This window comes from Dermacentor silvarum, chromosome 3 (genome assembly GCF_013339745.2).
Source record: "Dermacentor silvarum isolate Dsil-2018 chromosome 3, BIME_Dsil_1.4, whole genome shotgun sequence".
Taxonomy (NCBI): domain Eukaryota; kingdom Metazoa; phylum Arthropoda; class Arachnida; order Ixodida; family Ixodidae; genus Dermacentor; species Dermacentor silvarum.
The window spans coordinates 221,235,434-221,307,205 of NC_051156.1; the positions used below are offsets into that span (position 1 = coordinate 221,235,434).

A 71,772-nucleotide genomic window follows, 5' to 3' on the forward strand; every position below is an offset into this window, starting at 1 on the left:
GGTGCCATAGGTCTGCGCAGACGGGCGAGGAACTGGGCGAGGAACTAGATTATTGGGCAAGTACCCAATGCAGTTTACGCCTAAGAGTTATTATTATAATGAGAATCACGCGCGGTGGGTGCGAACTATGAGTGCATCGTGTTGACGGGTTTAAGGCCTACGACACAGCCGCGTCCATGACGGTGACATGTTTACGCGCTACTGAAGGCACTACTGTTCGTTGAACTTCAGCTGCAGCTTCGTTGCGATTCTAACTTAATATTATGCGCCCACCGATAATTTGCGTCCATATAAGTTTGACAAATGTGGCCGGTGCGAGCCAGAGGTCTGGCGTGTGACATGGGTGCCATAGAGTTTCCATAAGATGCCGTTTCGCCATGTGTGTTTACTACGTTGCGGGTGGTTGAACCCGCGGATGCTGCCTCATGGTGGGACGCGGGAATGAGGTCACGGAAGAGGTACGTAAAAGAGGTATGGTGGGGCCGTCCACGGCGCGAACCAAGCGCAAAGGATGCTGAGCGTGCGCGAAAGAACCGGTTGCGTCTGGTAGCGCTTATGAAAGACACATAATCGAGCCATAGAGAAAGAAATTCTCTATGATCGAGCGCTGTATCACAATACTGGTTGTACTGTATATAGTTCTAGTTTTTTTATTTTGCTTTATTTTCCCAAGCCGCTTATTTTTCACAAAAATACATGAACGCAGTTAGAACTAAAAAAAATAAATAATAATAAAGTCACAAAAGGTCACGCGCGCGCACACACACAGAGATATATATTTAAAAAATGCGACAACGCTCCTAATGATAGAGGCTGTAGACCTGCTGTAGTAAACTTTGTGGACTTGCTTGTAGACCATTGTAGACTTTGTCGATCGGCGCGCCATGCTGCGCGTCTGCGCAGAAGCTGGTATTGGGGTTGGCTTAGAACGGCGTAGTGGAGCTCTGCGGCGCTTAGTACCCAGGTCTTGCGGCTTTGTTGAGCTATTGTCATTGTACGCTAATTTCTGTCTCCCAAGCTTGTACGCCCTTATGCTGTTTATGCCTAAGAGCTTGTAGTGAGAATCACGCGCAGTGGGTGCCAGCTACGAGTGCAACGCTTTAATCGTGTTGACGGGAATAGGGCCTAAGAGACAGGCGCGTCCATGACGGTGAAGACATGTTTACGCGCTACTGAAGGCACTACTGTTCGTTGAACTGCAGCTGCTGCTTCGTTGCGATTCTGACTTAATATTGTTGCATTGATTTCGTGCAGAAATTCTACCCGACTTCCAGGTGATTCAGTGAAGTCATTTCTGACGTTTCCTAGTGTTGCCGCAAGCGTTCGTTCTACAAGCCGGTTTGTGGGTTGCGCGTCCGCTCTCGTCTTTCGATTGCAAGTCTTCAAGGTACCCAACAATTTTTCGAGCAATGGAGTCGCCAACGAAGGCCAGCACGGTCAACGGCACGCTGCAAAAGACCGCTAAGCATCAGGACATGAGACTGGAAACCGGCGTCGAAGGTAATGGCTACGACCGCGCTGAAACGATTGAAGATATCATATCGGAGCTGAACGCCACGGCCAAGAAAGACGCACCGCTGTCTGAAGCACCTGCCGACGTAATGTTGCACGGTGATGGACAACAATCCATTGATTCTGAGGACCGGTGCGATCCGACTACTGATTCGAAGGCTTCTTCATCCGGCAATGTAGACGGCGGCAAACGGGACAGCACACCGGCTTCCACACGTGAAGAAGCCAAGTCAGCGGCTGTATCGACAGACGTTTCGGTCTCAGCAGAAGGTGAGAACATTGTAGCGTCACACGCAAGTGAAATTGATTCAGAGGATGCCAGAAAAGTAGAAAACGCATCCAACGGCGATAGTGATCAGCCTCTAGAAGGCGAGAAAGCGTCGGAATGCCTAAACACACTTGAAACTGACGCAAAAGAACAATCTGTAAATGAATGCAATGACAAAGAGACAACCAAGGCTGTCCCGGATTTGACGGAGGCAGATGATGGTTCAAACGAGGTGATCACTAGTGATATAAAGGTACCAGATGAGGCTGTAATGTCACCCCGTAGGACTGCCCGCCAGAGAACGGTCAGTCTGAAGCTGGCAGAAAGCGCCACTAGCAGTCCCAGTCGCAAACGTCGCCATGGCAGTGAAGGTTCTGATGCATCTTCTATTGATACACCTCCTTCAAAGCAAGAATCAAAACAAGGTTGCATTACATCAGACAGCGAAGTTGATGTTCCTCTTGCAAAAAGGAGGTGCAGAAAGTTAAGTGCTGAGGGTGGTGTTACCAAGGCCACAGTGAAAACCAACAGGCTTACTTCAGACAGTGAAGGTGACAGCCCTCTTAAAAAACTGAAGCGCAGTCCCAAACTTGCAAACAGGCTTGCTTCAAGTAATGGTGACAGCCCCCTTGCAAAAAGAATGCGCAATCCCAAACTTGCAAGCAAGGTTACTTCAGAGAGTGAAAGTGACAGCCCACTAATAAGAAGGAAGGGCAGTGCCAAACTTGCAAAGAAAATACCTGAGCATAGTCAAACAAGGAAAGGCGATGTACAGTCTGTGGAGCCTCCTAGTAGGAAGAAATCTAAAAAGAACCTATTGCAAGAATTCCCGGAAGATAAAGGAGCAGTGAAAAGTGACAATGACAGGCCAGATCTGCAAAGTTCTGAGCAGAACAGCACCAAAAGAGGCAAGCCCACAGACACTAAAAGGGCACAAAACTTGGCAAACAAGGCTAAGAGAAAAGCTGTTCGTGAAGAACATCCACTGAGCAGCACGCTTGTCAATCACAGTACACATGAAGATCGTGAGGAGTCATGCGGCGTTTCCAAGCCAAAAAAGGCCAAAGACGAGGCTGGCAGCAGCACTGAGGGCGTTCTGGACAGCAGTGGTGCAGCATCTGCTATGGTCGGCAAAAAGAAGAGGCTCGTGAAATCTAAGGAACTGAAGAATGACAGCTCTATCGGTCTGAATGTCGGAGACATTGGTGGCAGTGGTGACACTCGTGCAGATGAGAAAGGGAGCAGTTTTCCTGAACAGAACAGCTTTGCTCAATCAGCTGGAGCTGTGTCATCGTGGTCATCAAGCCATTTTAAAGCCTCTGATCATCATCTTCAGAAATCCATTCAATTAAGCCTTAAAGACTGGGCGCCATCTGCCAGACCATCCTATTTGACTATTGAAGTTCCATCAGTTAATGCAAGGAGGATGTGGGGCCCCGGTTTCAGTCGCCAAAGGCCAACCGTTGTATTTGGTGGATGTGACCCCCTGAATACATACGTAAATGTAGACGGTGTTCGTGTTCTGCTACTTCAGTGGCAGAAGGTCTCAAATATCATCCCAACCATTCGCCTTACTGACATCTTTCAGTGCTTCAAACATATGTGAACTAATTGTTTACTCCACAGTGAATACCTCCATGTTGCTTCATTTATTTTACCGTGTGTTTTTGTTATTTGTGCACGGCATCTGCATTTCTTATGGCTTTCTTCTTCTGCACATCATCACTGTTGGCATGACATTGGTCTGGTCACAACATTGAATTACACTGTTGATAATTAAGATTAGGCACAAATGTTTGGCAGCATTTCTGTTGTTCCCATTGGACCTGTGTGTTTTCTCTGTAGTGTTGGAGTAGTGCATGCTACTAGTCCTCTATTTGCAATGTATTTCGACCACCATACTCCGCTGTCAACAGTGATCTTCATGCTTCTTTTTTTAAATAAAACATTGTAATGGACATTGTAGCATCACCGTGTCCTTAGCATTTATGGAAAGGGAAAGAAATAGCCGGAGTTTAATGCTCCTTTAATGTAATTATCATTCTTAGAATACTTCATGCACTTTCCGTTAGCTATCTATCGGTGTCTCTAACTGTTTTCCTGCTAACTTGAATCACTGGATAGTCCATGGTCTAATGTTTAGAGCATCAAGTTGCTGTGCTGAGGGAATTGGGTTCAACATCAACCATCGGACCAACTTGGGTCACTGGGTATGTCTCACTCTTTAGTGACAAAAAAAATCCCTTAAAATTTATCAGGTGCTGGGCGGAATCGAACCTGGGTCGTTTATATTCAGACAATCTTGCTGAATATATATTCAGGCACGGACTTCGCGGCGCAACTGGTAGATGGTGATGAGAGGGGCCCGGCTGCATACATGCCTCATATATGACATGTTTCGGCATTGGCAATCTGGTGTGGTTTATGTTTCTTCAGTGCTAATCGCATTGACATCAATGTTCATCATTAGATGGGTTCCGCCAGAATTTTTTAACATTAAATTTGTGAATGTGTGCATAACCTAGATTATGATTTTTTCCTGCCACAACTGGTACTGTGCTTAAGCAACAACCGAGCGTGGCAAGCTCTTCTCCTGTTGTGCATCCATCTGCTGAAGCCATTTTTTTTTCAAGTAAAAAAAACCTTCAACCGTACTGTAGCTGTACTGTTAATGCATAAATTATTTGCAGTATAATGCCCAATGTGAAAAAAAAAAAAAAAAAAAAAAAACGGAAGGTTTTGATTGTGGGGGCTTTATATTTATATGCTTGTGCTTTAGTAAATGTTTACAGAACACAATATTTTAATGCTTGAAGTCAGAGGAACATTAACTCGGAGTGAGACCAGTATAGCCCAACTGACAGTTATAAGCGACAAATGTCAAAATCCAATATCTACTGTGTTCCTGTGCCTGTTTTTGCATAGAATGTCTGCCGGCACAGCAAATTTTTTTTTTTTTTTTATCACTGTTAACAACAAAAAAAAAAAGGTAGCAATCATAGGTACGAACTTTTTATTCTGCTATTGTGAACTTGTTAGCATGAGTAACAGTAATGAAGTGTAGTTCGTCTGTGCGTCCTGACATATTCCTTGATGGAAGAGACTGAGTGTACACTTGTGGGGCTTTGCTGTAAAATATGTGTGCTCTTCATTGTTTACAAAACATTAACTGTGCAAGTAAGCTTGCGTTTGAAGAACAAGGAATTTTGTATGGGGAGACTGGTTCAGATTATTTTACAGGGGCATTTATGTTTATTATGCTCTACAGTAACAGGCGTTTAGCACTTGAACAAGCTGACGACGTCTGTAGTTGAGTAAGTGAGTTATGAACATTCTAACTGATCAGTAATCACTGTAAACTTGTATTTCTAGAACAGTTAATCTGCTCTCAAGTCTAAGCGGTACAGGCCCAGTAACATGTGCTCTAACAAATTGTGTGTGTTTTTTGGAAATATTTTTCATTAAACCACCCTTTGCACTAGAATATTCACTCATAGAAGTTATTTGTTTTCTGTCAGTGAGGCTCTTAGTGAATAAAATGTTGAAAAATACAAGCCCAAAGTCCCAGAAGAAAGAAAAGACAAGTAAAGGCAGGGGATACTACTTACTAGAACTAGAATACTAGAACATCTAGGCTCTACATCTACTAGTTCTTTTGTAAATGACACGTTTCCTTCAGTGTTGATATTGCAGTGCTAGTGGTGTAGCAGTAAAATAATGTCTATGCATGACAACTTTCTGTGGCAATTAAGAGTGTGATAGCGCTTGTGGTTTCTTGGAACACATGCTGAATCAGGTAAACTTCACGTGCAGTGGTTTCACTTTTGCCCAGACAGGGAAGAGAAAAGCAACAAAACAAGCCGGAGTTGACACTCAGTGGTGTATTTAAACTTATTTTGTTGTAAATAAGGTCTTTATGTTTTCTCTTTCCCAGTTTAACTAATGCGAATGAAAATGTGGGACTTTCTTCACGAGCGCTTGTGTGTTTTTTGCCTCCGTAGCTTGCCACAGAAAGTTGTCTGTGAGTATAGCGCAATATATGCTGCCCTTTGTTAAGATCCACATGGAAATTCTAGACAACGAATGAACTGATCAAAGGTTGGTCGTTAAAATTGTATTGCGCAGCTGTTTTTGTTCTGAGAGAAAAGTCAGGGTTGGGGGAGGGCGACACCACAGCCATCTTGCTCAAGGCATAACCTCGACTATGCCATGGTACATCAACTCTTGGCCTTCCTTGGTGGCCTCTTTTGAGTACTTCGTCAGCTTTCGTAATCTGACAAGAACCAGTGTATCAACCCTGACGTGGCCGATGGCGTCAGGAAATCTGAAATTATTGGTGATAAAACCAGACTTGCAATGTAGTGCTGTGCTACTGAACTATCTGGGGGCATGCATACTGACCTTTCAACTGTTGACAACTTGTGTGTTGCCTTTGATGTGCAGCCACACCATCTCATGCTTTCCCTTCATATCCTGTCATGCCCGTGTCCACACATAAACAATATCATTTGAAAATGTCGCTTCATTTTCCTAGTTGTATATCGAAGCATCACCAGTGACATCTTGATGTCTTGCAGTAACCACATGCTCTGTGGGAGTTTGGTCTGGCTGCACTGTGTGCGATCATGGGAAAATGAAGTGTGAACAGGAAGCAGAACACTTTTTAACAACTAATAATGGTGACAGTGATTTTGTGCTGCTGCTATCCTTTTGCCAAAGATGATGCCAGCCTCAATTTATGCATGCGAGTCAAAATCTTGCAGACACCAAGTAAATTCTTGAAAGTGGAAAGCAAAATAATAGGCTCAAGTTGCCCTAACTTGTTTCCACTTAATTTGTCTATATTAGTAAATAGCCTCGCTGTAACACCAATTGTTATAATGCCTATGGAAACGCTGTACAGTGAATACTGGGTATCACACTTCAGCACTGCTGATCTGTCGAATAATTCACACTTGCTGTAGCGCTCTGGTTAGCTCAGCTGGTAGAGCGATTGTGCAAGGAAGGCGCTAGGAAGCTTTCTAAAATTTTTTAATTTTTCTTCAGCTAGGAAGCTTTCTAAAAAAAACATTATGGTTTTCTTTTGTAGCTTCATGGTACATTTAGCTGGATGAACAGCATCCTTTTGAGGCTCAAGCATTGTGCAAGGTAATTGAGAAAGTGCTAGTTGATCATTAAAACTTTTTTTCTCTTCATCATGTTTTTTGTTTTGTGTTAGTGTGTGTGGTGTAACCAATTTTGGCATTAGTTTCAATTAGCTAAATCAATTTACTACATTACCTCTATGCCCTGATACCTCTACCTTTTGTCATTTCACTGTCTTTTTTCTGCAGGAATAAACATTTGTGTGGAAAGTAAGCACATGCAATTGTATTTCCAAGAGACCATATTTCTTTTTCACTGTGGTGTCTATTTTAGCATAGCCCCTTCAGTCATGGTGTAAGTACATTTCTGTACACTTGTTTTGCCAATACTGTCCAGTAGTGGCAAAGAAAAACCATGGACATAGAACTGCAAGCAAATTGAATACTCTGTTCACGCCGTCTCAATTTAGGCTGAGAAGTGTACTGGCAACTTCACTGAAGGCACTACCATGTTTGACTGAATGTTCGACATGTCGCATTCTGCCAGTAATGGGTGAAGGAATAGTTGTTCGTTCACCGTAATCGGGGCCTGCAGCCAATAAACTTTCTCATGTCCTTGAGCCAGTGATCATATTCTTGTGGAAACACGACTGTGTGTACAAAAAAAGATCAAGGTTTAATCACTCTAATTATGAGGACTCGTTAGAACATCTATAAAAGATCACCCTACCATGCCGACTTCCTCTCAGTAGAGTCTGCCACACTTTGGAATAAAATTAAGTAATTTTCAAACATTGACAGTGCATCATAATTGGTGACTGAAGGGTTCACCCATGCTATGGGCTAGTTGGCAATAGGAAGATTTATGGAAAAAGAAAAGCAGAAGACTTGATTCATGACACTGTTAGTCATAAACTTGTCACTTATAAAGTTCACTCACTCACTTATGAAAATGTGTGCCAAGTTTGTACAGAAATGAGAAATTATTTTTCCTTAACTTAAGCAGAGTGAAATTTTGTTGTGAGATGTCCATCTTGATGAGCAGGAATTCGCACCTCGTGCTTACATAAAATAGAGTTGCATATTTGCTTTTCACTCCTCCATTCAGCTTACTGTAGATGTTCTGCATGCTGGGCATCAATACATAGCTGATAGCTATGCTTTGCATCATGTCTTCCTTCCATTCAGCTTTTGCAGGAGCACAGCATTCCTTAGCACTATGCTTTACTGTGGCAGACCTTTTGGTTACTGCATAAGTTATGTTCTCAGTTAACCAAGTGCTATTAGTGTTGTGCAGTATGAGGGGAAGATGGGGAACTACTGCAAGCTTATTTCCCTGTATTGACCACACAAAGTGCAAATGAAAAGCAGTGATGTCGTGCGGTAGCTGCCGAGGCTAGCAGCATTTGTTGGGAATTGGGCTGCACAAGGTCTGCAATACCTCGTAGCATGCTGTGGTGCACATTCATGCGATGCCAAAACTTGTTACAACAATTAAATGTGATAATTTGGGTTGTTATTCTGCAGTGAGTGTAAACCCTCAGAACAACTTCGCTGGAAAACAACTAGGCCAACAATGTCTGCTAGTGTGTTGTTATTGTTGCAACAATTGTTGATTCGATGTGACACTACTGCCAGCACCACCAGTTTGTGGAAACTGTAGGCCTAATTTGCGGCAGAGTTAGTCGACCATATCTTTGAAGGACCTTTTACGAGGTTTAGACATTGCAAACGAACAAGCCCAATGTGTAAATCGTATGGCGATGATCGTGTTTTCAAAGTTGTGCCGCATAGGTTACTGGAAAACAAGACAAATGGTACATGGACCAAGGCATAAAACAAGGTGCGCACTTCATTTCCCGTTTTGCTCAGCACCAGTTCTGTCGTATAAGTTCCTTTGCACTGTTAGAAAACTGTCAGCCGTCTTGTTCCGTCCATAATGTGTCTTGTTTTCCATTAACCTACATAACGTCAATTACTTGAATATATCAAAGACCAACTAGCCCCTCTACCTGCTGTTCTGCCGATATTCAGTTATAAACTGTTTAGTCTGTTATGCCTTAGTGTTATGTTATTTCTTAGTGGTGAAATGTATGCCGACAACCACTCTTTTACTATCCACCCATCAGGTTCTTTCACAAAACCACACCTCTACTATGTACACCTTTTGTTCAGTGTGCTACAGTGGCAGCAAAGATCACACTACTGAAGTGGGGAACTATTGCAAACATAGCACCACACACTGAGCAAGTGCCCATTATTTAATGAGCATTTTTGATTATTTACCACCACTCACCTGGCATTTCCTAACATGCACCCAGAACCTACTTTGGCAAGTTTTAAAAACTACAAAATGACACAGAAAGTGCTTGCCTGTCATTTGACTGGAGTAATAATGCATCAAGTTGCCAGGGCTCCACAGGGCTATTTTGCTCTTTCCTGTGAGTGCAGGGATTTCATTTTGTTCAGACTTCCAAGGCTCACTCGATGACTTTTGTGATTAAAAGAAAGGCTTGCAAGTTGTTGGCAATTGCCAAGTCTTTTTAATAACATTTGGAAGTTCTTTTCGTGCTATTCATGCTAGGAGTATAGTTTTATTTTTATGCACTCTGGCAGTGGGCTAATGGCAATAAGTCTTAATGTATGCCAGTTAGCTGTGATGCAGAAGTTTTAGAACTAGACAGTGTCAGTCATGTTGATTTCTCCATCTACATCTTGGCCATGCTATTAAATGAGAGCTTATCTAATTTTTTTCTTTTGATTAACAAATTTTGGGTGGATGCTTGTTCGTCATTTCACTGTACTTAATCATCTTGCATCGTTTTTGTTAGAAATAAAATGGCTAGCAACTTGTAGGGCAGTACAAACAACATTTGTGGGATAAGTGGTTGAATACAAAGCCTACATGCAAGCAGCACAACATAATAAAATGGGGATGTGCCATAGTGTATCATTCTAGCTCTCTCTGGTGTTTGTTCCTTGTACTAAATGAAGCCAGCAAAGTTTCAATGCAAGATGCTTTTATGATATCCCAAGCATCAGGAAAACCAGAGTTGTATTCTGTAGAAGCAGCTGATTCAGTAAAGCTTTCAAAACAATATTTACTAAAATTTAAAAAAATGCTTCAATATACTGCACACACAACAGTTTATCATGGTACACTTCTCACTGTGTTACACACACATTGCAAGAAACGTCAGTAGTTGGCACAAATTGACAAGGGAAACAGACAGAAAAAGCTTGTTCTTGACCTAGTTGGTGTTATTAAAGGATATGCTTAGTGATAGAAAGATGAACCAGAAACCGGAACAATAATGACAACACGTTAACAAGATGACATGCGCAGAACGCAACATTGAAATGACATGGCGTGCGAAAGGTACAATCAATGGCTAATGGGACAGCCAGTTGTCGAAAAAGATTATTTCAGAATTGTACAGCATAATGATGTTTCAATGACGCAGCTCGACTTCCACTACAAAGTACGATTCCTCAATCACCTTTTCGGTGCAAATGAGGCGATATGAGCATTCTGCGTCAGTCACCTCGTCTATATATTTCCGCATTTGTGCATAGAATAAACTAGTTGGATGGTAACGCCTGTGTCGTAATTTTTGTTCCCGTTTATGGCTCGTCCTTTTAGAAGTAATAATGTCCTTTAGATTTGTTTGCTGTCATTTAGAAAAAAGCCCTCGACTTCACTGACTTTCGCATTCGCAGCCTCTAAAAATCAGCTTGACAAAGCTGCTTTTTAGCGGCTTTTACTCCCATGCACCTCAAACATGTTGTATGTAAACATGTTGGAAATAAATTCAATTCACATAATTACTATGACAGCAGTCATGAGCCCTCAATTCCTCAATACATTTAGACTCCCACATTATGACGATCACAGGGAGCCCTAATCATGAGAAGGAAACTTCCAGAAGAATAAAAATGGGTTGGAGTTCATACAGGAGGCATTACCAAATCGTCATTGGGAGCTTACCACGGTCGTTGAAAACAAAAAACAAAAACAATTCATTCTATTGGTGCTAACATATGGGGCAGAAATTTAGAGGTTAACAAAGACGCTCGAGAACAAGTTAAAGACCATGCAAAGAGTGATGGAACGAAAAATGTTAGGCATAACGTTAAGCGACAGGAAGAGAGCGGTGTGGATCAGAGAGCAAATGGGGATAGCCGATATTCTAGTTGACTTTAAGAGGAGAAAATGGTGCTGGGCAGGCCATGTAATGCATAGGGGAGATAATCGGTGGACCATTAGAGTTATAGAATGGGTGTCAAGGGAAGGGAAGTAGAGCCGAGGACGGCAGTAAATTGGGTGGGGTGACGAAATTAGGAAATTTGCAGGTGCAAGTTGGAACGGATAGCGCAAGACGGGTTACTGGAGAACACTGGGGGAGGTCTTCGTCCTGCAGTGGACATAAAAATAGGCTGATGATGATGACTGCGATGATAAGAATCCTATAGTACTCTTGGAAAACTCTAGTGCCAAACGAAGAACTCCTGAAAACCAAGAGGCTCCCCCACAATCTGAAGAAGCACGCTGTAGAAGAGCCACATTGCCATTTCTCATTTGCAAGCAGACATTTAAGGCATGCTCGCTTAGTTAGCCCTCCGCAAAGTGGCCTTTACGTGGTTTTCTTTTACTCGACCCATTTGTTTCACAAACCCGCGACTTATCACCTTGCATAACGACGTGAATACCAGTGGAGAGAGTGTTGCAATGCACATGCACTAAAGTTGCAGGCATTGTCTCAACCAGCACTATTATATGGCACATTAGATGACCTCGGCAGATAATTGATGGAGTTTGTTAACGTCAAATGCAAGTCCAACCTTTAACGAATTATAGGTTATAGCTAAGTAAATAAAATAATTTCTTGCCGATTATGCCACGTAATGAGTTAATAAACAGATATCAGATATAACGAAGGTATTCTGTTGGATGCAACTTTGTTGTAATGTTTAATGGTGTTATTTGCGTACTTGTGCAAATCGGCAGCAGTATAAAATCACAGGAATGTTGATACAATTCCAGGTAAACTTGCTCCGATATCTTTCCTTTTTATGTTAGTAGTACTAGTTATTGTATTTACAGAAAAGGACAAAGGGGGGTTGTGGTTGGAGGGAAAAGGAAGACAATCGGTATCGTAACTGCCTCACTTTCCTGTGGACACCTGAACTCTCTTGAGGTCTTGGGGAAAGAAAAAGCTGTGCTGTGCATGAACAAAAGTATGATGGATGAACATGTCCAGCTCATAACTGCTGTTTGTGATAAAAGTGTTGGAAACAATTGACTTTCTCCGAGTAATAACTAATATTCAAAGACGTGCTACAGGCAATGCAGTGAGCAGCAGGGTGTGCACCAACAAATTAGGTGTATTATGTGTAACTCGCATCAGGTTACAAGTAAAAACACAGAAAAACTTGTTATTCAAGTTACTATGAAGCAAGTCCCACAATAGTCAGTGCCTGCTAGTCTCGTTTTACTTCTGTATGCAAAAATAGAAAGCCTAGTTTTAGGATTCACCTTTCTGTTTAACTGGGGACTTGTCACCATTTGTCACTTAGGGTGCTATTAGAAGCAATACAACACCATAAGTGGCGCAGAGCAAGAGCAGTGCCATCAGTTTACATACAATTGCACTACCAAAAAAAAAAATAATAATAATAACAGAAGACTTGTATTTTTGCACACAAATTTCCATGCCTGATTGCCCATACTTGCTACCTACAGGTTTAGAAAGGCTGCCCACAATGATTTCCCACTACTGAAATTCTTCACGCTTTTATTGACATTGAAAAAATAAATAAAAACAAAATAATATATAAAACCACTGATATGGCATTGAATGCTAGAAGTAAAGCCTAGCACCTAAGATGACTAGCTCACGCATGCTAAGAAGGTGTGGTGGCATACATGTAACACAAGCAACACAACTGACTGAAATATTCCAGAGGTATTTCTTGGCTTTGCCAAACGAACAATTTGAGTTTAAGTGGGAGGTCTCCTAACTTGTTATGTACACAAATTCACAAAAGAAAAAGTTGAGAAAAGCAGCAAAAACTGATGCCGCACGGAAAGTCACTCGGGCATCAGCACAGCAGAAGAAATAAGTAATGCTGCTATGCCATTGTGCTAGCCATACATCATCGACCTACGTCAACATATATCATCATCCTGTGGTCATTCTTATATACTATCATTTTGCGTGAGCAAACCCACATGCCAAAATAGTTGTGTAAAAGTGTCAAGTGCAATAAGGCATGTATGGGCTGCTGCAAAGTTTCAGTGGAGTTGCCACCGTGACCGTCCCTAGTTTCAGCCCATGAATAGTGCCACCATATTTCATTGCACATACAGCCAGGTCCATATGAATTGGTAGCATAGAAGCTTTTGGCAGCATAGAAGACCAGCATTCATGTCAACATCACAAACCAACCAGCCCAAGTTAAGCTAGTTCTACTCAATGTGAGCTGGGTCTCCTTACATTGTGCTACGTATAGAATGTACAGCCTTGCAGCGACATTGAAAAATTTGCTGCTTTCCAGACGACTTACATACTCTTAAGAAAGTGCAACTTCCTCCAGACAGTGGAAAAGGCAGACCGCACAAAAATCAAAGGGCCTTTGGTCATATGAAGACTAATCAAATCATGCAATAAGCAGTACTAAAATCTGGCCCAGATGGTCTGCAAGTGTCTCCAGTTGATGAAAACAAAACATCAACAACAACAACAACAAAAAAAACATTTTCAGGGTTCTTTACGGGATGAAAAATCTCTCAAAGATCGATGAGCAGATCTAAGCCACGCTCTTTCTCCTCTTTTCGCTTCCGCTCCTCTATGAGTTTTCGAAATCGCATCCCGTGCCGTCGATGAAGCTCGGCAAATGTGTATTTTGTCGATGACCGTGACGACACTGGGGTGTTAGCTGGGACACCGCTGCTGCGCTTGACCGCTTCACTACTGTCATTGCCAGTACACCCGTCCTCCTTCCAGCGGTCAAAAGGGTTGAAACGCGCTGCACGGCCTGATGGAGTATCTCGCACACACAGGCAGCTGTCAGAGCGGTTTCCAGGCAGCTGTCCTCCGATGAGCAGGGGCACAGTGTTGCCACATTTGGCAAGGCGCTCGGCCTCTGCTACTTGGCTGAGTTGACGCTGCAGTTCAGCAACCATGAGCTTCATGTAATCGTAAGACGCACATGCCAATGCTTTCATCCAAGCCTCCATTGACTCCTGTGTGTCGGCTGACAGCATGTACATCCGGTTGCCGGAGCCATGAAACACAACCTGCCACCCCCAGGGAAGAAACAACAGCTTTTAAAACTGCAATGAACACATCTGCCACTTATTTTTCAACCCTGCAGAGAAGACCACAACAGCTTCAATATCAGTCCTAAACATAGTGCTGCAAATGCAGATGGAGCTCCAAAGTGACACTTAAATCAATGAAAACCACTCGCGGATATATGAAACTTGATTGCCTTCCTCCAAAATGTTAGTTAGATAACGGAAGGAAAAATAGCACCTAAAGGTAGCATAGACCTAAAAAGAGAACCCATTTGAGTTCCTCAAAAGGAACACCTCTCAATCAAAGAAAAATTCACCCTGCCCAGAGTATTGAACGTGACACAATTAGGGTTGCCAACTCTCTAGCGGACACAGTCAGAACAGCGGGGCTGGCCAGTGCCAGGGACCGCCAGTTTGTACGTGGAAGCAAATATTTTAATGCAATTATCATTTTTTGCAAACTTCACCCAGTTTGCAGTATGCCTGTATATTTGTCCTCAGCTAACCTCTTTCATGCCAACTTGGGTCACTGGGTATCCATGGTCTAATGATTATAGCATGGAGCTCCTGTGCTGAGAGAACAGAGTTTGAAACCAACAGTCGGGCAAACTTGGATCAGTAGGTACGGGACAATGGGTGTGTGCCGCTTTTCACTGAACCTCTTTGTCGTCAACTTGGGTGATTGGGTGTGTGCCACTCTTCAACAAACCTTTTTCACACCAACCTGGGTCACCGGGTATTTGCCACTGAGTATGTGCAGTGAGAGAGAAAAAAAAGAATCCATTATAGTTTCACCGGTGCTAGGCAGAATCAAACCTGTGACACGTATTTTCAGACAATCTTATTCAGACATGCCAGAAGTGGACTTCACAGCAGCACCACTAGATGGTGCAGTGTATCCAGAGGGAAGCACGAGAGTCGAGGGGCACACCTGCTGTACACGCCTTATACTTGATGTCGTTTGGCAGTGGCTATAAGTGCGTCGCTACATTGCTTCACTGTTAATCACATTAAAATCGACAGTCCTCTGGAGATGGTTTCTGCAGGAATATTTTTTTAGGCTAAAATAGGTACACATAGAGATGCTGCGAATGGTCAGGTCCTACAGCAGAACTAGAACCCTGACAAAAATGAGACCACTTTCACGTTTATGACAATACAACAAAAGAGAAGAATGTGCAACCAGGCCATCAGGCATTATAAAAAGAAAATTTATAGAAAAAAAAAAAAGAGTCAGGACATTTGGCCATATCAACAGGGTCAAGTCAGGACTTTTACTCAAAATTCAGGACTGTACTGCTAAATTTGGGATAGTTGGCAATCCTAGGCACAACTGTTTTTTTCCGAGGATGCTGCGCTGCCAAGTTAGCTGACCAGGAGGCTAGTGGATGACTATATTCACTTTCATTAAATTTTCTCGACCTTACAGATGCCTACAGGATTTTAATACCAATCCAAACCAATAATTTCCTTGAATACCTATCCTTAAAACGGCTGGCTCAAAGTGATGACTGTACTGGGCTAAAACGCTGAAGTGGAATGAAACTGTAGTCATTTTGCATGTGGCTATGCATCTGCTAAAAACGATATCTCAAATATTAACAGTGAAGAAAAAGTTAATTAAGTTCTTGGACATTATGTGCAAAAACCATGATCTGATTATGAGGCATGCTGCAGTAGGGGACTCCGCATTATTTTGACCACCTGGAGTTCTTGAACGTGCACCCAATGCATGGTACACGAACGTTTTTTGCACTTTGTCCCCACAGAAATGCGCATGGCCGAGATTTGATGTCACGACCTTGAGCTTGAAGGAAAGGTTGAAATGCCTGGCCAATAGCTTATCGAAATAAAAGTAAAGAATCTTAGCTTCAGCTGTCATGCTTAAGCCATGCATTTAACATAGTGAAGCTGCACAGTGTGGGATATGAGGAATGTCATAGTAGAGGGATTCATTTTTACCACCTGGGATGGCATTCTCAAGCAGTCACTTTTGGGCAAATGATCACTTTCGAGAGATCTTGTGTGACTCAGCACCAGACATGTCAATTGTATACTTCTGTGTCCAATATTGAGTCGCATGAAACCTTGTGAAAGTGATCATATCCCGGAAAGTTACCGCTAGAGTACGCCGTCCCTGGGTTTGTTTGACATGCAACCAAAATGTGGTAAATAAGCATCTTTGCATTCTGCCTCCATTGGAACGCAGCTTCCATGGGCAAAAATTGAACCATCAACCTTGTGCTTATCAGCAGAGTACCATAACCACTAAAGCACAGCAGCAAGTTAATACATTTTCTTTGTAGGGGAGTGCGAATAGTAAATTTTGAGACCGAATTGAACAGGAATAGACCATTGCCAGAATCTAATCGAATATGAAATACTTTTCGCATAGTCTTTGAATAATAAACAACTGTTTTCACAAATACTATTTAACAATGTTTGCATTCTAGCATTCGTAACGTTTGCAAGTTTCCATCGTTACATTGCACATTACGAAGCATTATTTACTAAAAGACCCCCCCCTTTGCCTCCTTCAACACAAACACATACAGCAACTCTTTGGAGAGTGCGAATTATTGCTGTATGGTCAGTAAAGTCTGGCTCCCTGATCAATGTAGCTTGCTCCACTCATGTTTTATGCCTATACTATGCCTGCAGGCACAATATTTATTGTACTTTTGCTTAAATTTTATGCTTAACTGCACACAGTTGACATTCTGAAATATTCGAAAACTGGAAATATATTTATTGTACTGTAAAATAAGGAGCAGTGGGGCTGTGGCTAGTAAGAGGGAGAACGACGACGAGGAAGATAAACCTTGATTCGGTGCTCGATCGGCTGTGTTACCTCTCGCTGCTCTATCGTGCTAGTCGCGAACGCTTACTTCCAAAGTGCTTCGCGACATTATACTTATGAATAGTGCCAATTCGATTCGAAGACCAAATTAAATAGGATTAATATGATTAATATTAATAAGATAAATAGGACACTATTTGATTTGGTATTCGAAGGTTTCGAATATTCGCACACCCTCCTTGTATGTTAATGCACTGGATGGTGAAATGTTTTCATTTTTTCTTTTTCTCTCTTGAAGTGTTGTGTAGACATTATGCTAATACCAATAGCTGCCCACTCCTTTCTTCACATTTTTTGCTCTCTTTAGTCTATTCTTTCCACAACAAGCAGGGTTCAGACAAGTGCAGGAAATGCCTACCTTGAAAGCAAACATCTCCTCATTCTCAGCCAGTTCAACAGTACAGCCTTCAAGAATGACCACGCCTAATGGTTCCCGGTCAGTCTTCTTCTCAAAGTAGAACAGTAGGTTTCCCTTGAGAAGGAACCAGCGCCTCTGGTAAGCACGGTTGACTTCACCACGCTTGAGCAGCCAGCCTTCCCGGTCGACTGGGCTCGAGCTTAGCGCAAAGCTCACCAGATTTTTGTCGTTTATCTTCATGGTCCCTGCACATGACATGCCATAGAATGTGCTTTAGATCTTAAAAATTATGTTCTGTCCAATGCTGAAAAGACGGCAGGGGCCTCTTCTAGGTAAGTACACTTAAAATGTCAGCCACAAACAGGTCAACATGACAAATGTAAGCAATGTAACTATTAACAATAAAAACAATATATTATGCAGGTACAGCTATATAGATACAGGACACCTCATTCTATTGATACTGCAGTTTTCTAATTGTAGCCGACTACTCCAACCTCAACCGTGTGCACAAAGAGCATTTTCACACTTTTCCATATTCAATTTCTCACGAGGCACATTTATTAATTCACCTATTGGTGAATGTACTTGGGGCATATCTTTGAGTGTGGTTTAGAGGAGTAGATATATCTACATGTTTGCGTTGCAATGCAGTTGACAAGAACTCCCTGGTCATGAATGGCAGTTTACTGATTTCACTAAAAATAAAAGTTCTGATAGTTCACACCTGATGGGCAGAAATTTGATGGATAACAAAGAAACTTGAAAGGAAGCTAAAGACTGCACAGTGAGCAGTATTGTTTGGTTCGCAGAGCAAACACAGGCAGCCAGTGCAGGTCATGGAATTAACTGGTGGTCTGCAAGAGTAACAGAATGGGTGCAAAGAGAATGATAATGCAGTTCAGAGTGGCAGTGGATTAGATGCAGTCGTGAGATTACATAATCTGCAGGCATAGCATGGAGTTAACTAAAGCAAGAACATATTTATTGGAGATAGCTTCATCCTGCAGTAGACATTGCTGATGATTATGGTGATATAACAGGGTTGTGGGCAGGTAACAAGCAAGTTTCAGCTGGTGCACAAACACAATTCAGCCTAGTACCTAGCTTGCAACAAAGAGGTGCAACAGAATGAGCATTCTGGGATTATAAAAGAGATACGAGTGCATGCATAAATGACAAATTATGTTTTAATTACAAAGTGTAATCAGCCTTTTCATAAGTGCAAATGGCATCTGCGTAAAGCTCTCGATGCAATGTGCAGGCTGGCTATGCTTGGAGAACAAACCTGCCAATACATAATGCGCATGCTCATGCAGAACCAGATGCACATGGCTGAAGCAGTATCGTTACCTTTACCATTATTGTTTGGCATCAGTGACCAATACTAACCATTACTGTTTGCACTATCAAAGAAAGGTATGCCTTGCACATAAATGCACATGCCATTGTTTTCCACCAACAATGTGGGGGTGAACACGTGAAAAACTCATTACTTTGTAATCAAGGAACTCAACGGGACCATCCATAAAAAGATAGTAAAAGAGTATATACTAACAAGCTTTTTTTGATTCAAGTGCCTGCTGCTGCCAATAAAATCACAAGTTTGGTCTCACTTGCCATTACTACATCCAATAAACTACACCTGTTCCATGATGCATTCTGCAAAGGCAGTGTAATGGGGGTGAGATAATACGAGGGGAAGTCAAAAAGTAAAGGGACTTTTGCAATTTCTTGCACTAGGGTTTGGTAACACTGATAGTATCCAGCGGTGAATTAGTGTCGTCTGCAACACTTCTATGAAACATGTCACTCTTCTTCCCGCGTTAGTCGTTAGAGCGTAGCAGACTGTTAAACATGGCAGCTCCATTGTCGATCTGCACCAAGGAGGAAATGAGGGCAGTGATTCGCTTTTTGTTTGCGGAAGGTGTTAAACCTGCGGAAATTATTGGTTAAGCACAGTATGGTGATAGTTGTTTATCGCGAAGCAAGATCTACGAATGGATAGAGCGTTTCAAACAGAGAAGAACTTCTTTATGTGATGAGGAAAGATCGGGCAGGCCATCGACGTCAATGACTGAGGACAATTTGAAAGTCGTTGAGGGTATGGTGATGGAAAACAGACGAATCAACAGACCATCAGTGGACGAAATCGCCAATACTTTACATATAAGACATGGTTCAGCGCATTCCGTCTTACACGACAGGCTAAATATTTGGAAAGTGTGTGCAAGGTCGGTCCCGAAAAAAATGTCAGTGCAGCATAATGCACAAAGGTTGGACATCTCTCGTAAACATATGGCCCATTATCGTCGCGAGGGAGATCGATTTTTACAGCAAATTGTTACTGTAGATGAAACTAGGGTACATCATCATGAACTGGAAAGTAAGGCTGCGAGCATGGTTTGTAAAAACTCATGATCACCAGAAGTTAAGAAATTTAAACGTCAACCATCAGCTGGTAAGATTACACTAACACTATTCTGGGACATGGAAGGTGTGGTAGCCATTCATTTCACCCCAAAAGGCGAAACTGTGAACAGTGAGAACTATTTTGATGTGTTGCGAACTGAAACCTGCAATCAGATCCAAACGTCATGGAAAACTGCGAAAAGGTGTCATCCTACAGCAAGATCTGCCACATTTTGCCAAACTGACAGCCGAAACAATAAAGGAGTTGGGATTCGAATTGCTAAAACACCCGCCATACAGTTTAGATCCTGGCTCCAAGCGATTTTCATATGTTTGGACCACTGAAGGAAGCGCTCAGGGGAAGAAGATTTGCAACCAATGCAGAAGTAGTTGATGCAGTGCAAAATTGGTTACAGGTGCAACCAAAAAATGTTTTTCCGACGGAATCAAGAAACTTGTGAAACGTTGGGCAAAGTGTGTTGTAGTGCAGGGAGGTTGTGCAGAAAAATAATGTATGTTTCAGTTTTCTATCATTAGAATAAATGTACCTTTTCTCAAAAGTAAGTCCTTTAAGGTTTGGCTTTCCCTCGTATGAGAGGAAACACCTAATAAGTGCTCAAGAAACAATTACTTCAGGATTGTAAATTAAAGCCTCACTTTTTGATACCTGGAACTTCTTGCTGAAAAGCTTTTTTCTTGGTTTTCACACAAGAATAAACAAAAAGGAAACAAAGCTAAGCTGTTGTCATGCACTGTGAATATGCACTGCCCACTTTTTTGTCACCACCATGCTCCACTGCCTACTCGGTTTTTTCTTTTTTTGTCATGTGAAGAGTAGCAGTCAGATGTTTTGCCTCTCAATTGGCAAGTGACATACAAGGGGAAGAAATATATAGCTAAATTTAACCAGAAAAACGTACCACACATTTAAAAACATCCAAAATTGTGATGTCTCGCAACTAAAAAACTTAAAACAATCACACATTCACCAAGAGAGGTGTGCTTTGACAGCTTAATTAAGCTGTATAATTTGCCTTCCCGTTTGCTCTGACAGTTTCTTGCGATGTTTCACATCATGACCTTCTAGAAGAGGTCGTGTTTCACATTTACGAAGGCTACATTTGATAACAGAAAACCTACAGACATTGACTGTGAAGTTTAAACTTCACCTTACCAAATGTTGCAGTCATCCCAAGATCACTATGCAGATGGCACCGCGACCGTTCAGGAGTTATCTGGCCCCAAGGTGCGAGTGCGACTACTCGGCATACCGCAGTTTTCCCGAGACAAATGTGTTCTAGAGCGATTAACGTTTTCGCTCACCTCAATAGCCGCCCAGCCCTGCAGAAAGGGCATCAGCAGGGTATGCGTAATGCAACAGTGGTACCGTGACAGTACTCCAAAACAACCTATACGCCGCAGGGCAATGCTAAATCCTCGAATGTAGCACAAGCAGCATAAGTGACAAGACGCTCCGACATAAGCAGACCACTGAAAATGCAGGCAGCACCTAGCGGGTCACTGAAATAGTGAGATGCTTTAAGAGAACGTAGACGAGGGAACAAGTCAATAATAACACTGGCTCTGCGGCCGTTCTGCGCAGTCTGAAATGCGTGACACTGCGATACACAAATTTGATGCGCAGAAGCGAACAAGCAAGCGGTCGCGTGCTTTTGATTCTAAGCTATCCGTAGTCTTCGTACTTTGGTTCTTTGGTTGCTCTCACTACTTTCGCGATCAAGGCAGCGATGGTGGGCGCGTAGGTCGCACTTTGACCGCTTTGGCTGTGGGTTCGTATGGATTGTTTTGGGAAGAATGGTATCCACCAACGTTGGTTTTTTAATCAAACAATTTTTTGCAGGAAATTATCTGCTACAAACGCCTAAAGTGATTGCAAAAGCCGAAAAAAAAAATGCTTGTCACGTAAAAAAAAAAAAAGTGCATCGTTTTTAAATTTGCACAGAACAAACTTTCCAGCGCCATAAAATCATACATAAGTATTTTACAAGCAATAGACGTAGGCATTTGTATACAGCTTTACTTCTCAAATGTTTCCTCTGTACACAGTGCATTGCCTCCTTTACTAGGAGGCATTGGTACAGTTAGTACAGTTACGGTCATAGAGTTTCACGCTATAAAACGTGTTATAGTCATGGTTATAGTGAGAAACTCTATGGTTACGGTGGATATTATTTACTCATCTAGCCACCGTAGTACAGTGTACTATCCTGTTCTAGTACTAGTACGCTGTAGCATTGGTACACCTATAACCTCCTTGGGTACACCATATCCTGGAGTACTTTTTCATCCGCCGCATTGACAGCGACATTAGCTATGGTGTAATAGCAAGAACGCCCGCAATTTTTTGCAGCGTCGGTAGTTCTTGGTTTTGTGAAATAAACATTTGCTCGCGGGTAGCACATGTGACCCACAGCCCGTAGCCCCGGCACTTCGGCATTTCTGGAAACGACGTGTCTCCATCATGAGGTAATGATCTCACCTACTTGGTCTTTCCGACAGCATAGCCTCCTATATATTCCGACAGGCACGGTACGAAATAGTTTCAGTTTTCTGTCATCTTATTATGATTGCTGCCTGTCTAATGTCTTGTGTACCTGTAAAAATGAAAAACGCGAATCCACGAAAATGTAGAACTTTCTTTAAAGAAAGTAGAATGTAGAACTTTATTTAAAGAAATGGCATAAGTGTGCCGTGGCACACTTATATGCCAGAAAAGCAATGACACTTATGCCAAAGATTGCGGCTCGTCTGCTGCGGCTGTTTTCTGTGCATCTGCAGGAGGCTTGGGGCGAGGGGCGGATAAAAGGTTTCTTCTGAAAAGTCGGGATCTATTGTAGAAGTGTGACGCCGCGTGGAGGAAGGTGAGGTGTAAGCAATAATGCAACAAATGATAATAGTACAATGATGGCGCCCCCCCCTCCCCCTCCTCCGAAATTTTGAACCGAAAATAATTACTGAGAAATAGGCGCTTTCGTCAAATAGTCAAGGCCTTCTGCAAGTGCCCCCCGCCTAAAAAATTCCTGGCTACAGGCCTGCTTGAAAGAATGGTGTGCACATAATAAATAACTTGCCTCGGAAAACTTGCATTAGTTACATAACTAATAATGCCAGTTGTACATTAGGTTGCCTCTACAGAAATTTTTCTCAGGCCTGTATCTCTCAAGTTATGACTTATAAAGCATTGGTCCTAACTAAACTTGAATATGCAGCAGTTACATGGGATCCTGGTTTCTAATCACTTGTAGCAGACTTAAGGGTGGTACAAAACCATGCATCATGTTTAATTCTTTCCATCTATCATCGCACCGTTAGTGCAACTATGCCACACTGACACAAAAAATTATATTCATTCGTCACTGCCTTACGTTCTCTAATTACATTTTTTAATGCGAGAGCATTACTTGGCTCATTGTGCAACCCAGCCGTCATCAGATAGCCGTGGCAGAAGAAAGACACACAAATTTCGTCGCCTTCATTTAACTAAAAAATATGGTTAGGATTGGATCCTCTGCCCCACCACTGCTCCGTAACCGAGCGTGCTAACCACGGTGCCGCTTTGCAACAGGCGAGTGATGAATATCCTCGAGGCTGTGCACGTGGTTGGGCTCTGCTTGGCGGGTGATTCACTAGATGGCACACAGTGCAGTTCAAACTCATGGCAGATCGTGCAGCACGACAGGCCTCACTATGCATTCTCTACTGAAACACATGGATGTGGCGCACGATGTGAATGTCAACAGAGGCGACATACTTTGCCTCTTGGAGACTTGAATGAGTCCAGATGACGAGAGATCACGGGATACTCGTCGTGTGCACTGCTCAACGACCCGTCGTTGCCACTGGTGTAGCCGTATACGCCAAGCCAGGACTTCAACTCCAACCCGTCCAGCTCGGAGACTGCTTTGGTGCACGCGGAGAGATGTGCGCTGTGCAGTTCATCGAAACGGGACTTGGGGTTGTGTGCATATACGTGGCGCCAAATCTGTTTCAAAAGATGCTGCAGCATTTGTGTACAGGAATCTGCCTTCAGCTCAGCGCTGCTGCACGTCCATGCTCGTTCTAGACTTTAGTAAACGCAGCGGCAACATGTTCAACGCAGCAGCAATAAACATAGCAACATTTTGCCGCAACACTAAACTTGGCGACATAGCTCGGCGACCTAGCTCAGTGAAGCACTCAGCGACAAGTAATGCTCTCACATTTACATATCATAAGAGTTGCTTAGGTGCCTAGGTGCATATACATTTTTTCGGCGAAGCTGCCACATGTCCAAATTTAATGACATTTGACACTATGATGTCAATGTCGGCTTCTTCTGAAGCGAGAAATTGTAAGGTACTAAATAAAAAATGTGCGTGTACAAGTTTTTTGCTGTCTTTTACATTGTTGCAACCACCCATAGCAAGTTTGGCCATTGCATGTCAAATCCGAAGCCCCAAAGTAAACTGGCACGTGCCCCGTTGAAGCTGTTCCAATTCCAACCTGAGAAATTTTGTGGAGTACAACTCCTGACAGGAGTGCTGTAGCGGAAAGCTGCATATAAATTATTTTTTACAAGATTGAGGCTGTTTATAATACTTTCAGTTATACTCCACTACATTAGGTATGGTGCCGAGAGTACCTATTTCTCAGTCAAATGAGTTATGGCGAATGCATTAGATAACAAATGACACTAGCTTTGTCCATATGTCATCGCACAAGTGGCATTCAAATTTAAGGCATTAGCAAGTTGTCATTTTCTGTGCCATAGGTATTAAATATATAAATGACGCCCTTTCCTTACCCACCCTTTCTCATTGTACAAAAGCTTTCTGCCTTTGTTTATTTCATAACATTTATTATAATTGATTCCTTAAGGATAGGCTACTAAAACCATCCTACACTTGAACACGCATTGATCACCATCATAAAGCAGGTATTTAATTTTCAAACACTATGTTATCATGACTTCTCTATTCCCAGTGAAAATTTCTATTGGAATCAGCATCCCACATAGTGTTGTCACCATTAGAGACAATAATGCTTTTAGGAGTGCACTACAAACCTGGTTTGTAAATAACTACATAACTGTTGCCTCATTCCTGTTATGGTTGTCAATTCCATTGCATTGTTTCTGTTGTGGCTGCTGTATTGTATTAACATTGTAACTACTCTCCTCTCTAATTCCCTAAGGGCCCTGAGGGTAAATAAATGTTTACTAATTGTAGCTCTTTTTGATTAGTGTGCTGACAAACTTTTGTGAGAAAGCATTCTGTACAAGATACTGTGTCTAGGTAGTACTCTTAGGTGCAGCAAGAATTGTTTCGGGACCCTTTAGTGTCTTCAGAAAAAGCTGCCTCTACTGTCGGGTGTTGTCCTACAAGAAGGCAGCTCCTGGGATGGTATTCTTGAGCGATTGCTTTCGGAGACAGCTTTCATAGGAGGTCACTTGGCACTGACAGTGTTTCTGGCACTGTGCGATGATAGCAAGCTTGGCACAGTGCTAGGAACTTTATTGGCTGGCTGTATACGTTGGCATGCCCAGTGCATAGCCAGGCAAAATCTCATGAACGGGATTGTATCCCCAAAAGTGATCACTTGAGCATACTGCGTCTGTCTTTGGCGAGTCTGCAAACTGCCTTTCTAAGTGCCAGATTATTATGTAATCATTGGTCCTAAGTGGGGGTGCCATTGCTTTTACATTTCAGAATACCAAGTCTTTAGGGCACACATGACAAGAGAGTGGAAAGTTGAGCATGTTCATGTAATGTCCAAAGTCCAGTGCCCGGCACATCCCGGCTCCAGTGTTCATCCTCGCCATAGTTTTCTGCAATATTATGTAGCCTGAAACCGAGCACAACCGTCTATGATGGGTTTCCTAATAGGCGATGTGCCGCCTTGGGAATGCCAGGATATGAGTGCTTTGGCTTGCCTTGAAGGCAGTTTGGAAGAAAACATCGTCATGACTGCCCAAATTAAGGTTTCTTAACATGAAATAAGTCTTCTCTCTCCTAATCTTTCATTAATGCTTAATTGCATAGATTACGAGTATATGAAGAAAACGCCGATGTGGGTGGGGGGGGGGGGGGGGGGCGCTGAAACCAATGCACATTGAGTAGCAGATGTTTTGGTCATTCCTCCAGCTTTATTGGTCTACCGATGCTGCTTTGCAGAAGCCACCTGGACTTGCTCAACACTATTTGTAACAATGCATTGCCCACCTTGTTTGTATATGTTGTGCAGGCGTCTCCGAACCAAGGTTCGTGGGCCAGCTCCAGCTAAGGGACGCACCCGTACAGGCCCTCGGCAGGATACAGCTGCATCACCTAGATCAAATCTGGCAGCTGCTATGACCATCCCTGCTGAAAGCACAGTATCATTGACACCGCAGTAGGTTTACTTAGTGAAAACTCATTACTTACTACGGCAATCGTAAAATGTGCATTTTATCAGTGCATGGTGGCTATTGTGGCTGTACTACAGCACACTGAATGTGAAAGTTCTTGTGCATTGGGACTTGGATCCATGTTGTGGAACACCTGATGGTCAGTATTAATACCAGGCACGCCATTGTGTTCCCCGCATTCCTTTTTATTGCTGCCTTTTGGTCACATAGCTGAGCAGGTAATGTAATAATTAGCACATTTGACTGGCAGCTTATTCGTGTGACAGAATGGCTGCCTATGGAAGTGAGGCTCGTTCAAAGGTGGTAGATGTTTATATGGCATAACGAGATTAGGAAATTTGGAGGCGTTGGATGTATGAGCACTGCTGCATTAGTCCTCAGCATAGCACAGAAAATGTTTGTGCACAGTCCCCAACTTTTCAAGAGGAGACCTGACTTTCAAAAGTCGTGACACAATAACTATCGCATGCGTACTGCACAGATTGTTCATTACAAGCGCCAGCAGGTGATGGTGCATGCAGCCTAACCAAAATGAAGTTGAAAGCATATTCAATTGTTGACCCTGTAAGGGCTTACTGCAGCTGGTGCCCATCAAGATATGGCGGAGACGTTAAGAGTGAACGTGCCCTTCTTTAGCACAGTAAAGTGGGCTGCCTTATTTAAGCAAAAGCGGACGAGCATCGAATAGTGGTACCCACGTTTCAGCAGGCCAGCCAAAATCAACATGCAAGACAAGGTCACCTGTGTGCAAGATTATGTGATGGCACATAAGCGGCTCAATACTGGACAATCGCAGAGCTGACAGGAGTAAAGAAAATCGCAGTACAGTGTATTGTTACCAATGAACTTGTGTGGTTTCTCCAAGCTGGGTTGCTCACTTACATCCTGAAAGTGAATTGCAGTTAAAGCATTGAAACAGCCTTTCTCTTCAATGCCCTGAGAGCTTGGTCTCTTCCATCAGCAGGCAGAATGATGGCTATCGTCTTCTGGGATTTCGTGGGCCTGTTGCCTGGGGGGGGGTGGGTCTTTTGTAGAAGGGGCAGACCATTGCCAGAGAATACGATCTGCTTCGATTCATTGCCTTTGAGACGCCATCAAGTCTAAATGACTCGTGCTTTGGAAAGGGGTCAATCTCCCCCAAAACGCATCTTCGTATCATGCCTCTGTGGAAATTGCTGCCATCCGTTCCTGCAGCTTGCCTGTGCATCAACACCTGTCATACTCGCTGGATCTCTCTCTGTCAGATTTTCATATTTTTACACAGTTGAACTCTCTGCGGATAATTTTTCTCACTGTCATTCAAGCTGCTACTTTCTCTTTAGAGGGCCGACCTTCAAATTTATTTTGCAAAAATCCAAGCACCGGATTATCGCTGGCTGAAGTGTGTGGACAATCGAGAGGACTGCATTCGAAAGTAACACATAATTATGTTGAATTCCAATGGTAGATTCAGATCAAGTATTTCTGCTCTGTGTGGAGCAAGTCTATTCCAATGGCAGAATGGGAGCGTGAGTTGTGTGTTCCAATGGCAGATTGGGACCAGCCGCCGATTCCGGATCGCTCTGTGGAGCAAAAATATCTGCTCCGCCGAAATCGGCAGATTTCACCGGAAGTCCGCGGGTGACGTATTTCCTTCACCCGCCTCTGCTTCCTGTTATGGTCGCCTGTTTCCGGTCGCGGGCAGTAGACATGGAAAACATGGACCGCATGGATGCTGCGACGCGCCGTGCGCTTTTGTTCATGCTACTAGATAGTGACAGCTCCGACTCGGACACAAGTTCCAAGTCCAGTGATGATTCTACCGACAGTGAATGTGACGCTGCTGTGTGTCAACGGGCGTTTGATGTGATGTTTCGCCTGCCTTCAAAGAGGCCTAAAGTGATTGGGTTCGTCGAGGATGTCGTTCGGCGATACTCGGACGACGAGGTACCGTACAGCCCAAGGTGGTACAAGCGCGCCAACACGTGCGATGCTCGCGCGAAGTACCAGAAGGAAAACAAACCCAGAGAATGCTGGGACGATGCACATGAATGGATGGTTGCTATAAGCATCTCCTTTGAAGCGGTGTGGTGGGCTGCGCCACCAAGTTGTTGTTATCCTCTCTATTTTACCTCTAGTTCAGCGCCCTCTCAATTCATTTCCGTGTACTAAGTGCCCCCGCGGGAGCGTATGCATTCCATTTGCAGATTTGGTGCGAGCTGGTGGGAGCGATCCGAGTCGGAGCGACGCGCTCCGTTCGTGATCTGGCCGAGCGCTCACGATCTGCCATTGGAATTCAACATTAGTTACATTAGCTGCTTCCCTCTGGTTGGTGGAGAACTTTTGTGACAACCCTCATGGAAACCAGACATGATAGGTGATCTCTGTGTGAGGCTTTCGTCCTTGTGATGAGTGCAGTGGTTTGGTGAAATGACAATGATGATAAAGAGCCAAGCACGAGGGCTTACGGCATAATAAAACAAATGAAAAAGGAACCATTTGCTGGAAACCATGGAGCTCAGAGGAGACCAATCTTGGATGAAGCAATGCTCCGAAGAACCAAAAAAAGCAAAGCATGTGGATGGAGGACTGAGTTGCAGAAAGACGCGTAGCAAGAAGGTTGGGCACTGGACCGGGCATTGAAGACAAAGCTGTTTGCGCAAAGGCCACACAAAACATTTAATATACACAAGGTTAAAAAAAACTAAAAGTAGGTAACTAACACTTAAAGGGTCCCTGAAACGGTTCGGACAAATTTTGTAGACGCGTAGGGTGCAGCTACAGTAAAACATTCGCGTCACAATTTAAATGAAGCGTCTCATATTAAGAGAGCTACGGACGATTACAAGTTACCCTCCTCCTTAGCCATGCATTTCCTCCTCAACTCGCGCGCCGAGCGATCGGGGCTAAGCTCCGCCTGCGCTGGTTCTACGTCGTGTTGTGACGTACGTTGTCGTCTATTTCCGGTTGTCTTGGAGCCAGCGCGCAAAGGCTCGCCAACCTCTCCGCTAGCCGCCCAGCCGTCGATCCCCAGTGAGAGCGATCAAGCAGCGTGCGTTGCGAGCGTTCTGTCGCAGTGCCGAGCGTGTCCGGTATTCCAGTAACCACAGGCGGGCTGGGTGTTTTGACGGATATCCAGAGGCGTAAACTAAAGCTCCTCCATACCGCTGTGATGAAGGAGCTTCGTAGACGTACGTGAGCAGCCTGATCGGCATGCACGGTCCAGCCATCTGGTGACGCAGAGCTCAAACAGCCAAATACAGATCTAATATTCCTGTAACCAAGTGTAAAACATTTGAAACATATAAAAAGACAACGTGTTCAAAATTACGCTCCTGCCAAAAATTTGAGCCAGCAGCAAAGTAGAAAAAACTTGGTTACTGCTATATTAGCTGTGTGTTTGGTTGAGCTTTGTGCCACCAGGTGGCTGCACCGTGCAAGCAGTTCACGTTTGCCCCTCTGTTCATCACGTAAAATGTAGTAAAACGGCCAGTACACTTACGCTTGCGTTCACCTGAATACCGGACAAGCTAAATTCTATTATGGCAATCCTTCGACGTGAAGTGACGGCCGCAAGCGCGTAGATGCTGGCGCCGTTTGGATACCGTCAGTCTGATGCGCTGCAGGCACTGCCCTCGTCTGCTGCCTTGCAGCGGGGCATAATGTCGCAGCTTGACATGTCGCCGATCGCTACGTTTGCAGCCCACAACGCAAGGGCGAACCATGATGCTTGCGAAAAGAAAGAACAAGACCAACACTGACCGCGCAGCTCGCTCTAGTCAACACGGAGCACGTTGTAACACAAGCAGACGACACTTGCTGTGGGCCAGAAGTGCTTTTTGTGCAGTGATACATGTCCTTGTGCATTCTTTCTGTTACTTTCTTTTTATAGAAACAAATTAACTAACATCTAAACTATTACGAACAACATTTGTTCACCATAATGTTGGAAAAATTATCGATGACGCGCCCTGGGCAGCCGATCGGATAGCTGACCCAGTGACCTATTCTGGGCAAAAAAATCAGCCTGCTTGGCGTGCTGCAATCGGTAGCGATGTACATTTTTAAAACCTTATAATAAATTACACGCTTTAGGTGGAGCGCTTAGATGCGTCAATTAATGATCAGAAGGACCTACTCTAATGACTCAGTACGTTTGTACACAATCGTCAAAATCGTTTCAGGGTCCCTTTAATAAAACAGTTAATGGCAAGACATGTTTGAACGCACATTCACAGGAGACATATTTAACAGTATGCAAGAAAATTCCAGCAGAGCCCATCTCACAGTGAATGTCAATTTTAATGCAATTAGCATTGAAGCAATGTAGTGACGCACCGTATTGCCACTGCAGAGATGCATGAGGTGTGTGTGCGGCCAGGTTCCTCTCTTACACTTCCCACTGAGCATGCTGCGCCATCTAGTGGTGCTGTGGCGAAGTTCGTGTGTAGAGCGTGTATGTGTTCAATCAAGCATTATCTGATTATATATCATGCTAGTTCGATTCCGCCCAGAACTGGATAAATTTTAAATGCGTAAGCATTTCTATGCCTACCCAATGAGAAGCCATGGCATACATAAGATGTATGCCATGGCTCATAACCCCCTAAACAATGGATCATACCCCATTAAGCAATGGCTCATACCCCCATAAAGGCTACTAGTGCTCAGCAAAGTGAAGCAAACAGTGCATACGTTCATTGTAATCACCCATACAACACACAGAACAGCATACGTTTCGATAAAGAACAAGCTCAAAACAAGCATCCGAACCATCAATAAAGCATTGCATACCCCCTCAGCAAATGTAGTGGTGGTTTTGCAACAGCTTCGTTCGACATCCAGGTTGATAAGGACGGGTAAGGGTGGGATCATGTTCGATAAGGTTGATAACGACCAGTGAGGGTTGATAAGGGTTTATACTGGTCGGATCAAGTATCATAACATTGATAATGACACTGGGCTGCGTGGAGATAAGCAAGTGGCACCATGCTTATGCATACTTAAACAACTCCCAGAAAAGTTTCTGCGTGAATTTATTTTATTTTTTGTCTTGAAAAGTGGCACACACCCAGTCACCCAAGTTGGTCCGGCGGTTTGTATCGACCTCTGTTACCCCAGCACAGCAGTCCAATGTTGTGCCCATTTGACCACAAACTACCCAGTTACCCAAGTTGGTGGGAAAGTGATTAGAAAGTTTGCTGAAAGTGCGTGAAGTTCCTAAACAATGCTAATCGCATTACGCTAATGGCGAAATGCAGTTTAGTCAAGAGGTAAGCGTAAAATGGCCTCGAGGTGAGGTGATGAACAAAGCAAAGCAATCATGGGCTCACCCTAGCAACGGTCAGGTAGAGCGCCGAGTCGGAGTTGGCGGGAACACAGTTGTTCCAAGTTAGCCAAGAGGAAACAGGCCCAGCATCAGGAACCCTGAATATGAAGTGCCAGGAGAAAGAGGCGTCCTGGCCTGGCAGCTGTTTGCAAGCTCAGGCCTGCAGCCCGACCCTTGCATTTTTCCCACTAGTACAGAAGTCAACAGGCCTCGTTTGCCCTTATCCCTTTGTTAGGTATGTTGTGGTCCCCCAGGATTGGTCTATTCCAAGTTTCATGGTTTCCAGTGATTGGTTTCCTTTTCTTTTCTTTTTATGTTCTGTGTGATCTCATGCTTAGCTTTTGGCTTTCTTTTGTATTTTTTGCCAACAACTGCACTTGTGTTTGTACACTTCACTTGTCTCAGTCCTGCAGTGGTATAAATAGGTTGATAATAATTATACAAGCTGCACTGAAATGTATTGTTGCAGTATCAGTGGGGAAGTGCATTGAAGTATCAACACATTGAATATCTGTCCCGAGAACAAGAACTGTGCGTTCTTCTGTTATTTCCAGGTTCTAGCCACACATGCTTATGGCCACGAGTAATTACAGGTGCAGCTAGTAGCAGTCAAATTTAATGGGAGCAGAAAGGTGATAACAATGTATGAAACATCCCGTTAACTTGTAGCCTTTCGTCAAGTCTACCAGCTCTTTGTGGGATACACTGTTGACCGGTAACTTGTAGCCTTTCATCAAGTCTACCAGCTCTTTGTGGGATACACTGTTGAAACTGTGCATGAATGCCCATGTTACAGAAGACATTCTGAGAGAAAACTAAAGAAAATCGTGCGGATCCCATGCACTGTGGGAATTTATGTAAGCGAAGCTGTTTGCTTTCATTGAGGATAATTAACGGTGATGTTGATGGCGAATGTTCAATTTCAGTGTTTAGCTCAATACGAGAGTCAGTTGATGTTAAATGTTACCTTGCATGCACCAGTAGTACACAGAACACACAGCAAGATGTGTTTGCTTGAGGCGTTGTTGTGAGCCATCGTTCAAAATGTTCGAGAAGGTTAGCATTACCATTGCCTCACAGGGCACATCACCTCGTGGCACTGTGAGGCATAAGTGCCTCGCAGTGCATATCACCTCGGGGCTGTACGTGCCAAAACCACAATCGGACTATGAGGCGTAGTGGCAGGCTCCATAATAATTGTAACCCCGTAGCGTAGTTTAACATGCACCTAAATCTAACCACACGAGCGTTTTTGTATTTCTCCCCTGTAGAAATGCGGCCGTCGTGGTCTGGATTGAACCTGCAACCTTGAGCAACGTCATAGCTGCAAAGCTGCCGCGGAGGGCACAGCAGTGTTGATTTGACGTGCGGCCACTTTCGTAGTGTTGCCTAGATGCTATGGTGCTTTAATGCAGTTTTGCGTCTGCACGCTATGCGTCGGTTGTCCATTTGACAAATTTGCACGATGTTAATTTTTGAGAAATACACAAATGTACCTTACCGTACCTTGAACTTAAATTTATCCAGTTTGTCTGCAACTGCTGTCGTGTAGCAGTATAGTTTCTTTGCCTTCTTACGGAGCGTTTTCGCTCTCCCGCCCTCCCCCAGTATACGGGAGCTGTGAGCGAAAAGTGGCAAGGCTGTTATTCTATTGTTTCGTGATGGCGTCGGTTCTACCCATTCTCTGCCTCCCCTTCCTACCTCCTCTCTACCATTCTATCTACCTTCCCTCTGGACTGTTGACATTAGTACAAAGGTAAGCTCTGAAGTTTATGCAATGCTTTTGCAGGGGGTTACAGGTAGTTAGAGCTGTCGAGAGGGTACTGTGCTTGGTGTCACCGAGGGAGCTCCAGAGGGCATTGTAGCGATGCAAAGTACAAACGAGTTTCTCGCGTTGCCTTTCCTCTCTGCCATGTATATGCATGTTCTGAACCACTTCTCAATGCGGCGTGCAAGACAGCAACAGCAGCAGTGGAAATGTCGAAGGAAGAGGCGAAGACTTAAAAAAAAAATATTGCCAATATACTTGGAGAACATGCTTTTGCACTGTACACAAATAATATGGGCTTGTGCGAGATGTCTGACTTGTGGATCTAGCTCACCTTTTTGCTCAAAACGCTTTCCACCTGTTACACTGAATACTCTCCGACTATATAGAGGAATGCTAACATATTGTTCCTAAGAAAGGAAATGGCAAAGAATTGCTAAATTTGAGGGTCATTAACTTGCTGTCTGTGTTCATGGTTTTAACAAAAATAACTTTAGCTAGAACTTAGCAGCATCTAAATCAACACAGTGCATGGTGATTCTGGGTTTCAGATGCTCAACTGTAGATCGCTGCCACTTACCATTTCATACCTGGTTTATGATAACGATTACAACAAAGCTTATTCAGCAACATCAATGCAACTTCCTAGACACATAGCAAAAATTACTTTGTATTCCTGAAAACAACTATACCAATAAAGCATTGTTTAATATTATTTGTCCATGTTGCACTGTCATCTCCAAACCAGGGCCCATAAATTGGATCGAGATACGAGAGGCACTGCTTCAGGTCCACAATTGGATGTACCAGCCTCTCCTAGCCCATTTCCTGCAGCTCTGGAGACCACTACGACGACACACACATCTCAGTTGGCACACTCGTACGTTATCCCATTGAAAGATCTCTCTCCATTACACTGATCACAAATGTGTATTTTGTCAGTGCTTCTTTGTCGCTGGAATCGTATTCACAGCTCCTTCTAGCCCTTCACCTTGCATATGTTATTGGAAGCGCTATCTTTAATTGAAAACATTAGGTATGGTGCTTCCTGTGTGGGACAGCTCGCTGGAGCACCAGACATGACCAAAGAAAATTGTTGGTAGGCATGTGTTCGTCTGTTGACTCACTAGAGAGCAGAAACATGCCTGTGGCACACTGGGGTACCGTGATGGATGATGTGTTGTGCCGAAGTGCTGCCAGAAGCGACTAATTACTGACATGCGTTCACAAGGTTGTAGGCAAGCCTCCCTTGTTATGGCAGCTGCACTTTGACAGATTGACTACAAAATTGCTCACATGCAGAGATTTTAATCGGATTCTACACTGCACTTTTTTTTTTTTAGCCGACAACTGTACAGCTTTGGCATATCTGAAAGGACACTTAAGGGAAATAGTTAACATTGACTGATAAACTGCACTTCTCAGACACAAATGTTGGCAAGAGTGAAGTTTTCCTTAACAAAAAAAAACAAAAACAAAAGTGACAAATTTCAGGCAGGTTGCCACCTTCAAGTTCTTGTAGCAGACACCACCCGTGCGATCATGGCTTTTGACGGCCTCTGCGCGGGACTAGTTGACTGTTAAACAAGATGTTATTGCATTCTAAAGGAACCAAAGACAACCTAGAAAGTTATGAGAAATTTTTCTGTGAAGGAGCAGCCCTGATACAATTGAATACATTGAAATTGGTGACGTTGCACTGATGTGCAAGGGGGCGTGTGGCAGTTTGGTTGGGAAATTTGATAGAGTAAAAGTTTTGCCTCCACTTCTGCTAGTAACCAACCTCTTCCCGCCACGTAAATACAGATGGAAGTCCAGAAGAATGTTTTGCCAGTTTAACTGGTTTGGTGTTGCACTTTAGTGTTCCTTGAAAACCTAATCGATTTAGCATCGATGTAACCCCCTACCCTTCATCACATTTTGCTCAAGCTATACAAGCTGTAGTGGAGTGAAACATAGAAATAAGTTCAGTACCATTCATATTTGACTGAACTTTACCGGTAAAGTACCGAATTCCTTATATCGAGGTTTAATTATATGCACAAAATTTTGGGACTTGGCCCTCTGCAGTGATTCAGTCGAATGCGGGAAAGGGTGTCACGCAGTTGTCAGGTGCGTCCAGTAGGGCGAGTGGTATTGCAGTGTATTAAGTAAATCTTCAGTGCATAGCTGGCTTGAACATGAGAGCTCTTTGTCGGTACAGTTTTTCGCTGACCACATGAGCCCACCTCTATTACCATGTTGGTTCTGTAATATAACTATGTTGGCCTGTGTACTGTTATACTCGGTGTTTCTGCGAAGATTGCCAAACATGTTTAAAGATCACCTGTCGCAGATAGCACAATTCTGGTTCTTGAGCTGCATTATTCGGGTGGACATTGTTTGCGTGGGGAAATCAAGATGCATAATCGACTAATTACTAAAATTCACCACAAAATAAGTTTATATCTGTACAGCACATATTTCAATTTACAAATTGTAGCCGATGGAATTTGCAAGGTTGAGCCACTTCAAACTAATTCTCAAGAAAACACCTGTTTTGAAATATTAATTTCCCAGTTAGTAACATTTTGGTGAGGGCTAGTTGGTTAATCTTTAGAACTATGCTCAAACAGCGTGACTGAAGCAAGGACACACAGAGAAACAAGTACCACAGAACAAGTGCTGTTCTGTACATGGTAAGGATGAAAAGGGTGCTAGAAGGAATCAATATCGAATTTAACCGGTCATACAAACAGGCAGGCACAATAGCAGAGCAATAGTTTCCAGGTTTGTTTTATGCGGACGACGTTGTGTTGCTGGGGTATGTGGAAAGGTGTAATGGCTCTAGGACTTACATTTGGAAATGCGGTTGTTTGCTTGAAGTTGGAGGTACAATTAGGGCTCGAAGGCAACCAAAGGTCAGTGAGATGCCTTGCATTGGGTGCTCACGGGAAGACTGCAAATGAAGATATACAGGGTGCTATAGACTGGACAAGTTTTGAAGTGGTGGGAGCTCGGAGTAAAATTAATTTTTAAGAACAACTGAGGAATATGAAAGAAAATAAGTGGGTTGTGAGAGTGTTCAGGTAGTTGTACAGGAAGAACATTGACTCACAGTGGAAGAAATGAGCTAGGACGCTTACCAGCAAGTATGCGACTAGTACAGTGCAGTCCACTTATAACGATACCACATATAATGATATATCGGTTATAACGATGAGTCAACTTAAAAGTAGCAACTTATGCATTAGGGCTATGAGAAATAAACCTATATACAGTCGAATCTCGTTAATTCGAACACGCTTAATTCGAATTCGAACACGAAAGCATTTGCGACTGTTAGTTCGAACATACCGTGGGCCGACAATGCTATCAGCAGTGCGCCAAATAATGCGGCGGCGCCTCCGACCGGCATTGCTCCGACACCGCCATTGAGCAAAAGTTTGGAGAGACCCCTTAATGCAGTGGTGGAGGCCCAGTCCGGCAAACGCTTGCTTCTCGATAACGGCAGGAACGAACTTCAGGGAGTGGGTTATGCCGGCGCCGGGGCGGCACCGGCACGGCGGCGGGCGCGGAGATCGTCGAAGGTGAGGGAGCTGCGAGGGCGAGGGGAGCCACCGAAGCGGCGGAGTTGCCAAGACCAAATCCGCTTCCCTGCCACCCTCCTCCCTCACATTCCACGGTCTCCGCACGCGCCTTCCCGTTGCCATGCCAGCGCCGTCCGCTTACTGGTTTCGTTTTCTGCCGTTATTGGGAACCGAGCGTTGTCCGGCTTGGGCAGTTGCACTCTTTATGTGCTGGCACACCGCAATATTTCACGACTCGCACCGTTCGTGCATCATGCTATGGTGCTCGAATACTTCAAAAATACGTCATTCCTTTCATTCGAACAAATTTTTGGGCCCCTTCGAGTTCGAATTATCGAGATACGACTGTATAACGATATATTATTCACCGCATATCGGATATAACGATCGAAATTTTGCTTCTGAGCAGCGTTTTTCATGCAGAATAATCGTGAAATTTGCGTTCTTAAGTTGCCCTTAACCGAGACAGGGCAAAAGTTTGCCTACGCGAGTTCGTACCTGCCGCCATTACTGCGTGCCGATTGCGAAAGCCATGGAGGGCATCGCAAGCTGACGCAGCGTGCACAAGATGGCGCCAGCTGCTTCGCGACCGCGTCGTGTCGCCGGTGGTCGTGCGAGCGTCCAGAAGAGGAGGGGTGTGGGTGAAGAAAGCGATGCGTGGCTTGTGCTCCCTTTACAATCTCCCTCTCTCAGCGATCATGGTAATGCGCCGAGAAAGCACAAAGCGGGGTTTGTTGAGACGAAGCTGAGAACTTTGCAGGACTTGAAGAAGTACGAGCTCATGCAGTCGATGATATCGACGATTACGAAAACCGGGAGCGCCATGATCATGAAGGCTAGAAGCAGTGGCCATGCTGATCAATGGAAAAGGCTTAGTGTGCCAGGACGAAACCTCTATGGGTGAAACTAACATGATGGAAACCGCTAACATTATCGAACTCTGGGAGCACATCGCTACCAATGATGAAATAGGTGGTGCTTCGATGGAGGAGTTTCTGAGTGCAGATAGTGCTGCCTCGCTCTGCGAACAGATCTCCGACGGGGCGATCGTTGTCGCAACAGACGCGGTGTTGTGCGACAACAGCAGCGACATTGACGACGAGATTGACAATGGCCCGTCTTTGACACCGACCCTGATGCTCAACCAAAGTGCAATGTTGTCGATCGAGTCACTCATTGATTTCATGCACGGTAAATTATAGCCGCCAGTGTTCGCGCAGCAGCTGGACATGATGCACACGGCGGTTGTGAATCCGAAACTTCGCAAAAGCAAGCGCAGATTTCTATTTACGTGCGCCTAACGATTGAGACATTATTTAGAGGTAGAAATAAACGTTTTATTTTTCACAGCCTACTTTCTACAATGTGCGATTTTTCATCGCAAGTGGCAAATTTCGTTTCGGAACTGCAAAGGTATATTCGGCATTTTTTTTTAACGGCAGTCCAGATATAGATATGATTGGTTATAACGATCAGATTTTTCATTCTTCTTGATATCGTTATAAGTGGACTGCACTGTATAGTAAGCAACATGGTAACAAAGAACATCAAAGGCAAAGTCAGAGAGGCTGAGACAATCTCCAGGTTGGCAGCAATGGCAAAGGAACCCGCTATGAGTAACTATCTAAGAGGTAAAAACTAAATCGGGAAAGAAACAATTTATGACAACTCAAAGGGAAGCTATTTACTTTTCGAAGTGAGGTCAGGATGCCTTAGAAGGCGTAGTTATAAAGCGAGGATACACTAAGGAAGAAAAATGTGCTTGCTGCTAGGGAAACAATGGAGCAAATTTTATTAGAATGTGAATATATCTACCCAGCTGTAGGTTTAGGTTCCACTGGCCTCCTTGAATCTCTTGGGTTCAGGGATAGCAGGGGGAAAGTAAACGTCTGCAATAGTGATTAGTAAAAGGCGAATAGAGGTTCGGTGGCCGAAAAAGTAGAGAGACCACAAACAACGGAGGTGTAGAAAAACAAGGTTCCCCATAGTGGTCCAGAAAGCTTGATGCTTCGAATTCATTGTGTGCTTTTTTTTTTTTTTTAAAGATAGGTAGGACATTAAGCAAATAAGAACAAGAGCTTGGTAGTGAAACCCACCACCCTGTTTCAAAGGCAATGCTCATAGCATCCATCCATCCAATTAATTATGGAGCTTTGCCAGGAAATATATTGGTGGCCCAGCTACTTTTGTACTTCAATGCATTAATGGCATTTTGTTTAAAAAGTGGTACGACTGCATTTTCATGTCAAGTATGATGAGACAGACATATTTCGAAAATGGTGTCTTTAACAGAATTCTTTCCAAGTGGATATGCCTGGCAGTCTCATTGGCTACAATTTGTAAACTGCAATATGTGCCGTAAGGTAACTAGGTAAAAATGTAATAAGCGAATTTTAGTAATTAGTCAATTATGCATTTCAATTTTTCATGCCAATGTCTGCCTCTGAGTAATCCAGCTCAAGGACTAGAATTGTTATCTGCCACAGGTGGTCTTAAAGCAAAATTTGTCAATCTTCGCAGAAATGCCTAGTATACATACAGAGTTTTTGATGAATACTGCCAAAAATGCATTTTTATCCTGTGGCAGCTGGCACAATTCTAGCCCTTGAATAACAAACATTTTTGTTTTTCTGTGGTGCATATCCTTTGAGCTGTAACTATAGAGCAGAGGGCCTGTTCACAGCGTCCCTACAGGACAAAGTTTGCAAATATTTTAAACAGTCATCTTCAGTCATAAGACAATCTTTGCTGTTTTTTCACCAAATGTTAGTACCTTTAGGCTTTGATGGTACTGTTTTTCAAATTATAGGTAAAGTTGGAGGTTGGCATTGCATATCCATATTTGCATGTTGTGCTAATTGAGTGTGGAGGCTTTCTCAAGTTGGTGAGTCACAGCTACGGATAAACAAAGCAGGGAAAATGGGGTATGAGGAAAGGATACAAAAACATGGTTCTGGCTTCCCAACAATGTCTATTGGCAAAATACAGGTCATATAACATATACAGGCATTCACTAAAGAAAATAGAAGGCAACTAAACGGTATTGTCATGTATTTGGTGGAGGGTTAAATCTGAACAACAGATGCTACGAGGTGTCACACACAAAATTCGAAATGAATAAACAGGCAATCTCGAGTGAAGAGAGCACAATTGAAAAAAACACTAATGCAGAAGCTACCTAGCTTTTGAACATCATCTGCCTGTATCTCATTTGCCAACTGCATATTGTGTGTAGCTAACACTGCAATGGACCTTTTTACAATTTGGCCATGCGCATGCGCGTAACCTCGCTGCACCGCCATTACCACAGGGCGGGTGCGCGAAGTGAGCGCATGACATCTTGCATGATCCGGGACAATCTTCTGAGCTCGAGGTACTGAAAAATAGCTTTGCACATGTTCTGGGCAATAATATTGGTTAATGAAAGACGTTAGCAGTTCGTGGGAAAGCCTGCAAGCGGTTTTGTCGTTGGAAATGACTCCGTGAACTAACGCTCGAGTGATAGGCTTAGCATTTGCGACTGGCCTCATGCCGGACACTTGCTGTGCTGTCGATTGCACAAACCGGCATGGAATGTTGGACGTCTTGTACTGGCCTGGCGCGCACGGTCAAGTTCCAAAAAGTACGCCATGTTACCAGTGAGCCATTAAGTGATTCTTGCTGAGTGAGGCAAACCTGTGTTCTTGTAGCAGCATGGCAACAGCGCTGTAAACATTCTAGTTGCACCTGATTGATTGAGTTGCACCTCTAGTGACTGATTCGGCAGTCTCGGTGATCTTTGAATCTACCGGTATGTATATAGCAGGGTTTTTACTGCTGACTGATGAGCGCGTTACCACAAGCATTGTGAACGTAGCTGTATGATTACGTGCGGCCAAACAAAAAAGAGAAATGTTGCCACACAGCCCATTAGAATGTATCACTTCAGACCAAAGTGACACACTCGCAGTGTCGCATTATACAAAACTCGAAGTCCCCTCTCCATTTTTTTCTGCAGGCAAATAAAGCTTTACACGCCTGACAAAATGTGTTTCGTCCACTTCCCTTCTGCCCCACAGTACGTGTGCAGAACTTTTGTACATTGTTTGTTCATTGTGATGAGCTGTTTGCAGTACCTGCTCAACAGAGCGTGGCTCAACAGCGTTGAGCCACTCCAAATGACGCGTGTTTATCCGGAAGAAAGTTTATTCCGCGACTTGTTGACGGTCACGCATATCTTCATTAGTCAGATCAAAGTATTGGCGAAGCTATTCAGGAATAAATGCTGGCACATCTATTCTGCATGTCGAATTCGGCGTGTTGCCTTCTCATCGGTACATGGAAAAGGTGTTATCGCTACACGTGAGCAAACACACACAGGCCAGAATGGGGAGGATGAGGAGCTACAACAAAACAAGGGAGAAAAAAAAAGCGCTGGGATGTCGCGAAAGACTTGGTCAAACGCTACCACTGCATAGAGGTGAGAAGGAATGGGAGCACGGTTCTTGCTCGCCAAATTTAGTTGTAGAAGCCAGTATAGGGGTCGCTTTCTGGAACAGAGGTCCATTGTCAGATCTGGTGGGGGCAGAATGCAAAAATGCTTGTGTACTGTGCTTTGTGTGCATGTTAAAGCTCCTCTGATTGTCAAATTAGACTGGAGACTCCCACTACGGCATCCCTTAAAGCCCACTGGGCAGTTTTGGGACTTTTAAATTGTCAGAGGGGCACGCATATGTTACACTAAGGTGGTCTTCCTCTGTTGGATACGCATTGTTGCACTGATCTTCTAAATGCTATTTCAGGCACCTACGGTCATACTGGCAGCTGCCAGATCACGAAGCAATAAGAAAGTTCAACAGTTTTTTGCAACTCCAAAACCATGTGCTGGTGTGAATTTGTGGCATTAGCACTGCACGTGCCACTTTTTTGTTGCTGCACATCATTGTGAAGTACATAGAAGTGATTTTAAATACACATGCTAAAAATGCTTTTTCAGTGAGGTCATTCTTGTATTTTGCTTACTCGTCCTAGATAATGAGTGCCCATGCCACAAACCTATGTTCTTTTTTACTTAATCTATTGTGTGCCATTTTAGGGTGAACAAGCAGCATGGAACTCCCGATGTGGGCCCTGTTCCAGAGCGCATCATGCAACTGTGCAAGAGTATCACAAACGAACAGTTGGTTTCAAAGTTACGAAGCAAGCACAGGCACGGTAGCAGCGATATTGTTACGGCCATTAATGAAGCTGGTTCCCAGATGAGTCTGCCAGGGTTTCCCAGAAGTGACACAGTCGATATCTTGAGTTTTGTGCTTCCGTTTCTTCTGGCCTCTCAGCAACCCAATGAAAAATTCTCATCAAAGAAAGGAAATGAAGTCTTGTCCTTTCGAAAGACAATTGCAAAGAAACAAGACATTTCATCAGAGATGCATTCATTGGCTGCTGAAAATAAAGGTTCCACGACTTCTGTGGACCCTCGCCTTCGCACAGAGCATAAAAGAATTGGAAGGCCACATAGTTGCAGTCCTCAATTTCCAAGGGTTCAGAAAACCTTGGCGGCAAATGTCCGTGCTGCTTTGTCTCGTGACACTGCAGTCGTTGCTCCTGTGCGCAATCTTGTCGTTGAGTTGGACAGGCTAACTGCAGAGGAAATCTCTGCATTCACTTCTCATCGGCACCGGTCACCTGTCAAAAATAGAACAGCTCAGGAATCCAAAGATGTTGGATGCCGCTCCCAAGCGACAGAATGGCCAACGCCAGTGCATGTCACCCGTACCTCTGGCCCTGGGCAATCGCAGAAACAGCCTTCAGTCCATTCACATTGTTTGAGAGATACTGCTGACTCCAAAAGTGATGCAATGGACATAGAAGGACCTGCACTTCACAAGCAGCCCCTGCAAGATGACTCCCAGCTGTCTGACCAAGACGAGGATTCACCATCGCTGCTTGAATCGATGCCAAGTGGATGTCTGCGATCACTGCCAAGCTCATCGCAGACATCCTCCGAGGTCACGTTTAAGAAGCGCTTAAGCGTCAGATTTGCAAATCTTGTACACAAGGAAACTGCTGACTGGCCTGCCAACAAACAACTGCTACCAGCTCCTACTGCGTCAGAAAAGACTTCGCAAGTGCGATGCCACATTCCATTACCTCTAGATGTCGGAGATTCGGTTGACCCTCGACTGTCCAAGGCCGGAGGCTCGAGCTCGCAGGATTCGCCGCGAGGCACTGAAAGGCACATCATCCGGTCAGTCAGTCCCGACGCTTTGCCGCCGCCGCTGACTGGCCTGCCGACAACTGCTGACTGGCCTGCCGACAAACAACTGCCACCAGCTCCTACTGCGTCAGAAAAGACTTCGCAAGTGCGATGCCACATTCCATTACCTCTAGATGTCGCAGATTCGGTTGACCCTCCACTGTCCAAGGCCGGAGGCTCGGGCTCGCAGGATTCGCCGCGAGGCACTGAAAGGCACATCAGCCGGTCAGTCAGTCCCGACGCTTTGTCGCCACCGAAGAAGCACAGGGTGCGGTTCACAGCTCTGCAAGAAGAGGCGCTCGTATACGGCGTTATGAAGTACGGCCGAGGAAGCTGGAAGGAAATCAGCGATGATGGCTTGTTTGATGGGCGCCGCACTATCGATCTCCACGACAAGTATAGGAATTTAGAAAAGTATGGGCATCTTCCGAATGTCAAGAGACGAGTGAAGGACATGCTGAGCGCTGGCGTGAATCCCCTGAAGAAACTGCGTGCACTGTGCAAGCAGCAGCAAGCAGCATCACTAACGCATGGCGAGGGAAACTCTGTAAGCCAGCCGAAGGAGACACAAAGAGCTTTGCCATCACTCAGGGGTCCCGAAAGGGCCAGCGCAGCTCCGTCTTCAGACAATGCCTCTCTGGAACCATTCCAGAACCGAACACAGGCTCAAAATGCTACCAGCTTGCTAGATACAGCTCGCAGCAGCTCCGACGGACCATCGGCATCGCAAGCACATCCTGTTGCACTGGCTGGATGGAGTTCAGATACAGAGTCAAATGTTTCACAAGAAAGTGTTCCGACCAAGTTCAAGGAGAAGCGGCGGAGAGTGCCCTTCACGCCGCTCGAAGAGGAGGCACTCGTGGCTGGTGTTCTGAAATTCGGCAAGGGGAACTGGGTGCGCATACTGACCGAAGGTGGCTTCCTCGGGAGGACAGGCACTCAGTTGAGCGACAAGTATCGGAACTTGAAGCTGTATCGTCAGCTGGAAGCAGTCGAGAAGGCTGTGAAGACTAGGCGCGCTAGGGGTGAGGACCCATTGGAAGAGCTCCGCAAGCTATCTGCCGCTCACTGGAAGCGCTGACAGTAGGTTAGGCAGGCATTTTTATACCTTTAAAATTTTATTTATCTGCTTTAAAGCTGAGCTTTTATTACTTGAATAAAGGTTTTGAGACCTCACTGACGTGTGATAAGCCCATTGGTATCAATTGCAGTCCTGGCCGTTTATCGATTCAAGTTGTACCGAAGTAATATTTGTAAATGAGGTGGTCGTTTCCTTTGAGCAACATCGCGCAGGTTTGTTTTAGAGCAGTTTTCTTTTGATAACAAAAATATCGGCCAGTTTGTGCGTCCCACCTTCGATAGCCGCTACCAAGCGAACGGCTTAAAGACTGTGAATTGTATCAGCTGCGGCGTTTCACTAGCATAATGGCTGTACAGCTTCCATTTTTCATCTGCCATGTCTAGCCATATTATCTGTTGCTTGAAAATAATGTGCTAGCTAGCGCGAAAATTCATCGCTGGAACCGAGCAGTCTGCTTGGAGACTACCTACGAAAGCGGATTAACCTTGCAGCCTCGGGGTGTGTGCACTGGTGAGTAAAAAAAGCAGTGCTTCGCATTTTCAACTTTGAATTTCTTTGCATGCAAGGCAGATAGATTCCTGTAGTCATTTCTTAAAAGGGGAAAATAATAATTATACACTTATTGCTCTTCAAAGGCAATTCAAACGAGGCTGTTGTTAAAGTTCCTAACATGGAGTACAGTATAAATAATAAATAGTTTTGGCTGTTTCGGCATAAATGGTACACTGCAATGAATTCACTGCACATTAGTTGCAGATGTATTTCTGATGGTAGCTAGAATAATTGCATTTTAGACATAATAAAATGACTGTGTTTATTACTGGTATCTGGCAGAAAAAATTGTCATCTAATTGAGGGTTTCAGGACTTGTTGCTGGGCTAGTTGGTTCACCTTATTGCATAGTGTTAATACGCAATAATCGAGGGTTGACTACGCACAGCGCACATAAGGACCCCATTGAAAGAAATGCGCACACCAAACAGTGGTGTGTGCGCTTTTCTCTTGTGAAGCATTTTGTGCACTGTTCTTAGACATGAATCACAAACTCGTCCACACTTCCACCATAATAATTAATGCTCTTTTTTTCTACGCTGCTCATCTTTGTTCACCCCTTTTGTCTCTATTGTGTTTGGACATACAAGTCAACAGTGAATGTGTTACTACTGGAAGTAACATCAAGGGCCAGAATTCTCATGAGGTATGTTTCTGAGCACTCCACCTAGAACCATGATTTGTTCATTTATTGGACTAACTTGTGTTTCACCATTTTTTTGCTTGCATGTTTGTCATGGCTTCATCATTTTTCTTTTCAGGAAGACGGACAAAAAGAGATTATTAGTCTGCAAGCTGCTCACGCCAAGCCATAAGAAGCTCAACAGGTCTTGAACTATGTGCCTCACTATGAAACTATGAAATAAGATGTATCCAAGTTTAGAGGTGTGAGCCCTATTGGAAAAGCAGCAGTCTACAGTTTTGTATCATACCGAGCAGGAATGCTAAAATTTGACATAAAAGCTTGCTTGCTTTTGAGGCCGTTTTATGACAAAATGAGAAGTAACATGTCGAGTTGCAAATTGTTTCGTTTTTGTTATTGTTGTAATGACTAGAACAAAAAAGGTAATAAGCTCCTACTTCTTAATGCACAAGCTCTGTCATCAGCTCTGCAAATCACCTTGGCTAGCAATACCACCAAGTATCACATGTTCCCTCGCACCAATAAATTGTTGCATGAAAATGCAAAGAAGTTTAAAACGATCAAAAGCTCTTAATGCAATTTTTAGGCAATGACATTTCATGACAAACTCTGGCAGTCATGTTTACATGCCTTATGGACAGTTAGCATGAAATCAATAGCTAGGCTCGGGGCCCTGTAAGGCACAGTAAGATAAGAGATGCCAGAGAAGGCAAGCTTACACAACCAGCCTGTTCCACATTTTAAAAACATCGTAAATCGCTAACAATTTTTCTTTCTCTTCAAACAGCAGGTGACAACCCTGAGCACAGTGTGTTCCTAAGAATACCTTGAAATATACTTGCAGAATAGTCAGTTCGGCATAACATTCAGCTAGTCAACAGTGGACGAGCAAGGGAAGCCTTATTAGCGTGGGAACTATCTTCGTCACGAGCCTCGCAAATATGTTTGCTTCTTGAAACGTTGGCTCCTGGCTAAGGTTTCCCTTGCTCACCTCTTTTACCCATTGCTTTGCAACCTCTTTGCTTTGTTTGAATACATAAACCGGTATTTATTTTTAACAGCGGAGCTGTTCAAGCCGACCGTCGGTCCGTAACGCGTGTTACGACCACCTCGCGGACCGGCGTGTGCTTCGCCTCCTCTCTGTGCCGTGCACATGTTGCCTTAACATGGGACATTGAGGAGAGCATGCGCGCAATGCATGGGAGAGAGAAAGAAAATGAGAAACTGTAGCAGCACCGCGAGGCTACACGCAGAGCTGCTGCTAACGCCGCCCGCGTTTCCCCGCGCTCGTGCCAAACGCGCGGTGTCCGTGACTGCAGCAGGTGCCTCTGGCCTCGGCAGGTTTCGACCAGCCACGCCTCGGCAGCGTATTTCGCTTTCCGCGGATGATTGCGCACGCGAGAGAGAAAAAAAGGAGGGCGAGGAGGATGGCACTGGCGGAACGCCTGCAAGGCCGCCGGCGTTCCGCCGTTGCCATCATCCTCGCCCTGGGCTGGTGACTAGGCACAACTGTGGCTGCTGTTAAGGGATCGATGGTATTCCTAAATAAACGCATCGCTGTTTCGATGATCCAAATATAATCTCACTATTAGGGAGGGAGCAGTCTACCTGACTAGAGCAGTATTTTTTTATTTGGGTGTTGCTACGCTGCGCTCCACAACACCCCAACGACCGCCGCTTCTTGTCGGCGCCCGGCACCGCGGCCTCCCGACGCGGCACCGGGGCACAACCGACCGTGCCAGCAAACAGAGGAAAAAAAAGTCGAGAAAAAAAAACTGCCTTGCCGAGGTGGGATTCGAACCCGCGTACCCCCGATCCCAAATAAAGCGTCGTAACCACTAGGCCATACAGGCTTTTTTTTTCTTTATTGCCGGGCTTTGACACAGTACAACAAATGAACACACAATAGACAGTACGCCAGATCGCTAAAGTGGCCAAATTGCCACTGCGGCCAGGCGTTGTCATTTTAAAATTCCCTGAGCACCACCAAAGGCCTTGACAGCCACTCAGGAACATCTGTTTGTGCTTTCAATATCTCCAAAAACCTATGCACACTTTCGCGGAAATACATGTGTGCTGGTCTTGCGTCTGGGTCACAAAAATAGCCAGCCATTCGGGAGCGCCATATACTGTAGAGACCCATCAGCATAATCTGGTCAAACGGAAAACCATCCTGATTATCTGTTGGCAGGTGCCTGATCCCGTAAGAGTCCAGTGGCAATTCTTTTGTGATGGTTCTTTGTAGCACATCCCAAAAATATACCCTTTCCGAGCAATGAAGAAAAACATGGTCTATTGTCTCAAGCTGCTTGCATATGAGGCAGTGGGAACCCCAAGGTAGAAAGAAACCGCTTTCCTGTAGAAAAGACTTAACAGTTAAAGTTCGAGTGTGTAACATGAAAAAAAAAAAATTACACCATCTTCCCGTAGGGGAACCCTGAGTAGTATGCGAAGCAGCCATGGGGTCGACTCAAGTTCCCATTAGTTTTCAGTTCGTCGTTTCCGTTAGGTTGAGGTACGTAGCTACCGGCTTCGCGAGCCTGAAGTTCGGGATCGGCCTGTCGCCGCTGCCGTTTTGTGGCAGCGGCTCGAGCCCTCTTCTCCGCGGCGCTGTCCACGGCGCTGACGCTGGCGCTGTCCGTGGCACGGACAGCGCCACGGGATCACCGTTACTAGATTACTTTGAGGTAATCTAGTAACATTGCACGGTATCACCGCGAAAAGGGTCAATACCCGTTTGCTCTCTGTTGCACACCACTCTCTTCCCGTCTTTTAACGTTAGGCCTAACATTTTTCATTCCATCGCTCTTTTTGCGGTCCTTGTTCTTGAGCTTCTTTGTTAACGAAGTTTCAGCCCCATATGTTAGCACTGGTAGAACGCAATGTTTGTACACTTTTTTTTTTTTTCAACGGCAGTGATAAGCTCCCAGTAAGGATTTGGCAATGCCTGCCGTATGCACTCCAACCCAACTTTATTCTGTAAATTTCCTTCTCACGATCGAGGTCCCTTGTGAGTAATTGACCTAGATAAACATACTCCTTTACACACTCTAGTGTCCTGCTGGCGATCTTGAATTCTTGTTCCCTTGTCAGGCTAGTGAACATTACCTTTGTTTTGTGCATATTATACTTCAACCCCACTCTTGCACTTTCTCGGTTAAGGTCCTCAGTCATTTGTTTTAATTCGTCCTCATTGTTGCTGAACAGGACAATGTCATCTGCAAACTGAAGGTTGCTGAGCAGCTGATATATTTGCCGTTGATATATTCCTGAGCCTTCCCAGTCTAAGAGCTTGATTACTCCTAAGCACACAGTGAATAGCATTGGAGAGATTGTGTCTCCTTGCCTGTCCCCTTTCTTGATAGGAACAGCTGGTCCAGCGGGCTCGCAGGGTCGTGCAAGGCAATGGAGCCCTGGACTGTGGGCCCCACCCAACGAACAAGAATTGCCTTGCCGTTGTGAATAGAAGTTTATTCTCTCTCTCTTGATAGGCAACTTTCTACTTTTCTTGTGAAGAACCAATACAACTGTGTAATCTTTGTAGATATTTCCCAAGATATTCACATATGCTTCCTGTACGCCTTGATTACGCAATACTTCTATGGCTGTTGGTATATAGACTGAATAAAATACATTTTCATAACCTATAAAAGCCATTTAGAGAGGTTTATTGTACTCCGCAGATTTCTCGATTACCTGATTGATGACATGGTTGTGAAGCCAGCCTGTTCTCTTGGTTGATTGAAGTGTTTCCCTGATTCTGTTGGACGTTATCTGTGTTTCTGTATCCACTTGACCTGTACAAAAATTGTGGGTGTGTACTTCTTCATTCACCATTGGGAATAGACAACGTAAGCTTACTTGTTTGAATTTTTTTCTTCTTTTTTTGCCACTTGAGGCCTCTAGTCACCTGGCGACATAATAAATATATCTATAGTCATGCTAGAGTACTGTTCACAGAAATACTGCCCTACAGTGGTTACGAAACGCCCAAAAATAGCAAGCAGGCAGCGTGACCAGACCCGCCCACCAGCTGCTGCCACTGCGGCTATATATATTGCTCACTACATAATGGTATTAGTTTTGTTCACTACGTAATAATATATTAGTTTTGATTGACAACACAATCTCTAGGTTGTATACTTTGGTTAACGGCGCCACCGCGACTTATTTCCGTGGCACTGTGGAAGGTAGTTTCCATTTTCTAAGTATTATTGAGCCTTTTCGTGGATAACTTTGTTCTAGAGAAATGAGATGGCGCTTACGGCGGCGCACTGCACGTTGCCTCAGCGACAGTGCACGAATACGAAACCATTACGGCTTCTACCTTGCTTCTGTGCGATCAGCTGTCGGAAATGCAACTGAGTTTACGCTAACGTACTGTGCTCCATTTATGCTGGTTTTAATCATGTGGATTGAAGACGCGTGCAGTAGGTTGGCTGCAAAAATAGTGACTGGCATATTAAGGAATGTAATGAATATATGGGGCCAAGTTCGTGGACCGCTGCTGCAACTGTCCGTACGTGTTTCCGGCACTTCGAGATGTACGGCTTTCCTCGAGGATACACAAATTTGCTCATCCTCCAGCGTTGTATTGCTAATCTTCAAAGAAAGGGCATCAGCCCCGGTACGTCGGCAATAGTGAATACCGCTCGTTAAACAATGATAAAGGGAGTAGCGCCGCTTCCTGTCATCGTAGGTTTCGCGCACAGTATCCACACCCATCTACCCCAACCGGCACGAAAACTTACGCCCCTCTTTCGCCAATGTGTCAAGAATAAGTGAATGGGCGCACATTTAAATATATGTGCACTTTATACGCACAATAAATGGCGGACTACACCGATAGCGCACGAATGGTTGAAGCTGAATGTTTCGTGACGGTCCACGAGAGTAAGCGAGTTACTAGCGATAGTACATCTTTGCTACAAGGTATTACAGTGTACAGCTTTATGCACGACAGAACTTCAGTGCGTGGTCGCGCTAAAATGCTCCAGTCCACGGTGATGTGCTCCTGTCTGACCATACTAAGTGGTGCGGACCGGCTTAGTCCTTCGTTAGCTTGACGGACGGATAGTAGCCCATCCAAGTTGCGCATTTTTGAAGCGTTATCAAATAATCTGCCAAGGCGTCTAACCAGGAGCGGGAGCGCGCGCGTGTGGTGTGGCTGCAGGCAATCTTCTTGATTGACGTCAGCTTGATTGACGTCAGTATGGAAATCCGCCATATGACGAAATAAAGCCTGCAAGAGAGTAGGCTTCTGATGAAAAGAGGGTGTTTGAGAGAAAGGTGACTTCGCGCTCCACTTGCGAGCTCCACGCGTTGCGCACGACTGCAAAACTTGGCTGAGATCTTCACAGCAGCGTATGGTATCCGCGGACTAAGTTCTTTCACCAACCCCGAGGTGTGGTTCAGGACCTATTTAAGGTACCACGGCGGTTAAATAGTTAACATTGCAAATATGTGGCCGTATAATACGACCTTGCTTTTTAACACGAAAGTGTTTTATGCCGGGTTTCACGACTGATTTCCGGCAACGGATGTAACATCCGCCATCTAGGAGCGGTGAAGCGAAGTACTGCATCGTGACACTAACGAGCGCCGACAAGGAGCGCTTCGGTAGTCATGGCTAGGTGGCGTTTGCCACCGCCCTATTTAAAGGGTTCAGCCTCATCCATCCATCGCAGTGCATGGAGACTCCAGCGCGGTGCAGCCATAGTCAGCGCGGTGCAGCCATAGTATAAAGAACCAAGTCTAGTATAGTATCTACCATAGTATAAGAACCAATACTGAGTCTGTTATATTAACTCTATATAAATAATAAACTATGGGGTTTTACGTGCCAAAACCAGTTCTGATTATGAGGCACGCTGTAGTGGAGGACTCCGGAAATTTGGACCACTTGGGGTTCTTTAACGTGCACCTAAATCTAAGTACACGGGTGTTTTCGCATTTTGCCCCCATCGAAATGCGGCCGCCGTGGCCGGGATTCGATCCCGCGACCTCGTGCTCAGCAGCCCAACACCATAGCCACTGAGCAAACACGGCGGGTATTAACTCTATGGTAAACGGCTTCGCGGCTGTGTAAAGTCATTTTTAACGAACCCAGGACCTCTAGTACAGAAGCCCGACAGTGAAACCATTACGCCACGGACGCATGCACCGACACGCGGCTTAGAACGCCCTTATCAATTTCTTGCGAGCAAGAAGAACAACTTTATTGAAACAAAAATCTTATTGGTGTCTATGGGTGGAGCCCCCTATTCCAGGGCAGCGTTCATAGAAAAAGTATCTATGAACGCTGTTCCAGGGTCTCACTGGCTTCCGCGGCTCGCCGGGCCTGGTCGAGGGTCGCCAGCTGGCTTCCCAAGTCCAGTTCGGCTGAGTCGAGCCTCCCACGACCAGTTAACGAGTGAGTTCCTGACTAGCGGCGAGACGGCGTGTGCCGGGCGCCTCGAGCATTCGTATGTGATGTGCTGGAGTGTCGGGGTGTCTTCACACCAGGGACATTTGTCTTTTTGTCTGTCGGGGTATATCTTGTGTAGTGTTGCGAAAGTCAACGGTCCGAGCGGCCACGAAGGGTTCCATGTATGGTGCCGTGCCAGGTGCCGAGAGGAGGAGTTATCCAGGGATATTAGAAAACTGTTTTATATACACTGTACATGGTATTTTACAAGCAGGGCTCCATGATATTGGAGCCGTCTACGTGCTAACATCTTTGCATGTAGTAGCGTTTACATCTCCGAGCGTTCTACATGGTCGAGCGTCTCTCCATGGTCAAGCGTCGTCACAACACTCAAGTCCCCTGTTTTATCCCTTCCGTTTCCCTCTTTCACTCGGCGAGGAATACACTTTAGTTCCTTTAGCCAATGACAGTCTTTGATCAGGTGGCCATATCCCGCACGTGATGTGTCGTCGTTTCCCGCCGGGCTCCGCCTCTAATCTTGCTAGGTCGCCCCCGAACACAGGCAGCGGTTGACACCTTGGGAACCGAACGTTGAGGTCGTTCCCCCGGGATTGCCAGACACTGTCCACTTTCAAGATTCGCCTCTCCATAGCGGTCAGTTCGCGGAACCAGGGAGGGTGGTGGCTGTCTCGAAAGGGCGCCAGGTTGGCGCGTCGCAATCGGCGCCGGGCCTCGTCGTGGTTCGGGCGGCGCTGGTAAAGATTCACGGAACCGCACCGAAGGGGCGACGCTGCCGTTTAGCGACGCATGAGATAGCCTGGAGACCAACTGCTAATCCCTCAGTCCCAGGTGACAATTCTCGGCCGCGAGAAAGGGGCGCCAGATTGGCGCGTCTGAGTCGGCGCCGGTCTCCTTTTGTCCCGAAGGACCGCCAGACACAACAGTAGCCTGTGCAAGTGAGGAAAGGTGTTCGTCTGTAGTCGGCGCCAGTCCCTTGCCTGCCCCCTGTTGAGCTTGGGATGGGGAGGAGCCTTTGTTCGTCGGCCGAGTCCTTGCAGGCAAGTCAGCGCGTCGAGACGCCTGGCGCATTGCAACTCCGTTCGCCAACAGGACGCCGCGCGCGAAGCAAACATGCAACACGGTCGCCGTCCCGCAAGTCGTGCGCCTTTCGCTGAAGCGGGCCGTGAGTTCATAAAGCAAACATGCAACAGCTTCTGTGAAGACACGTTTCACTTTCGTGTTCTACTAATTCCTATGAAAGAGAGATCAACCGTAACTTCTTTCTTTTTTTAATTAAATTAACGGGGCACTGAACCAGTAAAATTTTTGACCACGTACGTAGAGAAGAGTCTGTGAGCGCAGCGTGCAAAATCAATACTCGTCGATTCGTTCGTCTGCTTGCAGCGTTGCTGTGGTGCCGTGTAGTGCCCTGTTTCTGTGCTAGCATTGCGAAATTGCCTACACGATGGCCGTGTTATCGCCATACAGTTGTACGCGTACATTTATACCACGTTGCTCATGTTTCGTACCTGTGCGCTGTGTCAAGACTGTTGGGTTTACGTTACTCGAGGTACCTGCATGGTAGACATTGACGAGCGACGGCAAAACCTGTCGCTCGTCGCCGTCGCTTGTCGCTGTCGCTCGAAAATCGCGTGCATGCGGTTGCGCCTGGCTGGCCAGAAACCGGCGACACGACCAGCGACAGCGACGGATAGCCCTCCGCGACGGCAAAACCTGTCGCTCGTCGCTTGTCGCTGTCGCTCGAAAATCGCGTGCATGCGGTTGCGCCTGTGCTAGCTAGCTGTGCACCGGATTCCCAGCTTCTACGCTATTGACAGCATTACGAGGCTGAGGGTGGAGTAGGTATGTAGAACAAACAGGTGCTCAGTTTCAAAAATGCTTGTTTTGGACCTCCCAGGCACTGTTTAGACATACGGCATGCTAGTACACACATGTACTCTTGCATTCGTATATTCATCGCTAATTCCTGCGAATTATCACTTACCAACGGCCTTGTTGACTCTGCTGGCCGTACTTCTGTCGCGTTTGACACTGCCCTTGTTGGCGGAAATCTGCCTGCAAGCGAATTTACTGCTGCTGCTATTCGCGTCATTGATATGGAGGGGCTCTTCGACACGGAGGTGCAGTGTTATATGTTTGCGGGCGGTAGTTGTTTCAAAGCAACCGTATAATAGAAGGGGAATTATTTTAACGAACAAGGCCGCAACATTCGTTTTACACCTTGCGAGGTCTCAAACGTGCTCTTATGGAAAATGAACAGCACAATAGTGCAAACAATCAAAAGGACATTTATTACGCCTTTTATACAGTAAGGCCAGCTAGTCGAATCGCAACCAATAGAATATGTCGTGGGCGCGCGGCAGATCGAAGAAGTCCGACTGGCCGCGACAGGATATCGAGCGAATACATTCGTTCGCGTGTCAGTCAACCGAACGGTGGCACGTTCGAATGATCGTGTTCATCCGTCCCGGTGCTCCGCTCCGAAGTCTCTCGCGGGACGGTATCGCAGAGCGTGCCGGCAGGCGTGCGACAAGTCCGCGCGCTCTGCCGACTCCAAGCCAAAGAGGTAGAGGCTACTCAAGAGTGTACTATAGTACGGTTAAGTGGGACGAGCAGCAGGGCTGCGCATGCTTTGCGGTGAGGTGCCCGACGACAAAGAATACTGTGGCGGCGCTGCGATTAAAGTGGATTTAAGGTGCCTAGATAAAACAAGTCTTCAAAACTTGTTTCATTTAGGGACCTTACGTGGATTTAGAGCCCTCCTGGATAAGGCCGCATCAAGGTCGCCCCGTTGGAAACCGCTGGCGATACTGCTCGGCAGTGTCGTTCGTACTACTACGCGCGTTAGTATTTGCGATCGGACTGCTTAAATGGTGTATCAAATTACATGTGATGTTTATTTGTCTTAAAAGTCTATGCCCTTTTTCTTTTATTTTATGCCGCGCGGTTATTGCGCTTGTCGGCTTTCATTCTATGTTATTCTAGTTCCCTTGGAGAACAAGTATTTTGCTTGTTCTTCAAGCAACATATGTGTCTCTCGTGTGTATTTCCTTTCAAGGTCGCTGTGAGGTACAGAAAAAGCGAGGTTGCCTCGCGCTTGCCTCGCGCTCGTGCCACTGCTCGCGCGTTCGTCGTCGTCTTGCACAGCTGGCTCCGACGCCTCTCATCAACCCAGCGTTTACAACGCCGGAGGTCGTTGAGGGAAAGGGCAACATCTCCGCTGGGGAGGATGAGGGAAATGTCAGCGGTGGTGCGGGAGGGCGTTAACGGAAAGGGCAACGGCGGCGCTAGGGAGGAGGAGGGAAATGTCAGCGGCGGCGCCCGTAGGACGTTCTGGGAACGGCGGCAGCGCGCGCCTTTTATACGTCGCCGCATGGGTTCAGAGCTTCATTCCACATCGCTATGGATCCAACTAGGCTTTCGCCTTCACATTCCTATAGAAAGTTCTAAGCATCCTCCGTAATTTTTTCAACATTAGGTCTTGCGAAACGCAGACGAAAAAAAAAAAGCAGAGCTTTCTGCATGCCGCTTTAAAAAATCAGACATATTTGCCACATCCGGCGCCCTGTTCCCAGATTTACGTGAAGTAGAGTACTTACATAAGAAAGCGCAACACTCCGTTCATGATGTGTCTTCCTCGCGTAACAGAATGCGGAGTAATTTGTACGGGGTCTCTTATTGCGGTGTTATTTAACTAGTCTATATTCTCATCTTTGGCCCGTCAGCCGTGTTCAATTGTTTTCCAGTTCATGCTTAATTTTTTTAAAGCCGGCGTGGTAGCTTAATTCGTGGCTTTGGCGTGGCGCTGCTAAACTCGGGCTCGCGGGTTCAATCCAGGCCGCGGAAATCAGTGGGGACGAAATGGAACAACAATCGTGTGCTTATATTAGGTGCACGTTAAAAAACACCAGGTGTGGAAAACTAAACCGGGTGCTTCATAATCATATCGTGATTTTGCCACGTAAAACCACATAATTAGCTTACTTAAAAAAAGGAGGAAGTTGTGGCCTTCGTCTTGTTTCTAGAGGTGTATAAGCAAAATGAAATTATTCTCGAATATGATTTTCCAGAAAAACAGGTCATGCTTATCTTATATTTCATACCTGCATGTAATGCCGTTCCCAACTGTACGTCCGCTCAACTGAGTAGCTTGTATATTATAAACGGCTACTTTCAGTTATCTGGTGCACTATCATAACGACAATAATGAAGAAATTGAAGGGACGGCATGCCTCACATTCACCGTAGGGATATATGCAGATCTACTTTGTTCGTTGAAGGAGATAAGTGTGATACGCACACATGCGCCGCTCAGTTCTAATGGGATGCAAACATGGCGAGACTGTCAAAAAAAAAAAAAATCCTTGCCTGAATCGAGTTAGCAGATTTACAGGCTGCCCCAGAACGGGGCGTTTCTATTGAATGACAGCTAGGAACGTGTTAAGCAGAAGTTATCAGCCCCCGTGCGTTAATTCGCCCAGGAACTGACACGCCCGTGCATGCGCAGCAGCCGCGACTCCATCGGCAGAATCATTCGGAACAGTCCTCACTTGCATCAGTCACTCGCCCGCGAGACTTCAAGGTCCCGCTATGCGTTAAATTCGAACAAAATCGACTATTCAATAATTTTTAATTTTGGAATCGAATACGATCTGAATAGCAAATACCAATCGATGACACTTATGTTTCTGCTTTATTTCCTGCATGTGCTGGAACATTGAAGGAGACCGCCAGACCAGCTACGGAGATTACATTGGTCTTTACTTCCCAGTCTCCCCGATTCAGTTTGAGTGCATAGGTAATATCCTTTCTTTAACGCTGTTGTTAATATTAGCGTCCAATCATTGCCGTGATTTCTTCTTTCGGATAGCCCGTTGGCCCACGTGGGGCTGGTTCCATCTGGAGTATTCTAGAATTGTAGTTCACTCTAGTTTGGTCCATCCGTGATAAGGCCTCCAGCCTTCGCTCGAAGGCTGTCGCTCGAAGCTGCCGTGCGCACTTCCATGAGTGAGCCTCAACAACGAACACCACCAAGGCCAGGAGCGGGGAAAGCAGCGTCCGTCTCGGCTCCCTTTTTTCCTCGACCTGGCGGCCGGCCAATGACTCCGAGTTCGTCGCCGTGTTTTAGCTTTGCGCGGCCTGAGGAGACGCCCTAAAGATGGAGGACAGCGACGCTCATTCTTCTAACACCATGGACGCCGATGTTGCCTCAGGTCCGGACGATGACAGCAACTGGTTTCTTGTGGCTCGCAAGAAAAAACGCTCAACTCAAGCTGCTACGATCCCATCACCTGCCCCGATACCCCGCAAGACGAATGCGCACCTCCCTCCACTGCCATTTGACCACTACAAGGTAGTGTTCCGTCCGAGAGATGGTCTGAACCTCGGTGCGTGGCCTCAACCTTCGGTTGCCCAAGCCATTGGTGTAGCAGATGGGCTTGATGCTGCTGTACTAAATGAGCTCATTATCCGAATCCGCACTGACCAAAACCTTGCGGTGATTAGCACATCGGATGAGAACCTCACGGCCGAACTTCAGAAAGTCCAATCTATAAGTTTGGGCCTCAACCAGCACGCCGTCCAAGCCTACGTAGCTGCACCTGACAACTCTTGCAAAGGGGTAGTGCAAGGCATTGAACCGAACACCACTGTGAAGACGCTACTAGAAAACTTGCGCTGCTCAGAGGCTCCCATCCTTCACGCCCGCATGATGGGATCTACAAATCAGGCCTCGTCACTTTCTCCGGCATCCAGGTACCCCGTCACGTTCGCTTGTACGGAGCAGAGCTCCGCTGTTACATATACCGACCCCGCCAACAGATATGCAGTGTGTGCCTGTCCATGGGTCATCGAGCGGACGTGTGCCCCACGCCCGACAAACCCCGCTGTGTAGCCTGCGGTACCTCCAACCCACTACCAGAACATGAGTGCACACCTAAATGCATACATTGTGGAGGCGATCATCCCGCCACGGACCCTCGGTGTCCATCGCGTCAACAACGGCCGTTCAATAAGTCGTATGTGCTGCAGGAACGTCTCAAACGCGAAAAGCTGTGTCCCCCACCTGGGTCAGCACATAGTCAGCCTAGGACGACTGCGGGCTCTCTGCGGAATCCGGACCAACCGAAAAGACACCAGCGAACTCCTCTGAGCAACCCCCAACTAGTGGACGCAGCAGTATACTCATGGCCCACCTGGACATGATCGACAGGTAGACCGGGGCCGTCCAGGCAACCCCTACAAAGAGCGCGCTGCTGGCAGTGGCCATCCGAAGGAACATGGGCAGAAAAAAGGTGCCCACAACAAAGAACAAAAGGTAAGCTGGGCAGAGCAGTTCCCCCCTCTCCACTCCTTTCCCACACTCTCACGCAAACATCAACGCGACAACCCACTCCGCTACCCATGTCAGTCGACACACAGCATCGCCTTCACAACCCACCCCCTACGGTCCGCACAGACTACTGCACACGAGAGGCGTTAAACGAAATGGCAATTTCACTAAGAAAAGAATTCGCCGCTATGATGCAGGTAGAAATGCAGAAAATGAACAATGGCATTATGACCGAACTAACAGCTCCGCTCCAACAGCTAATCCAACAGGCCCTGCAACCTGCCGTCCAGCAGATAGTAACAGACGTTAAACAGATAGTGGCTGCCCTTGGCCAACTCCCTATTGCTCCACCTGCACCCAAACGTGCGTTGTCTCCCACACGCGACACACAACGAACACATCCTTACACCCGCCCATCCCGTTTGCTGTCACCGTCTCGAAAAACCGCCCCACCAACCACAGCTACGGCAATCCCACTTCCCGCTACCCTCCACCAAGATTTAGAGCCGTCAGAAGTGCCTCCGTGTAGCAACGAGGCCCCAGTATTGGATGATCATGGCCAGAAACCATAAGTCAACGCGTGCATCCCCCCAACTCCTACGCGTATGGCAGTGGAATTGCAGGGGCTACCGTAGGAAACGTGGAGCTCTAACGCAATTCATTGCTACACAGCCGAATTCTCCTGATGTAATAGCGCCGAAGTGCAATGTACTCCTACACTTCCTGGCTACCATACATACACGGACGTAACAAACAATACACCGCATCGTACAGCTACATTAGTTTCTAAACATATCACCGTCATCGAACACACCCTCCAAAGCTCCTCCATCTCGCATGTACTTCTCGAGTTGGTCCCGTGCTCTCGCTCCAATAGCAGCCTGTACGTGCTTAACATCTACAGTGCACCGAACGCAAGGCAGGACGACTTTGGTCATCTATTCGCACAACTATGCAAACAGGGTAAACATATATTGATTGTAGGCGACTTCAATGCCCCCCATACGGCCTGGGGATATGCAACGGAAACACCCAAAGGCCGCCGACTTGCTAAAGCTCTCGCAGTTCATCGCATGACCCTGCTGACGGAACCTGATCAACCCACTCGATTAGGTAATAGCGTCAGCAGGGACACATGCCCCGATCTCACGTTAGTCAGAAGGGTTAGTCACCACTCTTGGTGCAACCTCATGGTGAATCTGGGCAGCGATCATCATATACTAGCTACAGAGCTTCAGGTAGCAGCCACGCGCGCCCCAGAACGTATCATAAAGATAACAAATTGGGATGCATTTAGGCGTAACCGAACATCCACTACCCCTCAAGACTCTCCCTCCCTTGAGGCTTGGATGAAACAGCTCCAGTCCGATTTGAAAACAGCAACGAAATGCATCACTGCGACGACAGAGACGCCAGATGTGGATCGCCATCTGCTCCACCTCTGGGACGCCCACAGGGGCTTGACACGGCGGTGGCGGCGGCAGAAGCATAACCGAAAACTTCGTCTCCGCATCGCCAACCTAGCCGCGGAGGCAAATGACTACGCGAACACCCTCACTAGTAACAATTGGCATAACTTCTGCGATCGCCTCAACGGCACACTAAGCACACTTTGAACGTGGCGTATACTCCGCGCATTGTTAAATCCCACGCAAACAAAAACACACTGCTAACACAACCCGCACCATCCTCCACAAATCAGGGCTCGACGATACCACCCTACTGCGCACCTTACAGCAACGCTACATAACCACGGGCGCCTGTCCCGTCTACCGCGATTATCCACAAATACACAATACACCCCTAGATGTCAACATTACAGAAGCAGAGGTTAGGGCGGCCTTGCAGAACATTAAGCGTAATACAACACCCGGGGCTGATGGGATTACATACACACTTCTACGTAATTTAGATGACCAGGCCATCCAGCATTTAACTGCTTTTTACAACGAACACTGAAATAAGGGCACGCTACCACAGGACTGGCGACACGCGGAGATCATACTTATTCCTAAGCCTGGCAAGCCGCTATCCCTCCAGAATCTCCGACCTATATCTTTGACTTCATGTGTAGCTAAACTCTTCGAACACGTACTCTCCCGACTCCAGCCATTTCTCGAAGACACTCACTTTTTTCCGGATACACTCTTCGGCTACCGTCCCGGTATTTCTACACAAGACGTTCTGATACAACTTAAGGAGGACGTGTTGGATAGCCCCACTTCAAATCAGGTAAGGGCAATCCTGACCCTGGAACTCAAGGGGGCTTTTGACAACGTCTCCCACGACTTAATTCTCGACAATCTCGCTTCCTCCCAGTGCGGCGCACGTATCTACAATTACGTCAGGGCCTTTCTTTCTGACCGCACGGCCACTATTGGGATTGGAGACCTCCGGTCGGACGTTCTCGAAGTCTCGCAGGCAGAGGAACGCCACAGGGCTCGGTCCTCTCTCCCACCCTGTTTAATGTGGCTATGGCTAAACTCCCCCCATTATTACACGAGATCCCCAACATCCAGCATGCCATTTACGCAGATGACATTACAATCTGGGCAACCAAAGGATCAGACGGAACCATTCAGAATGCTCTCCAGGAAGCTGCATCTGTTGTACAAGACTATGCTGCCACCGGGAGCCTTACGTGCTCAGCCGAAAAGTCAGAGTTGTTAGTGGTACACAAGCGGCGCCGCAGAACCGACGATTCTTCTGATATTTCACTGGTCCTTGATGGCCGTGCTATCCCTCAGGTACCTCGACTCCGCATTTTAGGCCTCCACATTCAGGCTGATGGCAAGGCCTCACACACTACGCACCTTCTGACTCAGCAGATAACACAAATTACACACATGATCCACCGCATCACCAATCGCAGGAGAGGCCTTCGCGAGAAGGATGTCCTCCGCATAGTACAAGCTCTCATAGTTAGTCGGCTCACCTATCACCTTCCCTATCAAAATCTTACGCTTACTCAAACCGAAACGATGGACGTCCTTCTACGGACGGCGGTGAAGGCGGCTCTCGGCTTGCCTCCACACGCTTCTACACGACGCCTTCTTCAGCTTGGTGTCCACAACACCATAACCGAACTGCTCGAGGCCCAGCACAACAGTCAACTCCAGCGTCTTAGGCAAACCCGTCAGGGTTGCGCCATCCTCTCTCGTCTTGGCTACCCCATTCCTGAAAAACCCACACAGGTACCGCAACATAAACTCGCTCCTTATATTCGCGCTCTCATTAATGTGGCTCCGATTCCACGCAACATGAATCCCCACCGCCATGCCGACCGTCGACGTGCCCTGAGTTCAGGCCATGACACGCGTCTTTGGCGATGGCACTACAGACTTACAAGTTCTTTACACTGATGCGGCACGCTACCCAGAAAAGCCCGCCATGTGTCTAGCGGTGATCGACAACACAGACGCGCTCGTGGCGTCTGCCACACTTCGCACTACGGACAGTGGTTCGGCAGAGGAGGGAGCTATTGCGCTGGCCATTGTCCACGCCTCGACATTACCGTCACAGGACGCCCCTGTCACCATAGTGACAGACTCACAGGCTGTTTGCCGTGCCTTTGCGCAGGGACTTGTGGCTGCGCATACTCACAATATCCTGTTTTCTGTCTTGCTGTCCACTTTGCGTACGGTGCGCATCGTCTGGATTCCTGGACACGCCTCTCTCCATGGAAATGAACGCGTTCATGCGGTTGCCCGAGGTCTGACCGGCCGGGCTCCATCGGAAGAGCTGTCCAATTCAGACGACGCACCGACAGAACTACCAAACTACATCGCAATGCTGGAGTACTACCGACAGAGACGTTATACGCATCCTCGTCCCCATCCTTCACTTAACATAGCAGATGCCGTCGCTTGGCGGCAACTGCAGACTAATTCATTCCCTTGCCTCTATATGCTGCATCTCTTTCATCCCACTCTATACCCTTCCTACTGCCCCTACTGTGGATCCGAACCAACCGTCTATCATTCCACGTGGGAATGCTCTAGTCCACGGGGCGTTCCTCCTATCCCCAACCCCACCCTTTCCTCTTGGGAGTCTGCACTGCTCAGCTTAGGCCGGCAGGAACAGCAACAGCTGGTCCAGCGGGCTCGCAGGGTTGTGCAAGGCAATGGAGCCCTGGACTGAGGGCCCCACCCAACGAGGAAAAATTACCTTGCCTTTGTGAATAAAAGTTTATTCTCTCTCTCTCTCGCGGCACACAATTAACGCAGCTGTATTAAGTTGTACGCGGCGAGTCGTTGCTCAATTCCTTGCACGGGACCCCGCCGGCGCTCTCCGAGGAAACCTTTGTCTTCCGAGTCTCAGGTGGCATTCTGAATACGAGCCCTGATCCACCAGCGATAGGGCCACGCAACCAACACGAACCCCGAATACCACTGCGGTCTGGCCGTTGCCAGCCCGGAGGAACGTTTGCGTGAAGTGACCGCACGTGCGTCCGCCGGGCTCGTTCTTGAAAAAGCGGTGAGCTTCGCGTCGTTCTATTCGAAATCCCGGATGTTTGCACACTCCTACTTTGTTATTGTCGCTGTTAGACCTTGCCTGCTTTTAGGCGCGCCTGTGTCGGATAGCTTTTAGCAGTGCTATAGCGGTACAAAGTCTAGGATTGAATCCATACACCGGGTTTCCGGTGAATAACCTCTTCCGAAAGAATGATCGATGTGCAAATAGCAGCAAAGGTGCAAGAACCTCTATTGTGAGCATTATATTTACGCTTCATCTTCTCATCTGTACATACTCTCATCATCACGACTTGAGACCATCGTTGTGGGGCTTTGGCTCCTGACAATAAAGAAGAGATTTGCGACCTAACCGTTGTCTCACAAGTGGTGGAGGTGCTGGGTATGTACAGATGAAAAGATGAAGCGTAAATATAATGTTTACACTATATACTTTAGCTACCTACTGCCGCTCGATTCTTCGCCTATCCCACTCAGTGGGTACGAGCTATGATAAAGGATCATCATCATCATCATCATCATCATCATCATCATCATCATCATCATCATCATCATCATCATCATCATCACTTTTCCTGTAGATGCGGCAAATTTCTCAGCACCACCATGAAGAAAGGTGTGGTGGTGCTGTGTTTGTTACTGCAAACACGCTTATTCCGGTCGAGAGTTCTCACTTCAATTAGTGCATTTAAGTGTCTGATAATGTTTCGATAATATATATGTCGTGAATATGTCTACGTACCCTTGATTTACCGAGAAGTTCCGTCATCCGCTTCTCATCTTCGTGCCATGCAGTTAATATTAACCAGGTTTATGTCACTATAATATTGTTTTCTTCGGTTATTGTCCTTGCTTTTAAGTGCGAAGCACTTTAGGGGCCTGGGATGTCGGCGTGTAATGTGATCTCATGTCGTCGTGGTCACGCGCAAAAACAGGGTTAAAGAAAGTGCAGAATTGAAGAAATGGGTTCGGACGTGGGTACCAAGTGAAGGAAACACTAAAAGATGATGGTAGAAGTCATAGTCATGAGCATGACTCAGCGAAAAAGATTAACACTCAGAAATCACTGAAATGGGTTCTGACGTGGGTACTAAGGGAAGGAATCGCTAAAGCATGATGGGAAAGGTTTGGCAGCTTGTCGAAAAGCGACTCCGTGAAATTTAGCAATTTCTACTATCCTGGTAGTTAACGCATATATACAAGCGAATGAGCATCAAGTATAATGCTTCCAAATCAGATCTCCCGACTGATGAGGTACTGGGTGGAAACGATGGCAAGCTTTCCGCGAGCAAGTAGGCGCGCTAATATTATCACGACAGACTGTGTCAAGACAAACCCGCAGTGCTTCTCAATATGATCTTGATTGTGCGGCAAAGCAGCTGGAATATTTCTTGGAAGCGTTGTGTCGTATGACACTTCCTGTTGCGATTGCAGTGGTCAAAAGCGCATCCTAACACGCCGTGGTTGCTCAGTGGCTATGGTGTTGGGCTGCTGAGCACGAGGTCGCGGGATCGAATCCCGGCCACGGCGGCCGCATTTCGATGGGGCGAAAACACCCGTGTACTTAGATTTAGGTGCACGGTAAAGAACCCCAGGTGGTCCAAATTTCCGGAGTCCCCCACTACGGCGTGCCTCATAATCAGAACTGGTTTTGGCACGTAAAACCCCTTAATTAAAAAAAAAAAAAAAAAAAAACAGCGCATCCTAAGCAGAGAGCTAGTACATTTGACGAATAATGCTTAAGACGTGTTGGCCGAATTGGTTGATGATACTGAATTCAAAGTGTGCAATAACGTTGGTAAGACAGGAAACAGTTGAGCGCTCGTGCTTGTGCTGGTCCTCGTCATGTCCGTGTTACTTATTTTTCTTTTTTCTTCTTTTTTTTGGCTGTTTCCACTTGTTCTGCATGAAAAAATCTTTCAGAGACCGTCGCCACCTCTTTTCTCCCACAGGTGCCGCGACTTAATGGCAGCATTGTAATTTCATACACAGCAAGTTGGGGGCAAGCATGTGGTCGCTAGAACCTAATAAGCACAATGCAGCGCTGCACCGTTGGGCTTGGATACACGGAGGCTGTGTAATATTACTGCGTGTATAGTGTCACTGAAGCTGGTATTATTATCACGCTCATTGTACGGTGAAAGCCCTGCCTGTCGGCTTTGGTTGTTGGCTTTGCATTAGCCGACAACGTCCTTGTGCCTCGTAATGGTGGTGGTGGTGGTGTAGCAGCAGGCGGGGTTAGCCAACACCACCTAGATAGCACAAGGCCTACGCACTCCGATCATGACGTCATGCTACCTGGCCCGACTGCCATAGAATATAATGGGGATGCTCCCACGTAAGCAACAGTGATTTTGACGTCACCGCTTTCGTCGCGCCAGCCTTGGCAATGGAAATTTCGGGCCAGATATATCATGACGTCATAGATCGGAGTGCGGAGGCCTGTGCTATCTAGGTGGTGTTGGGTTAGCTTGGCATGCTCAGCAGGCAATTGTTCCGCCTGAGCACCTCGCACATTTTTGTAATGGTGAACCGCGCGTACCTGTCGCACACTAAACTGGTGAAAGGGGCGGGGGGGGGGGGGGGGGGGCAATCGTTGTGACGCGCCTTAAAAACTGTCTAAAGATATCTCACGCGCACTTGATGCAAGCTAGTGCAAATAAAGCGCATTGAGGCAGCTTGCTACCCCCAGGAGACAATATCAGCTGTAGCGGAAGTGATACACCGCCAGATGAAAAAGAAAAAAAGTGCGCAAAGCGAACAAAGAGGCAGCGCTATGGGGAAGAAAATGAAGGCCTAAACCCGCGTAACTAAACTGCAGTTATGCCGTACTTTCATAGGTGTTCGCACAAACTGAAGAAGGTGAGTGAAAAGGCCAAGTAGTCCTGTCGGCGCAACATAGGTTGTCAGCACTTTTCGAGATGGCCTGCCCGATGGCCAAAGAAAAATCAGTGCTATACGGAACATTGTGTCCGCTTCGTCGAGTGCAAAAAAAAAAAAAAAAAAGGCTGTTGTATATACGTTCCCTCTTTCATGTGGTAACGGATACGTGGGTCAAACGGAGGGATGTCTAAATGACCGTCTTCGTGAACACGGCTACAACGTCCGTGGGTGAGTGCAAGGACACGTGGCAGAGCGTTGCAGAAGCTGTGGTTGTAATGCAGAGTATGAAAAGTGCGCCGTTCTGTACAAACATGCTGACCAGCGGAAGAAAAAGAAATACTCGAAGTTACAGAAATGGCAAAGGGGGATCGGCCACGCGTCACTGTGTCATCTGCTGCTTGATAAGAAAGAAATTGCGCTATGTCAGATGTGCAGGTTGATGGCTGATGAACATATCCTGTAAAATTACTTGAATTTAAGCATTCTTTCTCTTCAATGTAGTGTGCAGTTGTCACTTTTTTGTGTGTTCTAGTTTTCAGCCCTTTATACGATTGCAATATGGCTGCTGCGTATTGATTTTTATGTATAAATAGCATATTATCAGAAATAAACATTTAGTTGGGAGTTAACTTAATTAGCGCTTATGTATATATAGGTCGTTTCCCCTCGGTCTCGTCCTTTTGCTTCCACGTTATGAAGTTTGATTCTGGGGTAAAACGAGAACTATTCGCAGTACACCTCAAGATGATTGCAGTTTCAGCCCGTTTATACGATTGCAATATGGCTGCTGCGTATGATGCGTATTGCTGCTGCGTATTGCTGCGGGGCGAAACGAGGAATAAAAAGAAAAAAAAAAACGAAAAAAAAAAAAACGCCCGTGTACCGTTGCACATGGGTGCACGTCAAAGAACCCCAGGTGGTCAAAATTAATCCGGAGTCCCCAACTACGGTGTGCCTCATTATCATATCGTGGTTTTTCGCACGTTAAACACCAGAATTTAATTATTTTTAAAAATTAGGAGCCATTTTGAAAAGTAAATAAAACAGCTCGTCGTGAAACGAGTGACACGGCAAAGCACACCGCGCCCTTATTTTTCTGGGAGCTAAGCAGACTAAGGCTGTCATTGGCTTTGGGCAACCGCGTAATGAAGAACGGCCGCAGATGCAACGTGCATCGCAGCATGGTCACTGGATGTACGCTTTTCTATCCAGTGACCGTCGGTCTGTTGTGTTTTACACTGTATACATTCGCGTTGCGCGTCTCGCTTTTTCGAAAGCTTGTGTAACGCAGCTGTAGACGGCATAATTGAAATGTTTGCAACACGCTTCAAAACGCGTAAAGGTAGTGCAGAGTTTGCGAGAGCAGGCTTTAAAGCGGCTGTCGCACGCGAAACGTGAACGCAATGCAATACATTGTAACGTGCTGACGGACAAATGATGCTAAGGGTGTAGCTTTCTCGATAATGTTGAATACTGGCAAGACGAGTAAAAGGTCCATTTTTTTGCATGAGTTTATGCATCGAAACACCGCCCTGGAAGAAGCTGCGATAAAACTGCGCACGTGTTTCTGCCAGATTCCCCATGTAACACTTTTTTTTTTACGTGACTCGGGTACAAGATTACTTATGCGGAGTAGTCTCGCATTTGGAAGACAGATGATCACACGTCATGGTGTAGATACTTTATTTAGGCTAAACAAGTAGCCTGACAGGCAAGCAAATAGTAAAATGTTTTTAAAAAATGCATTGGTGAACCCCAAAAAAGTTATATGCTCTTGAATACACATCGTCATCCTAAGGCACCGACTGATAGAACCCCAAAGCGCTTTTAGTAGAATGGGCAACTTGAGAAGTATCAGGAGTATCGGTACCAAGCCAGACTTCAGCGATACTCGTCAGAGCTATGAGACTCCTCATCGGAATCCTGCTCGATTTCCGAAGGCGGTCGTTCGGCGTGTGCAGCCTGCTCGACGCCTCCCGAGACACCGGCCGTCGGCGGCGCTCGAAAGGCGGCGTCGGTAGGTCTGCGACTATGCGAGTCATCCCTGGCAGTAGAATGCTGTAGCAAGGAACCTAGGGGCTCTCCCCGCTTCTTCTTGGCTCATGAATTGGCCGCGTGCCGAAGTGGAAACGAACGGGGTACCACTCCTTTCTGCAGCGGTGCGAAGACTCGCAGAACTGTCAGGGCGAGTTGGAAGAGGCCCAAAGAGCGGCGCTTTGCTTTCCGGGTACCGGGCGACTGGTTTGCAAACTGAAGAGTACTCACTGATGCTTTGCCCGAAAGAGACCGGCGACTGAAGCGGAGCATGCGGTCCCGCAGATACTGCGGAAGAAGCGGATCCTCTAGCAGCTGCTGGGTCAGGCATGATCCACTCGCTGGGTGTTGGCAGTCCCGATGACTGGCTCCGGTCCGTGTTAAGCGGTGGCCTGAACCTGCTCGGGTCCCACGGCACAGCCGTGCTCTGCAACGAAAGGGAACTGGAAGAAGAAGTGTCACACGACGTGTCACACGACGTGGCGTCCGACGACGAGGAGGTCAGGGTTCCCATAGGTTCGCTCAAGGTGGACGACATGGAAGGGGTTCGCTCCATTTCGGCACTTGGTATGGCGCTGCTTTCACGAGAAAGTGGAGTGGACGCCGAACGCTTGGGCTGTTTAGCGGCCGGGGGAAGGGATGGCGATTCGTTGCCCGCGGTGTCGTCGTCCGGCGACAGTACGCGCACACAGCCCCTCATCGATGATGAAGCCGGCGGCGGCATTGCTGTTTTGCACTCGGGTGCGGCGTAATGAAAAGCTGCTTTTGAACCTGGAAACTGTTTGCTCTGCTCCTGAGTACCTGCTGAGGGCGTGAATAGCGAAGATTGGCAAGTGGCTGTCACTCCGAATCCTGTCTTAGTCGCTCCGACAGGAGTTTGCGCTCCAGTCTCGCGCGATGCCTGATCAGATGGTGGGTCTTCATCCATGGCCACATCTTCCTCTTCAGCGCTGCTTTCCCTATCCTCGGTCGATACGGACGCGTCAACCTTGGCACCCGGCGGCAGCGACCTCTCCATTTGCGATAACGTTCGCGTTGGACGTAAGGGACAGAGAAGGTACGGCAGGGCTCGATACTTCGAGCGTGATGTTCGAATGGGTAACAGTGAAACCGACCGTCTCTGGTCACGATGTCTTAAAGGCTGCCAGAGCGGGGTCAACTTGACCTGTCTGGTTAGTACCTGACACAGGTCTGAAGCACGTGTAGATAAACTGTGCGCGCCACAGACACACACACACACACAAAAAAAAGCGACAGAAAGCAAGCGAGATAGAGATTAGATGCGTAAGAATGTGACGCATAAAAAAACGCTATATATTGGAGTGTTATCATTGCACCTGTCATCGTGTGCGTTATAAAGAGTGGTGGTGGTCAGCTGTATATGCATGCCATGCACCTGAACAAAATTCTTGCTTCGGTCATGCACAAATAAACAAATGCGCCTCAGGAAAAAAAAATGAAAGCCGTTTTACGCACTGTCCTCTGAGACCAAGAACGCTACCGTTTAAGGTCATGCGTGCATCGCATACCTGACAATGTTTTGCGTCTTCCTCATATTTAGTTACAGCATATTTGATAACAATGCCACTGCAAGGCTGACGGTCACTAACTGAGATGTAAGTCCCCGGCGAGTAAATCGTAAGAACCAGTGGTGACTTGCGTCTGCAACGTGTACATATACATGTCTCTTGAGTGGTAGCAGGTTGCTGTTTTTGACTAATCAATAAATATCGGTATTTGGCGATGGCCTCGTGGTGTGGCTGCTAGAAATGTGTGTGCCTGTAGTTATTGGTGTTATTAAGAAAGAGTAAATTCTTAAGCGTTTTAATTATTTTATATAGCGAGCAGACATTACCGCTTGCCCGCGTGTCTGGGATGCTCGTAATACCATTACTGTGAGTTGGATGAGCAACTTACCGCAACCATTATTCCCTGATTTCAGACGAAACCTAGACTATACATTTTGATGAGGCCGATATCAGATAGTCATGTATACGTGTACTTGCACACGGTGTTCAGTGCATATTCTCAGTGACGTGGAAGGTAAAAAGAGAGCTACAGAAGGGGTCTGGATGCTCAGATCACGGCCGCTCGATCAAAATGGACCAGGCCGTGTTCAGATCTGTGACCTCACCGAAGTGCGCCAATAATCGGCGGAACAAAATATGGGTGCCCCAAAGGGAGCTCCATCGGCTACACATTGCTTATCGCGTTCATCCAGGTGCACTTGGCGATGGGGCTTTTTGCGCCCTCAGTAGCACGTCTCGTAGCAGCCAGGACTTTTTCTCTGCACTTTGAGGGCGTGCAACCGGACTGACACATTACTCCTACCCGAAATCGACCGAAGATGCGTAAAAACATTGTCGCAGTTTCACCCGAAAGGCGAAGCATCAATTGCGATGGCAAATTAGTAGAGAGCTATACGGAGCAAGGATATTAGTTTTATCAGCTGTATGAACTTGGACATGCAGCAGCACCAGCAACGCGCAGAATTGTCGACGCCGTCGGCGTTTTGCCCGCGCTCGCATCGAACGCGCGCGGCGTTGGTGACTGTTGCCGGTGCCTCTGGGGCCGGCTCGGAGGTTTTCGACGAGATCAGAACGGGACTCTCGTCAAGCAGCGTCGGAAGTCTTTACCACCTTCTCTCCTCGCAACCTTTTATTGCGATAGCAGTTATATGGACACTCAAAGCGGATTTCTGCCGTCGCCGTCAGGTTCCGTATGAAGTCAAACGGTGATGAAATCCTCGCCGCGCGCCGTATGCTTCATGTGCGAGTGAAAGCGCGCGTCCTTCGCGGCCTTTCACGGCGACGATTTCATCGCCGTTGACGTCATACGGAACCTGACGGCGACGGCGACACCGATGGCAGAAATCCGCTTTAGAGTGTCCATATAATTGCTATCGCAATAAAAAGTGCTAAAGTGTAATTTTTAAAGTTTTCCTGAAAGCAGCGCTTGTGAGCGTTGAGATGCGATGGCCTTCTTTTTGAGCGTCGCACATGGGTGTCACGACGTGACGGGGGTAATCGGTGAAGGGGATCCATTTATTACTATCTTGATAAGTGCACCACCCTCCTTCGGTGTATTGAGTAACTCATATAAGTTCACTTTAACTAACGTCATCGGTAATATCTTCATCTGAAATCTGAGTGGACTGAAATACCCCACGATTAAAAATGGAGCTCTGGGGTATTACGCGCCAAAACCACGATATGATTATGAGGCACGCCGTACGTAGTGATGAGCTTTGGATTATTAATGCGAACGCATTATATATGTCCCATGAGGCAGAAAAGCCGGCGATATATCCGCAACAAGTCGTACCAAAAATGGCCGACGGTGCAAAGAGTAAAAATACGTCAGAAATGCTCGGATTGACGTCAAATAGCCCAGAGTGATTTCTGTAATCGAAGTAAATTAATGGCATTGAAAATAAAATTTGGTAAATTTCGGTCTGGGTGGGAACCGAACCCGAGCCTCTGGGATGTGTTTGACTAAAAGTGGGCCTAGTACATGCCTCATTGCACACGTCACGTCACAGCCACTGACTAAAAATGCAGTGCCTGAATACGCGTGCATTCTAGGCACTGTGCTGAAGGTGTGGCCTAGTACGTGCATCATTGGGCACGTGACGACTCAGCCATTGTGGAGGAGGTGGCGCCACGTCATGAGTGTATAAAATAAAAAGCATTAAATATCCAATTGAACGCCGCTGTTAGGTCCTTCGAGTTATGAACTCCTAGCGGGCAAGCGAGCGCATTGAGACGCTTGGCACGTTTTGATGAGGCGCAATTAGAACGCAGGCGATCGAGGATGCGCAGACAAGGAACGCGCGGAATGAAACATTTCACGAAAGCGACTATAATGCTTTCGCAATCCCACACGTAAGCAGTCTCAAGTGTCTCTATTTTTTTTTATCAATTGGGGTTCCTTAACGTGCGCCCAATGCACGGTACACGAGCGTTTTTATATTTCCGCCCCATCGCAATGCGGCCGCCATGGCCGGGATTCACACGCAAAAAGCGCCGGTTGCCATGTGGGCCGATTATCGTGTTTGGGACAGCAGAGATTTTCGCGATCTCTGCCAAAAACACGATCATACAAAGGGCGACGTGTTCCGTGTCGACCACGTGGTCTGGTAAGGTTGCATCATCGATTATGTATGCTTGACCGGCATGCAGCGTTGTCTATAAGAGTGCGCTGCTGTCTAAAATAAAGGTATTCTTCTTGCGTTGCTGCCACTGTACACTCTAAAAAAAGTTTACACCT

The 71,772-nt window shown here is 46.0% G+C and overlaps 3 protein-coding genes across 7 annotated transcripts; 2 read left to right on the forward strand and 1 right to left on the reverse strand.

The window, feature by feature from the left end:
* The first annotated feature begins 908 nt into the window (after window positions 1–908).
* On the forward strand, window positions 909–4,742 carry LOC119446728 (nucleolar and coiled-body phosphoprotein 1). The gene has a single exon (XM_037711252.2). It carries the CDS (start codon window positions 1,410–1,412, stop codon window positions 3,384–3,386), a length of 1,977 nt encoding a protein of 658 aa, XP_037567180.1. The 5' UTR covers window positions 909–1,409; the 3' UTR covers window positions 3,387–4,742.
* Window positions 4,743–9,867: 5,125 nt separating this feature from the next.
* On the reverse strand, window positions 9,868–21,571 carry LOC119446729 (sesquipedalian-1). Of its 3 annotated transcripts, none has more exons than XM_049664352.1 (3): window positions 21,498–21,571; window positions 17,383–17,627; window positions 9,868–14,164 (listed from the first exon to the last, which is right to left on the reverse strand). In XM_049664352.1, exons 2-3 carry the CDS (start codon window positions 17,620–17,622, stop codon window positions 13,655–13,657), a joined length of 750 nt encoding a protein of 249 aa, XP_049520309.1. In that variant the 5' UTR covers window positions 17,623–17,627; window positions 21,498–21,571; the 3' UTR covers window positions 9,868–13,654. The 3 variants fall into 3 exon arrangements, with proteins under 3 accessions (XP_049520309.1, XP_037567181.1, XP_049520310.1); XM_037711253.2 differs by having other exon boundaries at window positions 21,118–21,571; XM_049664353.1 differs by lacking the exon at window positions 21,498–21,571 and adding an exon at window positions 20,964–21,111.
* Window positions 21,572–22,127: 556 nt separating this feature from the next.
* Window positions 22,128–44,270, forward strand: LOC119446730 (uncharacterized). 3 transcript variants are annotated; one of them, XM_049664347.1, is made up of 5 exons: window positions 22,128–22,281; window positions 26,038–26,184; window positions 34,025–34,156; window positions 41,920–43,015; window positions 43,250–44,270. In XM_049664347.1, exons 1-5 carry the CDS (start codon window positions 22,277–22,279, stop codon window positions 44,159–44,161), a joined length of 2,292 nt encoding a protein of 763 aa, XP_049520304.1. In that variant the 5' UTR covers window positions 22,128–22,276; the 3' UTR covers window positions 44,162–44,270. The 3 variants fall into 3 exon arrangements, with proteins under 3 accessions (XP_049520304.1, XP_037567182.1, XP_049520303.1); XM_037711254.2 differs by having other exon boundaries at window positions 41,920–44,270; XM_049664346.1 differs by lacking the exon at window positions 34,025–34,156 and having other exon boundaries at window positions 41,920–44,270.
* The last annotated feature ends 27,502 nt before the right edge of the window (window positions 44,271–71,772 follow it).

Coding starts and splice junctions, on each gene's coding strand:
- LOC119446728 (XM_037711252.2), top strand. CDS start 1,410: ATGGAGTCGCCAACGAAGGCCAGCACGGTCAACGGCACGCTGCAAAAG.
- LOC119446729 (XM_049664352.1), bottom strand. CDS start 17,622: ATGAAGATAAACGACAAAAATCTGGTGAGCTTTGCGCTAAGCTCGAGC. Junction 14,165..17,382: donor AGGAGATGTTTGCTTTCAAG/GTAGGCATTTCC, acceptor TGGGGGTGGCAG/GTTGTGTTTCATGGCTCCGG.
- LOC119446730 (XM_037711254.2), top strand. Junction 26,185..34,024: donor ACAGTATCATTGACACCGCA/GTAGGTTTACTT, acceptor TCTCCAAACCAG/GGCCCATAAATTGGATCGAG. Junction 34,157..41,919: donor ACATCTCAGTTGGCACACTC/GTACGTTATCCC, acceptor GTGCCATTTTAG/GGTGAACAAGCAGCATGGAA.